Here is a 72,089-nt window from a genome sequence, read left to right on the forward strand (position 1 = left end):
TATAGATGGTAGGAAAGGGAGTCACAAGTATACACTGTTTGAAGGAGAGAACGCTCATCTATCGGAGACCTTGATTAAAGTGTTTAAAGACATTTTCCAAGGATTAAGTTATTTGATAGCTAGACAACTCGAGTATGGAGATCTTACCACGGATAACATATTTATAATGGCATATGCCCTTGGAGAATCGAGAACTGTTACCGCGAAACTGATGGGACTAGACTAGGTAGAGGTAAAACTCAAGGTAACTATTTTCCTATTTAATTTATATATATATATATATATATATATAATATTATTATTATTTAAAATAATATATTTAATTTCTATTTTTTTTTTCTTATTTTTTTGTAGATTTCATTGGGGTAAAAATGTCATTAAAAAGGTTTTTGAACGGTCAAACTGTTTTGTAGATTGGATTTTATAAGCCACAACAGTTTCTTAATGTATAAAGAGGAACACATGTTAAGAGGAACTACCTACAAAGTTTATAAGAAATATATGTGGAACTTAACCGAATTTATAGAAGGTAAGAAAGGGAGTCACAAGTATACACTGTTTGAAGGGGAGAGCGTTCATCAATCGGAGACCTTGATTAAAGTGTTTAAAGACATTTTTAAGGATTAAATTATTTGACAGGTAGACAACTCGAATATAAAGATCTTACCACGGATAACATATTTATAATGGCATATGCCCGTGGAGAATCGAGAACTGTTACCACAAACTGATGGGACTAGACTAGGTAGAGGTAAAACTCAAGGTAACTATTTTCCTATTTAATTTATATATATATATATATAAATTAAATAATATATTTAATTTCTATTTTTTAAATAATATTGTTATTATTTAAATAATAGCAATATTATTATTGTTTAAATAATATATTTTAAATAATAATAATTAATTATTATTATTTAAATAATAACAATATATTTTAATTTCTATTTTTTTAAACAATATATTTTAATTTCTATTTTTTTAAATAATATATTGTTATTATATAAATTAAATAATATATTTTAAATAATATTGTTATTATTTAAAATAATATATTTAATTTCTATTTTTTTTTCTTATTTTTTTGTAGATTTCATTGCGGTAAGAAATGTCATTAAAAAGGTTTTTAAACGGCCGGACTGTTTTGTAGATGGGATTTGATAAGCAGCAACAGTTTCTTGATGTATAAAGGGGAACACATGTTAAGAGGAACTACCTACAAAGTTTATGAGAAACATATGTGGAACTTAACCGAATTTATAGATGGTAGGAAAGAGAGTCACAAGTATACACTGTTTGAAGGAGAGAGCGCTCATCTATCGGAGACCTTGATTAAAGTGTTTAAAGACATTTTCCAAGGATTAAATTATTTGACAGCTAGACAACTCGAGTATGGAGATCTTACCACGGATAACATATTTATAATGGCATATGCCCGTAGAGAATCGAGAACTGTTACCGCGAAACTGATGGGACTAGACTAGGTAGAGGTAAAACTCAAGGTAACTATTTTCCTATTTAATTTATATATATATATATATATATAATATTATTATTATTTTAAATAATATATTTAATTTCTATTTTTTTTTATTTTTTTGTAGATTTCATTGGGGTAAGAAATGTCATTAAAAAGGTTTTTGAACGGTCAAATTGTTTTGTAGATTGGATTTGATAAGCCACAACAGTTTCTTAATGTATAAAGAGGAACACATGTTAAGAGGAACTACCTAAAAAGTTTATAAGAAATATATGTGGAACTTAACCGAATTTATAGAAGGTAAGAAAGGGAGTCAAAGTATACACTGTTTGAAGGGGAGAGCGTTCATCAATCGGAGACCTTGATTAAAGTGTTTAAAGGCATTTTCTAAGAATTAAATTATTTGACAGGTAGACAACTCGAATATAGAGATCTTACCACGGATAACATATTTATAATGGCATATGCCCGTGGAGAATCGAGAACAGTTACTGCGAAACTGATGGGACTAGACTAGGTAGAGGTAAAACTCAAGGTAACTATTTTCCTATTTAATTTATATATTTAATTTCTATTTTTTAAATAATAATAATATATTTAATTTCTTTTATTTAAATAATATATTTTAAATAATATATTTAATTTCTATTATTTAAATAATATATTTTAAATAATAATAAATATATTATTATTATTTAAATAATAACAATATATTTTAATTTCTATTTTTTTAAATAATATATTGTTATTATATAAATTAAATAATATATTTTAAATAATATTGTTATTATTTAAAATAATATATTTAATTTCTATTTTTTTCTTATTTTTTTGTAGATTTCATTGGGGTAAGAAATGTCATTGAAAAGGTTTTTGAACGGCCAGACAGTTTTGTAGATAGGATTTGATAACCCACAACAGTTTCTTGATGTATAAAGGGGAACACATGTTAAGAGGAACTACCTACAAAGTTTATTAGAAATATATGTGTAACTTAACCGAATTTATAGAAGGTAGGAAAGGGAGTCACAAGTATACACTGTTTGAAGGGGAGAGCGCTTATCCATTGGAGACCTTGATTAAAGTGTTTAAAGTCATTTTCCAAGGATTAAATTATTTGACAGCTAGACAACTCGAGTATGGAGATCTTACAACGGATAACATAATTATAATGGCATATGCCCGTGGAGAATCGAAAACTGTTACCGCGAAACTGATGGGACTAGGTAGTGGTGGCCAACGGGGCGTGTCGTGGCGACACGGCCCGTTTGACAGCCGTGGCGTGTTAGACAGGCAATGCCAGGCACGGCTTTGAGCCGTGCCGTGCCGTGTCGTGCGTAGACTAAAGGTCTTGGCACAGAAACTCCCCATGGCAACGAACCAGCCGTTGTCGTGCCGTTTCCGTGGCGGTCCTAGTCGTTTCCGTGTCGGGTCGTGGCTAATGGGCCAGCTGTTGCCAAACGTAACAAAAGAAAGAACTAAATAATTTTCAAGTGAAACGTTATGCTTTTTGTTTAAACTTTAGAATCTATATTTATTTTATTACTTAATAATTTTATTAACTATTAATTTTGTTAATTAACAACTACTTTTAACAAAATAACAATAATGTTTTGTAAATTAAGTACCCGTTTCTAACGGGTTAGCGTGTCGTGGCGGGTTGGGAACGTCATGGGCCGTGGCGTGTAATGTTTCCGTTCCTAATGTGTCGTGGTTGACGGGTCTAGGAGCTTAAAATCCCAGACCCGCCATGACTCGCTTGACCCGTGACGGGTCGGCACGACACGGCACACGACATTCCGTGCCGTGTTGCCTTATAAACGGGTTACGCCAGTCCGTTTCTGTGCCGACACGACCCGTTGGCCACCACTAGGACTAGGTAGAAGTAAAACTCAAGGTAACTATTTTCCTATTTAATTTAATATTGTTATTATTTAAAATAATATATTTAATTTCTAATTTTTCTTATTTTTTTTGTAGATTTCATTGGGGTAAGAAATGTCATTAAAAAGGTGTTTGAACGACCAGACTGTTTTGTAGATGGGATTTGATAAACCACAACAGTTTCTTGATGTATAAAGGGGAACACATGTTAAGAGGAAACTACCTACAAAGTTTATGAGAAATATATGTGGAACTTAACCGAATTTATAGATGTTAGGAAAGGGAGTCACAAGTATACACTATTTGAAGGAGAGAGCGCTCATTTATCGGAGACCTTGATTAAAGTGTTTAAAGACATTTTCCAAGGATTAAATTATTTGACAGCTAGACAACTCGAGTATGGAGATCTTACCACGGATAACATATTTATAATGGCATATGCCCGTGGAGAATCGAGAACTGTTACCGCGAAACTGATGGGACTAGACTAGGTAGAGGTAAAACTCAAGGTAACTATTTTCCTATTTAATTTATATATATATATATAATATTGTTATTATTTAAAATAATATATTTAATTTCTATTTTTTTCTTATTTTTTTGTAGATTTCATTGGGGTAAGAAATGTCATTAAAAAGGTTTTTGAACGGCCAGACTGTTTTGTAGATGGGATTTGATAAGCCACAACTGTTTCTTGATGTATAAAGGGGAACACATGTTAAGAGGAACTACTTTCCTCAACAAAAAAAAAAAAAAGAGGAACTACCTACAAAGTTTATGAGAAATATAAGTGGAACTTAACCGAATTTATAGAACAAATCCCATTGTTCATCTACCTTCAAAGACAATACTGGAGCCATACCTATAACAGGGCCCTAATTAAAAAAGATAGAGGATTTTAAACAAAATAGAAAGAGACCACAAAAAGGAAGTATAGAAATGTTAATGATTTTGGAAGGAAAAAGTGAATGAATAATAATTATTTTTTCTGATTAGGGGGACGGTTCTACGTGGTGGTGGTGGTGGTGAATGGACAGAAGAATATGTGGGGATGGCGTGGGGGAGGAGGGGTAAGTTGAAAAGGAAAAGACTTATTAAATGGGACTTATTAAATGGGGTAGGGGCAGTTGGCATTCAAATTTGTTTGGTATGAATTTAACAAGTTTTGCAGCTGTTTCACATTAAATACCAACTATAAATCTATAAATCTATAATGGAGTATTTAAGTATTACTGGGACCGACAATTCAAATTCATCTAAATGCAATTTGACAAATCAATTAAATTCTGGAAAGACATTCTCGAAGTGTTTTTTCTCGTATGGAAATTAGTCATACTTGTATACATGTAACTTTGTCTATGTTTAGTCATCTGTCAATCTAATTCGGATATATTGATAATATTGAAGAAACAAGTTTTGGACATGAGACATTGACTAGACATTTAAAGTTAAAGTTCTGGTTCGTCACATGATGGGTAAAACACGTGAAAATACACATAAAATATATTATTGGATGATAATCTCATGAGAGTATGATGTCTCAACAAGTACACAATCGTCATCCGCATTGGAGGCAGAAGCAGTCGCAACAAGGTTTGTTGTACGATTTGCGTTGATTATGCCAGAATATGAATGTATATTAGAGGGTGACGCGTTGACGATTGTTAATTCTTGTTCAGGTAATTTGGCTGACTGAATTAAGCCAATTATTATGGAAGTCAAAGAGGAAGCATTAAAGCTACAAAATAATATGTTCATACTTTGTAACGGTGAGGCTAATACTTACTGGCTAAGTATGCTTTCAATTTAAATCAAAATCAAACTATGAAGATTTCTCAAACTCCTAACTACATTGTAAGTCAGTTGGAGATAGATGTTGGCAACAAAAATTTAAGCATGAGTAGCTAATAAATTGAGGTATTTACCTCCTTCCATAATTTAAAAAAAAAAGAAAAAGTAAGAATTCAATCCATAATTACATCAAATAACACTATTTATGACCCACTTGTCCACTTGCAACTATTTATAGTGGCAAGAATCAAACCGGAAAAAGAATGGGGCGGTAATTATAAGGCCCAAAATGGAGAAGTTAAAGAGAACCGGGCCCAATACTAAATAATAATGAGGAAAAATCCCAGTAGGTAAAGATACAATTTTACCCTCCAAAATGAAATTTTCCACCTAAATCAACGTCAAAAAACAATTTTGAACATTTCTGAACAATTCTTGGTTTGATCTCAACAATTTTGCAAATTTCTGAACAAATCTTAGTTTGCCTCAACAATTTGTAAATTTCTGAATAAATTAATTTTTGCTTAGACATTGTTTTGCCAAAATATTTCGCATTTTTTTCTTTTGCATTTCACATAGACAAACTGACACAAATATTTTGGCTACAACATTTTTAGATTTGTCTTGTGAAAAAATAAATGGTATCCGCATTTTTTTGTTTTGCTTTAGACATAAATATTAAGACAAAGCATTTTTTTTTATTTGTCTTTTACAAAAATTAAAATGTTATGCATATTATCTTTTGTATTTAACAATTCCCTGTATGAGATGGATCTCCACAGACGGAGCACGGATAAGAGATGGATTCATTTCCAACACTCATGACCTGAGTGGGATCCTCCCTAACTGCTTTAGGCTGACCAAGCTCTAGGGCTTCTATCCTTCTTGTCATGGCGGCGAGTTTAAGTTCCGACTCGTCAACTCTATACATGCCACCTTTATTCGGAGTAGGATTTTCCTTAGTAGGAGGTCCTCTAGAAGTTTCCCATTGGCGAGATTTCTCAGCTAGATCTTCTAGAAATGCCATGCAATCATCGACGGATTTATGAGTAAAACCGCCACCACAGAATGACTCGACCATGGATGTTGTGGGATAATCTAGTCCATCATAAAGAATCTGGACTAGTCTGCTTTTTTCATAACCATGGTGTGGACACTGCAGTTCTAGTTCTTTAAATCTCTCAAGATATTTATAGAGAGGCTCTCCTTCTTGTTGCACAAAATTATTAAGACTTTGCCTTAAAGAGGTGGTTTTGTGCTTGGGAAAGAATTTCAGAAGGAATAAACTGGTTAATTCTTCCAGTGTGGTATTGGAATGAGGTTGTAAGGCATACAACCAAGATTTTGCTTTCTCCCTCAAAGAGAAAGGGACCAACCTAAGCCTCACTATTTCATCAGATATATTGGGAAATCTTATAGTCCCACAGATTTCTTCAAAATCCCTAACATGCTGGTAGGGATTCTCGTTCTCAACCCCACGAAAGAGTGGGAGCATTTAGATAATGCTCGGTTTTAACTCAAAGTGAGCCGTGGAGTGGGGTAACTGTATGCATGATGGTTGAAATGTTCTAGTAGGGTTCATGTAATCCCTAAGTGTCATAGGTGGATTTCCATTCCTGGCTTGGTTTAGATTTTCACCCATAGTGTCACTCAAAGAGAGATTGGCTAGAAGATTACTTAGATGAGTTTCTCTACTAATGAAACGACCTTTCTTATCACGATATCTATCGGGCATAAACTAGAGCCCAATGACCAAGGATATTCTCAACAAAACTGTTTTTTTTTTTTAATCGAAAACCGATGAATCACTACGAAGACCTTAGAGGAAAGCAAACACAATCAATCTGACTCCACCAAGCAACCTAAAGAAAATCTAGACGAAAGACAAATTGGTCAGATTTACCTTAAAAATCAATTTTTCATTTAAAAGTACATCGAAGATTTTAGGTATGAGTTGAAAAAGTCAGACATTTACGCGATACTAAGGTTTCATCCTAACCCTAGATTGATAGGTTAGTTACTCATGAGATAAGAGATAAACATTTAAAAATATATAAGTAGGAGAGTAAAGAAACTTAATTTTCCTTCTGATTTGCAACCAAACAGACCCTAGAAGTTGCATTTTCCTGCTGTTTTTTCCGGAATTCTGCCAAACACACCCTCAGGGAAAACGATTTTCTCGTCTTCCCGGAATTGGATTCCCTGAGGGAAAATTATTTTCTCGCCTTCTCCAACTATCTTTCTCCCTCTAACTTTCTGTTTCTTTTCTTATAAACTCTCTCTCTCTTTCATACAAATAAGAACAACATCATTACAGAGAGATATAAAAATAAATGAATATGAAACTGTTTTGATTCAATCTTTCTTATAAACCTTTCTCTCTCTCTCTGTAATTTTCTTTCTCTTACAATTCTTTGTCTCTCTACAATCTCTCTTTACCTCTCTGTAATCTCTCTCTCTCACAAAGAATGAGAATACACTCAAAAATTCGAATAGGATGCTCTCTGTTTCTGCTTTTCTTCCTCTCGGCCCAAACTATATTTTCTTCTAAAAACCGAGATGGTCTTCTTCTCTCTCTCTAAACCTCTTTATCTTTCTTAGTCGTGGAGGAGAGATCCCCCCAACTCCCTGTTTCTTCTTGTTATAAAGAGGGAAAACTCCCTTCGAAATCCTCTCCCTCAATCTTTCCTTTTCTGTAATTTTCATTCTCGGTTTATCTCTCTATCAAATAACAGAATCTTTATCTCTTTGAAATATCCTTATCACAACTCCTTCTCTCTCTCAATGCCAATAAAACAGCTTCTCCCTTATGTCTATATTTCTTCCGTCAATCTTTTCAAAAATCTCTTTCCATCTCTGTCTACAAACTTCCTGTGATCTTTCCATTCTTTCCATCTCGGTTTCTCTTTATATGGAAAGAAAAAAAAACCCGAGAGCTTTCTCTCTCTAATGGTTTTTTTTTTTTGAAACCAAAGGAACAAATTCCATTAATAAGTGATTGAATCACAATGTTTACATGGATGAATTCTTATTTCTCTCCTCAGAATACTTCATGAGAGTTACATACCTTTAAATGCAAAGTGCCTCATGAAGAGAAAGAAATTGGACTAGACACAGACACTATTGAGATCCTAAAGATCTGTGAAAAAAGACCCTAAAGGTCTGACAAAAAGGATCCTATAGATCCGTGAAAGGAGACCCTAAAGGTCTGACGAAAAGAAAATTACAACAATAACATTAAGAAATAAGACTGGAGAACCGCCACGTCACCAGGAACAGTCGGAACCGTCACCGGAAAACTGTTGCCGAAAAACCGCCGCCACCATAGGAAAACCGTCAACACTGAATCCTAGAGCCCACCATCACCACACCACCATCGCCATAATCACATCCATTTGCTTAATAACTGCACACCCTCGCACCACCACTGAAACTGAGTCAACCGTCACCACCACCACACCACCACCATATAACAATAACAAGTCCACAAGGAACAGATTGTAGCAAACTATCGATTCCATAAGATCGCAGACCTCCATCATTCAACAGAAATCCCTCATCATGACCACTAACCCCTTCAGAATCATTATCCCATTCCATAATTATCATCAAACCCAATTCAATTTTTAACCCATCCCAACAAAATCTCAAAACAATAAGTGATAGATCTGGAAGAGAAACCAACTAATTAGAGAAAGTAGGGTTTTGGGATGAAGATAACATTAGATTTAAGATAGTAGGAGAAAGAAATTGGGGAGTGAAAGAAATGAAATCGGTCCACCAAGACGACGAAGAGGCGTTAATCCGGTTGATCCATTTATCTTTCTAGAGAGAGAAACAGAATAAAAGTAAAATTGATGGAGAAAAATGATCAGACAAGGATGAAGATTCCAAATCTGAAGATCCTTGACTGGAAACTACCATCGGGAGGTGGCGCCACCCTAGGAGAGAATTTGCTCCGCCCCACTCCAATTGGTTTGTAAAGAGGCGGTTTGTGTTCTCGAAGAGATCTCTCTAATGGTTTTTTAATTTCCAAAATAGTTAGGATAAGGGAGGACAACTGATCGAGCAAATGGTTGCTGGCCACGCGGGTGTACGTGATTGTGCCAGGCTGGAGTACTAGAGCTGACGATATGCTGGAATATGGACTACCGAGAGAGAGCACAACAGCCATTGGATGGTTCTACTTAGACGCTGGCGCAGCAGACTTCGTTGGATCTAAAGGGAGTACTGAAACTCGCGCGCGCAACACACCTAATCATGCCCAATCCAGAAACCCGAAATCAGTCCCACGCAATCCAAAATTATCCCACTTACGTCCAGATTGCTCCGGGTTCTCCATCCAATTCGCGCCACGTGTATCAGAGAACTCTATGTTGACTTGGTCTAATGATTTTGACTAAGAAGTTGACTTCGCCTAAATTGTTCGTCCGGACTCTGATTTGACTCCCGTTTTCGCCGTTGGGTTTACCCCAAACTCTAGTTTCATCTGAGTATCAATATTTGTCAAAGTTTGCAGAGCACCAGTACCACCAAATGACCAAAATGCCTCTAACATCAATTTCTCCTGATTTCGTCTGTTTTTCGCACTGAACCCTGTAAAGATACCTGAGAAAGAAAAACACACAATTTATCAGAGTAACTGCCCGAAATGGACTAACTAACCCGAGTTAAGAGATTCAAATGAGACATTTTCATGTCTCATCACGAGCCTGAGTAGAAATTGTGTCGCTCTTCCTCGTCCGACGAGCCTGAGTAGAAATTGTGCCGCTCTTCCTCGTCCGACGAGTCTGAGTAGAACATTCTGTTAAAGTTTTGTGAAGATTTAGTAAGATGAAACAAAGAACTGCTTCGTTATGGCTTCTGAGAAAGAAAAGTAGAGAGATAAGGAAAGTTGAATAAGGAGAGAGAAAAAATTGGGTAGAGAAGATGAAACAAAATATGACTTTTCGGATTTGACAGGCATCGGGAAGAGATACATTGGGAAGATAAGGCGCCACACACGTCTGCTGAGGTCACCATCTCTTCGCACGCGACTTAACCCAGATAAGGGTAGATTAGGAATAATATGTTTGGACCAAACGACATTTACACGGCGTCAGGAAAAAGGGGGTCATATTTTAATTTACGAAAAAAGGGGGCCATAAAGGAAGCTGGTCACAAAGTAGGGGGCCATATAGGAATTATCTCAATTTGTTATGGATGATCCCATCAAGTATGTGGAGGAAGAGAGACCTAATCTGAAGCTAATGATGGGAGTTAAGAAAGAAGATATACTAAACGAAATTAAACTCTATGAGGTATAACAATTTATATAATAAAACAGGTGGATGGGTGCTGACTGGGACAAATCCCTGGATAAATCCAGCCGTCTGTCCCACGTCACTACCATCAGCAACCATTGGATTTACCCACGTGTAAGTTGAGAAATTTATTTTGATTGTTCATTGGACAGACACATCTCTTTCTCACTGGACAGATGCATCTCTTTCATTCATTTATTTCTCTGTTAAAACCATGGCTTCTCATGTGGAGAAACTTTTTGCTTCGTTGCTGCCAAGGTTAGTAGTTTTGTTTTTTTTCGTTTATCATCTTCACATCTATTTTGTTTGAGGTTTAAGTCATCTATCTCATCTATTTCTTACTGCTCTTGGTTAGTATTGATTGTGTTTTCTGAAATCAAAATTAAATCATATTGGTTCATCTATTTTTACCGCTCTTGGTTAGTATTGATTGTTTTCTTCTATAGACTAGAGTTCATATGCTGACTAAATGTTTGATAAAATGTCTCATAGACAAATATAAGTCACATCATGTGGTATAATTCTTACCCAGTTAATAAAATGATACCATTGGTTCACTAAATATTTGCTAATAAAGATCATTTCACTTCCACCTGAGTATGGATATTTGATTCTTGCCCATTGATTACTGGTTCTGAAGTGCGAAATTTCGGACCCGGATATGAAAATGTTTAAGCCTATATTATTAGGTGCATGTGAAACAGAACCGCTTGAAAGTAAAATTTCCGAACAGTATCATTTCACTTCCACCTGAGTATGGATATTTGATTCTTACCCGTTGATTACTGGTTGTGAAGTGCAAAATTTGATTCATATATTGGTTTGAACACATACTGTTATTGTATAATATTATCTCAGACCCGGATATGACAATGTTTAAGCCTATATTATTAGGGGCATATGAAACAAAACCACCCTTGAAAGTAAAATTTCTGAACGGTATAAGTTCAAAGATAAACTCTTTTGAAGAGGGGGATGTTGATGTCAATCGTGGGAAGTGTTTTAGAAGCGAAAAATGGAAGTAAACAAAAATAGGAAAACGAAGAGAAATCATTCTCTTAGGAAGAAAACAATTCGATCTTGAGAAGATCAAGACTTTCTCTTAGAAAGAAAACCATAGAATATTGGAAGATATAAAGATAAAAGATAAAAGTTAGTATGATCGCATGAAGTTTGAAAACGAACTCTTTTCAAGAGGGGTATGATGATGTAAGAGAAAGTCTTGAAATAGCCTACAAAGTAACTAGATTTAGAAACTTGTACATTTATGCATGTGGTAGTATCACAAAAGTTTAATTAGGGTTTAGTGTTATTTGCATAAAAACAAATTTTACTATACCGTTGGTTCACTATACTATTGAACTTCAATTGAATAAAGACCAATTGAAAGAGCAGAAAAATAATCTATATAATAAAAGTTAGGTTAGTTTTAGTTCAATTAGATTATGTGTCACAATTATTGTGTTGTTCCGTATAAGCCCCCGAAGGCGTGCCATTCTTTGTTTCTTCGGCGGTATAAGAAAATTATTTATGGTTCGAACTTATCGAAATATTGGTCATGTACTTCTGTTTTTGAGATTTAGCCATTGTTTGTCATATTCAACAGTATCACAAACCTAATCCTGCATACAGTAAAAACTTATAGTGATCAAATTAATAAATATCTTTTTTGATTCATGGTATATAATATGTATCATTCGGGATATTATATTTGACTCATGGCATACATTATGGTATATTATATTTCCTTCATGTGTTCTAATTCGTTCCGTATAATTTATTTTGAAGTGGGAAATTAGAAATTGTGCTTGTAGATCCCCTTTATTGTTATTCTTTTGCGGGTATTCTTCTAGTGTTATTATTTTAGTATTTACGGCAGATCGACAACCACAAAAGAAGCAGATGAAAAAAGTTTATTATCTTCATTTCCATGCTATAGTACTCTTCATTTTGATTAAAGTTCTATAATAGTCTTTGCAGTCAATGTTGACTGAAATAATACCAGTTACGCATTGGATAGAAACTCTTTTCAGCAGTCTTTAAATGTCATATGTATAGCGAAATATCTTGCATACTCGTCTTAGATTAATATTTCATGCATGGGTATACTGATTATTTATTCTTACACTAAAACAGGAATCTATCAAACTTCTGAATCTTAGTTTTATCATTTCAACTACGGTCGGTGAGTTCTTCGTTTCTACCTTTTTTTACCATTATTTTCTTTGATTAAGTTAATATTGCTTCGTTAGAACTTTTTGTTAAAAATCATTAGTTAAACTGAAAAGTATATTCAGTAAAATGAACATAATATATGTATCTTAGAATAGTCTTCTATATCCTCTACTAAGAATATCTATGAAGTAAGTACTAACCTGCCGTAAGCACTTCCTCAAAGAGATAACAACACCAAACTTTCCATGATACACTGCCAACTTTAAGATGAGTAATTAGTGTCTCTGTTGGTTACCTGGAAGCGTTTCCCAGACATTTAGAATAGCCTTCTTTTTTGTTATGAATGTATTTGTGTTTCTCTGAATCATTTTTTATAATTAGGTTTTGTGAAATTCTTATATTCCGTCGTGAAGTGAATCATCTTTAGTTTCAAGTACATCTTTTGTGTTTTACTTTGTGGTTCTTTGAGTTTAAGATCCGAAGGAAAAATTCTAGGGTCTTGAGTTAAAATCATTCCCTCAAGACCGATTTAACTTTTGGTTTGACATGTTACCATAATATTCTAATCGATGGGTTTATTTACCGATCTGATGTTCATCATCTTCTATTTGATGACATAATCTTCCAGAAGTTGATTGGTCACATAGTGTTCCAACTTCCAGCATGTAGTCACTGTGTGTGCATGTTTGTTTGACGTTTATGTTTACTATAGACTGTTCTCTTGATTAGTATTTTTGTTGGTTGAAAAATACAAGCTACCAGAGAAAGTAACTATTGAATTTGTTATTGTGAGTTTCTTCATTGACGTTTATGTTTGCTAACTAATAAACGTTGAAATCCATGGCCTGAATGTAATGTCTCGATTAGTTACCCCAGTGTTGCATTTGGAATCCATGGACTGAATTTAATATGTTTCAGACATAGTAAAAATAAAAGATTTTCTATGAGTTGGCTATCAAAGTTTAGAAGAAACTAAAAGCATACGAGTTGAAAAGAACTGTAGAGACATTTTTGCGCACCTTGATGTTCTAATTCGTTCCACATTATTTATTTGAAGACTTGAATTTTGAAGTGGAAAATTAGGATTTGTGCTTTTAGATCCCCTTTATTGGTATTCTTTTGGTGGTATTCTGTTAGTTTTATTATTTTAGTGGTACGTGGCAAATCGACAACCACGAAAGAAGCATTGTTTAAAAAGCCTGTTATCTTCATTTTCATTTAAGTTCTATAATACTCTTGGAAAATCACTTCTTTCTTTCTTTTTCTTTTATTTCGATGAAAATTCTATTATTCTATATTACTCTTCATTTTAATAAAAGTTCGATAATTCTCTTTGCAGTGAATGCACACTTCAATAATAGCAGTTCCCGCATCAGAAAGAAATAATTTTTAGCATTCTCACGTGTATAGAGAAATGGCATACAACCATGTCTTAGCTTAACATAGCATGCAACTTTGAGTCTACTGGTTATTATTTCTTACCTTGAAACATGTCTATCAACCTTCGAAATCTTAGTTCTTTCATTTCAATTACAGTCGGTTAGTTCTTCGTTACTACCTTTTTTACCATAAGCCAATATTTCTCAAAATGATTGTCCATGCTTTTTTTTACAAACCCTCTTTATGTTCGGTGTAGAGGTATTGCTACATTTGGCGTCTCTGGCAACTGATTAAGTAGCATGTCCACAATGATTTCAAATGAACAAAAAATATTTCAAACAAGCCATACTTTAGCGCAAAAGAAGGCGACGCGCCCCATGGAAAGAGGAAAGCGTTTGACTTTGAGACAAATGTCACGTCTTTACCGTCTGTTAATCGGTCGTCCTCACCTTTGACGTCAGTTGCTTCATCACCGTCCCATGGTCCACCCTCCACTGCATTGTCATCGTCGTCGTCACCTTTGACATGGTTACTCTCTCTGAAATACATATCCGCTTATATATATTCAAAATAGGTGTCTGCCTAAGCTTGATAAGTGCCCATGCCTTTGGGTGGGCTTGTGGAGCTTTTGCCAAGAACAAAACTTCTTACATGTGAGATTGGGCCTGAGGTGTCAAAAGTGGGAAAGATATTGTTAACTGGGGTGTAACAGGTATTGTTGTGTGGCCGTTGCCAATGAAATTTTCCCGTGATAAGAAAGAGAAAGAACAGAGTAGGAACTTATTCAGAATTCATCCCTACTTCACGGAAGCACAGACTCTGGCCCGTCTATCAACAACATCCTGACGTGAAGTAAAGGATAAAAACTAAAAGAAATTTTGGATTGTGAAGATTAGCTTGGGCAACTCCAATGTAGGCTGGTTGGGGCTCCCAAATTCAAATTTGGGAGACCCAACCCAGCCCACAAGAACTCCAACCCAGGAGCCCCACCCTCCCGGGCTCCCAACCCTGATTATGACCGTTGGGGAGTTCCGAACGGTCATAATTCGGTGGATCCCCTAAAAAGAGAATCCACCCAATAGTTTTTCAATTGTTTTTTTAAATTTTGTTTTAATTAATTATTCTTTTGTGAATGTGAATTGTTTTAAATATTTTCTTTTTCAATTCTTTCTCCATTTCTTTTTTTTTATTATCTTTTCATAATTCTCTCTCTCTCTCTCTCTATAATAATATCAAATTTTAATTTTGTATTTGAAACTAGTAATTCATAGTTTTTTTTTTGTTGAAAGGGACTAATAATTCATAGTTGAAATCAAAATTCCGCACACGACCATCTTACACGTACATAATTTGGATTTGAAAACCTCTATTTAGAGTCCGACATTCGAGCTGAAAAAAATTCAAGGGTTCCCAAAATTCAGGGGCTCCCAATTTTGGGAGCCCGAGACCCTACATTGGACTTCTTTTTTGTTGTTGACCATACATTGGACTTACCCTAAGGGAATCATGTTTTGCAGTTTTGGGGCCCAAATTAGAATGATGGACAAAATATTGAGGCCAATTTATAGTTTGTTAGAAATTGGGTCCCAAATTGAAATTAACCCTTAATCAAACCCATTTTCCATGGAGAAGACGAAAATTTTCCAGGAAATATTTTCCAAGAAGTTCTCTTGCTCTTGCTTTTGCCCTTGGTTTTGGAGGCCATTGTAGAGGGAGAAAGTGAGAAAGAGAGTAGACATGGCAGCGAGGTTACGAGCAACAGCAACACTACCATACCTAATGCAAACCCTTAAGAAGGAATCACCAAAGAGACCCCTTCCTTCTCTTAGACGAGCTTTCTCTCTCTACGATCAGATCAATCTCATCGACAACGTCCCCGAAGATCAATTGCGTTTCCAAGGGTAATTTCAATTTTATCTATATCTCTCTCTCTAGGGTTCTTCATCTCTTCTTCTGTTGTCACAATAACTAATCAATTTATGTAATTTGTTACACTTTTAGGTATACTGATACTGGGTTTACCGTAAATGGGGTTGCTTATGAAGGTAGCGTACTCTGTATTGGGAATTTGCTTCTCTCATGGAGCCCTAAGCGTTTCTCAGATATTACTCCAGATAGGTACAATATTCCCAATTTCAACATTTAGGTTATCTCAAGAACTTCAAAATTTTATTGTTGATTCTAACAAAACCCCCCATGATAATTTAGTTAATATTTGGAAGTCTTGAAACTAAACTAGCAAGTCCCTCAATTTATTATTGTAATTCAGCAACTTGACTGTTTTTGAGGCTTCCCCAATTGGTTTTCAAGTATTGTTAAATTTGTGATCATCCAACTCAAAACTAGTTGGCAATGAGTAAAGAGGATCTAGACATTGTATTCTTGGGTATTAGATCTCCTTTCTTGTATGTGGGACTATTCTCGCACGCCCCTTCAGATGTGGCGTTCTTTGAGCCTAGTACGTGTTTTTTTTCTTCTTGGGTGATGTGGAACACATGTGGCTTTTAAACTTACCATGTATGGGCCAAACTCTGATATCATGTTAAGTTTGTGGTCATCCAACTCTATATCACCTTTCTCCCACGTGGGACTATTCTCACAAGTATATTAGTTGACAACCATGAATGTTTTGTTTTCCAAGTAGTTGTGGTTTTGGTAGTATTTTCAGTTTATTGTGATTGCATCTAAGTTTTGTGCGTTTTGGTTTGTTTGCGATGTGCAGTTTATCAATGTTCAAACTTGTGAGGCCCATACCAGGTGAGTTTCTTCTTAGCAACTCTTTTTTGATGAAGTAATTTGGTAATATGCAGGTGACACTGATGAGATACTTTTCCCACCCAACAATATCATTTTTTGGCTGCAGGGAGTAAGAGCATGGTATTAAAATTTTTTGAAAATTAGGCAACAAAACGAAATCGAGTAGTCACTAGAATGAAATTTAACATATAGTGGCATTTGTATTATTTTGGTGGAAATTATTGTTCAGTAACTAGTTTGACATGAGTATTTCGAACAAATGTTTGAACCTTTAAAAATGTATAAATTTTGGTGGAATCGCTATTAATTTCGGCTGACATATTTCAGGCTTAAGATATGGATTAATTACTTTACCCTGTTTAATACTAAATTGTTGATAGTGAGTACTCATATATATGTGGTTAACAAAATGATATTGATAATAAAAATTTTTGTAGTATTTCCTAGCAATAGCCTTTTAAATTATCACACAAGCGTTTGACAACATACCATTAATTTTATTTATATATACTATGGTTATTGACTTATTGTTATAACTTGGTAACACACTTTTTAGGCCTGTTTAATTGTTCCCAAACTTTGTAGCAAAATTTCCTATATTTAACAACATTTCCATCATTTCCACTACTCTTATTCATCACATGAAACCCTAGGAGCATTCACGGTTTGCTTTAATTTAAGAACTGTAAACCACCCTAGTACAACCTATGCAGGATCCTTGTACACTCATTCAAAACTTGTCTAAATAACTACTTGGATATAAATAATGTAGTAACTGCTTTCTGAAATACATGTTCGTATTACCTATTATATGCTTTTTGTGATTCTTCAGAGATTTTGATTCTTGGATGTGGAAGATATGTTGAGCATGTAGATCCAGAACTAAGGCGCTTCATCCGATCTACTGGCATGAAGTTGGAAGCAGTTGATTCGGTATTTATTTCTTATGTTTTGTTTTTAGTTCTCTTCAATTAATTTGTGAGAAGATTCAAACATTTATCAAATGAGGATTAAGATGAACGTGAAACTATCCATAGAGGAGCCACTGGAGCAAAGTAAAGGGTGTAAACACAAATAAAGCCGGTCGTAGGTCAGTGACGTGGGACAAATGTCCCATCACTGAGCTCCCTCTATATAGAAGATTATCAGACCCTGGATGTTTAAAATACCCTAACGTTTTTGCCTAGTGAATCTTCAAACAAGTTGTTCCGACTTCGACTAGTAAACTTGTAGGGAGTTTTAGCTTTGTACTTTCTTGAGTTTCTATTTAATGGATAAACGAAAGATGCTTTTAATCATAACATAATTATTTTAATTGAACTCATATTTGACAGAGAAATGCTGCATCTACTTTCAACATATTGAACGAAGAAGGTAGAATTGTTGCTGCTGCAGTGCTTCCTTATGGAGTAACTTCATCTTCCTGAACCTAGGCAAAATCCGCTACATGTAAGAACCTATCTATCTTAATTTCGTTTGATCTATATCTTCTACTTGATCATTAACTGTGTTTCTGAACTCTATTCTCAGTACTAGGTTAAAGACCAGCAAGCGACAAAACTCTCCGGTTACAGGAAAAAAAAATTCAGTAAAGATAATCTCAGCTTGTCTAGGCATCAAGTTGGTTTTGCTCAAAACCAGAAGTGATATGCAGTAGTTTGTTTTAGTCGGAGTATTAATAACAAATTAAACAAGAGTTCCTTTTAAATTTTGTTGTTCGAACAAAAATCTCGGTTGTATATGTCGTTTATCTGAAATTTTGTCATGGTAAATAAACATAACATTTTATACCTGACACTTGAAATGAAAATGCTGGGAGCAACTTTGAATTCTGCTAGGATGTCTAGGGTTACCATTTCATGGGTCATGCTGTATTTTATTTTGATGGATTATGTGCTTTAATTTGGAACAAAGCGAAAGCCCTAACTAGTGCTTGATATGTTGTGAATTGTAAATTTTGCTCAAGTGATCTTATTCACGTTTGGTGCTGGCGTCTATTCTGCTGTTAAGTGTTAACCTTGCTTAGTTGACAATCAACTTGGAACTATAACAGTAAAAGGTTTCCTTCTGCTGTGTTCTGATATACACAGTGGAAAAAGTTTCTAATTTAAAAATAATTAGGTGTTTTTTTTTTCTTATTACTACTAGTCTGAATCTGAATCACTTTGTGTCCGAATTTTTTGGTGTAATAGTTGTTTAATCTTCAAACAGACCAGGCTCACGGAATCGAAATCTCAAAACAAAAAGAATACACTCTGAAATATCTCTTGGCCCGGGTCAATTTATATGTCTGGAATTCAAGAAAAACAGGAAACCTTATTAGTATAAGAATTTTTTAAGAAAGAATCATTGAGCTCTCTGTGCAATATAAAACTGGTCATAAAAAAATGCTAAACGTTCCCAGTTCGAGCAATTTTACAGGGTTTTGACAAACTGTTCTGAAACCAAACTTCAGCCCAAACAAGATTCAGCCTTGACATAGTCTGGCTAGGGCATGAACTCAATGTACTCATCCCCAATTTCATGCCAAGAACTTGATCTCAAAGAATGGCTGGTTGCCAGGTACACGATATGATATATTGGTATTCATTCATGAGTTTGTCAATTTGGAGTCCTGTTCTGATTTCTTCTACTAGAATCAGCAGCTTTGTCCAGCTTCATGAAATGGAAACCCATTTTATCTCTGTATTCCTCTGTTCCAAGGCCACTTCCACCACAAGCTTTGCACCTGCCAGGGCGCTGCATGAGAATAGTCCGATATAGAGAAAACTCGTGACCGAATAAGTAATATGTCTGGCTTTTCAAATCGTTGAAATCTGAGTATGAGTTGGATGTCGACAAACTTAATACTGTTTGAGAACTAAGTTCAGACAAACCCTACCAGGGGAACAAGACTCACTAAACTCATACGAGTTCAATCTAGATGCGTCTGACCTAAACAATCTAAACTCGTGCTAGTTAGATCCTGCCAGCCAAGGGATACCAAGGCCAGTCAGACCTAGGCGAGTCAATTTCAGACGAAGAAGTAAAATCACATGTCAGACCCAGACAAGCTAGACTCAGACAAGTCAGATTCCGACAAACTACCCGGGTGACTTTTCTCGCGGTAAATACTTTCCCTCCCTATTTCGCACATTCTTCTAGCGCGAGGTAAACTCAAGTTAAGGGCGCAAAAATGAAATTTTGGCGGCAAAAGCTTGCTACTGAGTAATCTCCAGTTAAGGAATTAGGGTTTCCAATTCGTTCTTGAACTTACCGATGAATAGAAGAAGAAGGTAGTGATTCCCAGTTAACTAGGGTTGTTTAATAATGGAAGGAGGAACTGCTTGATCGTTCCGCTCATTCTTGACAATGTTATCCGATGTGTTATTATTAAGGGTCCATGGGTATATAAACCAAAATAATGTTCAAAAAAAGGTTTATGAGTCAATCTTCCCAAAATATAGATATTTAGTCCTTTTACATTATGGACATAAAAACCCCTCACTTTCTAAACACAGTACCGTCAATGTCCCGCGCTCAAATTTCACGCGTTTTGGAAAGATAGATTTGGGCGTGATTTGGGGGATTTATTAGCAAAAAATGGATTGAAACAAATCATAATTTCTCTCTCCTCTAAACAGATTTGGAAATCAAATTTTCTCTTTCATATTATCCGAATCAATCAGAAACCAAAATCCTCACCAAAACAAAACGCCATCACCACGGATATTTCCAAATCAATTTTCTCTCTCTTCTTTACATATTTGGAAACCAAATCAATTTTCTCTCTCTTCTTTACATATTTGGAAACCAAATCAATTTTCTCTATCTTACTATGTAAAAATTTTTTTCGATTCAAATCAATTTTCTCTTACTTAACTTTCAGATTTGGAAAGAGTATATTTTCTGGGATCAATTTAGAGTGATTTGGGGGTTAATATACAAAACATATCTATCACTTTCTCTCACTTAACTTTCAGATTTGGAAATAGTATATTTTTCTAGGAACATTAAAGCAGCATTTGTTTTCGTTTTTACTCATACATAAATACACATCGAATACAAATTATGAAACAAATACGTAAATTATGTGTTATTTATGATGAGGAAACCATCATTTGTCATGTATACAAAGTATTTTATCAAATGTATGTGGGTCTTGTTCAATAAACTACACATAATTTCTTTTACATTACACATCGTTTACATTCTGTTACTAAAAAAACGTACAAAATCTTCTCTGGTTCATAAATGGTGCTCATCCATGTACTTTCCATTTGTAGTCTTGAGCAGGACAAACAACAGTTACACTATATTGTCGAGCATATCCAAATACTTTTGCACCACCAGGAAACAACTGACCAACTTCAGTGAATATTTTATCCGAGCCATCAGGTTTTAGTTTCTTTGACTTACTTTGATTTGATGATTTTGTTTGAAATTTCATCTGTTATATCAAATCTACACACATAAATACACATACATAAAAAAAATCATATATTGTATTATAAACTACATGTACAGTTCCGTAAATTATGTATAATGTTTGTCAAATTTTGACAATATTTGAAGGTTTTGAGTAGTTTGGTAAGCTTAACAAGGTTACTGTTTTGTGTGAAAAGTACGCGTAATGGTAAATAAATAATACATAATTTATGTGCACTTATACGATGTTTTAGAATTTATTATAATTATATATAATGTATAACAAATTACGCGTATTTTACATAGTCTTATAAAAACATGGTTCGGAAGAAGTTTGCGTAATGTACTAGAAAGTATGAAAATTTAATGTTAATTACCTATATTGTATATTCTGTTATGATAAACATACGGAATAACACCTGGTTCATAAAATTGTACGAAACCAAAGATCTGAGGTGAAGAAATATCAGAAAATCAATAAGCTTAAACCTAAATCTAATGAAAAATAATATAATAATCAGATGAAAACAAAACATAATCGATTTGAAGGAATCAGTAGAGAAGGATTAAACATCAAGATCATAAACAGTTATAAATATCTTAGAGAGCGAAAATAAAAAGCAAATCGAGTATGTTAATGGAATAGTAATCCAATCTTTGAGATCAAAATCAAAATCATATATTTTTAACTTTAGAGAGAGAGAATCTGTTTGAATACCTGAAAAGCAATATTAAATCTTATTAATGGTACGAACAAAGACTTCTGAAAATGTAGTTTATCCTGATGAACGATGAAGGTGTTTACAACTGCTCTAATGAAGATGAAACGAGATTTCTGATATTAATGGAGGATTATCAGATGATTCGGATTTAGACAGAGAGAAAATAAATTGTTTCGGTTACTGAATATAATGAAGATAGAAGTTATTTTGAATAGAAACGTGATTGGAGAGAGAATGTGAGAGATAAAAATGGAAAAAGATATTCAAGGATTTTGTTGGTAAATCAGTTATAATATATGAGGAAGGTTATATTAGGTATTATGAATTAATATATTTTAGGGATTTGTGTTTTCTCTCTAGATGTATACCAATGGACTAGATATCCATTTACAATATTATGGTTTTCAAACCCTTAATGGGATTAGAGTGGACTAAATGTCATATTAGGCGCCATTTTTTGGGCTATAAGGTCAAAATTTATTATTAAAAGTGTTGTCAAAAGTGATAAATAAGCGTCAGGAAAATTATGGCTAAAAGCATTGTACAAAAAAAGGTCAAAAGCACCCCAAAAAGCCTTGAGAATAGTGTTGCAAAATGTCACAAGAAGTGTGTCCAAACTGCTGCAATAACATTGCGAAAAGCATAATGCAAAGTGTTGTCAAAATACTGAGACAATTGTTACCAAAATGTCAGAAAGCGTAGAATGCTTAGTAATAAAAAAAACTGCTAAAAAGGTTACAAAGAGTGTTACAAAAAGCTTCACAAAAATTGTCACCAAAAACGATATCAAGTTGGTCACCCTCTAAGTCATGGGTTCAAGACACGGATTAATACCCTTTAAAGTATGTTAACCTTTCAATAAAAAGAAAGTAGTGTCAAAAGCGTTGTAACAAGCGTCACCATAAGTGTCAAACAATGTAATATAAGATACAGAGGAAACTGTTGCAAAATTGTCAATAAGTGTAGCCTAAAGTATTAAGAAAAAACATTGTGAAGAACACCGTTGAAAGTGTTGCTAAAACCGACAAAAAATGTGTCGAGGGTGACGTGAATAGTGTTGTGGAAAGTGGTGAAAAAACCATCGCCCAAGGTAATGAAAACAAGGTCGTGAAAATCGGCAATAAATCAAAAGAAGGGTTACAAAACTGTTATTTTTTAGATTTGTTACAAAAATGTTGTCAAGAGTCTCTTGAAGATTCTGAAATATGTCACAGAAGGTAGCACAAAAGCTAGTAAAAAACGTTTGCCGAAAGTGTTCAACACTACTTACGAGTTATCCAAAACAACTTCATTACAAAGCTACGAAAAAAGCGTCGTCACGTCGTGTTTCCATAAGTATCTGGCGACAGTTTTTCTAATACAATTCGCAATGGTACTTTGACGACCGTTTCAGAATTATTAGAGGCGGGTACAAAACCGTGCCACTATTTGTTACCAATGGTTTATTTTATTAGCAACGGTATAAAACCGACGCCATTACCTTCTTCTAGTGAGATTCTTAAAGAAAACTAGGTACTAACACAAAAAAATTATCTAAGAAGAATATAAAAAAGAGAAATGAGGGGGAATTTGGTTTTTTATTGTTGAAGGAACTGGTATAAAACCCGACCAAGTCCAAGAAAATGGACGTGATTACGTGCTCACAGAACTGACAATGGCAGGAGAGAAAGCAGCACCACCACCACATCCACCCTCTTTAGTTTCATTCTTGGGCATGCTCATGGACTCATAGCTGGGGTCATGGTGAGGACAGCTGATGGTTCGATGCTTTTCAGGAAGCGTTTATTACAACTAAATAGGACGAACATCAGTAAATTAACAACCACAACTGATATTTGCCTAAAGAGAAAGGTTTGAGCTAAGCGTCATTCCTCACGTAATGAAATACGTGAATAACATGACAGATTGAGATGACGAAGATCTGACAATCAATATACTTGAACTCTTGTTGATGGTGACATCTTTGTCTTCTTGATACATCACGTTATTTCCGTATCTCATTATATAGCTTCGTTGAGCACGGAGATGTTGATATGGTCTAATTTAGGTGCTGTTTGTTTTCTAAATATTTCAGATCTGAAATCTGAATTGAGGCAAATTCAGATGTCAGACGTTTGTTTTTTCTGATTTTCGAAAATCTGAAATAGTAGCTGAATTAAGTGTATGTCTGAATTGGCTGAAAACTAGTCCATAATTTTCAGACTTCAAAACAAGTCTGAAACAATGACACCCTATCTGAATTAGGTTAAATGACACTTATATCCCCCATTAATTAGAAAAAGAAATTATTTCTTTTAAAGTTTTTCCACCCCCAGACCCCCACCACCAACTGACCGCCACCACCACCAGACCACCACCATCACCAGACCGCCACCACCACCTGACCGCCACCACCACCTGACCGCCACCACAAAATCACTACCACTACCACCACCACCAGACCACCACCACCACAAAATCACTACCACCACCACCAGACCACCACCACCACAAAATCACTACCACCACCAACACCACAAAATCACTACCACCACCAACACCACAAAACCACCACCGCCATAATCACCATTACAAAATTAGGGCATCGCCACCACCACCACAAAATCACTACCACCAACGTTAAACAAAACCGCCACAATCTCACCATCAAAAAATCAGGAAATCCTCACCACAACCACCACAAAATCGCAGATCTTGTGGATTAATTTCGGCTGTAGAGAGAGGGAGTTAGAGAAGATCTAGCCATATTTTCACTTACTTTTAGAGAGATGGATTGAGAGAGGATTCGATCTGGTTAGAGAGAAAGGGTTGATACAGCAGTTGTGATGTAGGTGGTGGAGAGAGGAGTTTAGGTTTGAAGAGAGAAAGAGTTTATGAGACGGCGGTTGTGTCGTAGGTGGTGGAGAGAGAAGGAGTTCAGGGTTTGAAGAGACAAATAGTTTAGGGTTTCTATTTATTAGAAATAATTTAGGGTTTCCTTAAATTAGGTTTTTGTCTAAAATATCAAAAGAGGGATATAAATGTCAAAAGTTTATTTCAGATTTAATCATTCAGATTTTAAAACAAACATGTTAATTAAAATATTTCAGATTCAGCCATTTCAGTTCAGCTAATTCAGATTCAGCTAATTCAGATTCAGACACATATAAAAAAAACAAACAGCACCTTAGTCAATTGACTTATGGTTGGATTTGCTTTTTTTTTTTTTCTAGTCAACAAGATTTAGACTGGGATCTCCATAGTGGGGAGAAATTCATGTTACGCCCTTGGGAAACTGCATTCACAATTTACAATTTCATGAGGGTTCATCCCCTGATGACATTAACTGATTAAGAAAGGCAGATGTTTCGGGCATAAAGTAAAGCCTACGGACATAAAGACTTTAGTCAACAAAATTTGATGCAAGGACATTTTCATTTTGGGTCTTAAAATTGTCCTCTCTCTCTCTCTCCCTCCCTCCCTCCCTCTCTCTCTCTCTCCCTCTCTCCCTCTCTCTCTTTCTCCCTCTCTCTGGCCTTGAAGACGGCGAATTGGACTTGAAGAACAGTGAAATGGGGGTAGACCATTGACATTAAGAGAGAGTGAAAGTAGTTGGTGAATTAAGTTGTTGTTTTAGTAGGGTTCAATGGAGATGATTGGTTGTTCAAAGGAAGAAAGTGACTCCAGTGATAATTGCTTGGGCTGATTTTTCCTAGTCTTCTTCTCTTTTTGTCTCTAGAAAATATTTCACCTCACTTTACCCCAACTTGTATGAACCGTTAAACCTTAATAATGGAAATATTGATTTGATTTTTATGTGTGCCATTACTTTTTGTCTAAAAAAATAGCGATACGTTTTACAGCATGTTAGGTAACTATATATATAGTTACGTAAATATAACATTATTCATAATATATTATCGCAATTCATCCTTCAAAAATCAAATTAGACTATGTCTTTGCCCAATTCTTCGACAAAAGTAGGGAAATGATGAATATAAATTTAATTGGTTATCTCCTAAACCTACCGGATACCTTTTTATAGGTGAAATATCAAGTGTCAATAAAAAAAAAGTTGAATTTTTAGGAGTGGTTGGAATTTAATAGATTTAAACATAATTAAATATTAACTTATAAATGTAAAGTAGGATTGAAAATGTAATCGGGTGGTTGGAGTTTAACAACTAGTGAGAAAGAATGGTCGTTTCAATATACTAATTTTGTCAAAGGCATTCCTAATCCTTATGTTTACGTGCATCCTACCTCTATTTTATTTTATTTTAATTTTAGTTTTAATATAATAAAACAATCCATATCATCTTCGGTTGCGCCTAGAGGTTAGGGTTACTAGTTCGTACCTTGCCCGCCTAATCCGGTGACTTCTATTTATGAGCTGAATTATAATTATTTTTATTCATTTCATTCATACTTGTAGTCTGTGTATTTACGTATAATGTTATATTTTGTTCAATAAAATAATTAGATATCTGAAATCTGAATTGAACCCGATTCAAATTTCAGATTTGACCCAAAAAAAAACTTTTAATCTTCTCTTTAACGAATATCAGAGAGTGTTTCTAAGTAGTAAATTTACAAGAGGCATATGAATTAATTATAACTTTTTGATGAGGTTGTTGTTGCTCAATTTTCAGGAAACATTTTATTATAAAAAAGAAAGTAATTAGCCAATAATGGAACTTATTTATAATTAAGACTAATGCACTAAAAGGATAAAGAAATTTTTTTTTCAAAGTATTGTATTTAAGTATACAAAAAAAAAGTAGTGTTATTAAGTCCTTGATTCTATCTCTAATTGCCTATATATATAAGTCCTTACAAGTGAATAATTGAACACCAACTTTTTCTTATTTCATCATCGTTAACTTCTTGGGAGTTTGTCTTGTTTGAATCAAAGCTCTCTATCTTCTTCTTCTTGTTCTTGAATTAGTGTTTTAATGGGCATAAAGGTGGAAGTATTAACCAAGGAAGCCATTAAACCAGCATCACCAACTCCCCCTAACCTTAAAACATTCAACCTGTCTATTCTTGATCACTTTCCTCCTCCTGTCTATGTTCCTATCATTGTCTTCTACCCTTCGACCGGTCATGTCGATCACAACAACGTATCCGAACGGCTCAAGAGCTCGCTTTCGGAAACCCTAATCCGATATTACCCATTAGCTGGTAGGGTTAAAGATAACATCTTCATAGACTGTAACGACGGGGGCGTCGGTTATTGTGAAGCAAGAGTTGATTGTGAGATCAAAGAGTTCATGGTACCAGATGCAGATTTACTTCATAAACTTTTACCATCTCATGTACTTTCTAATAGCTTGACCAAGGGTGAACTTGTTTGTATACAAGTCAACATGTTTGACTGTGGTGGGCTAGCTATATCTGTGTGTATTTCACATAAGATAGCTGATGCAACCACCATGGTTGCATTCATTAAAAGTTGGGCAGCCACATTTAGTGGATCTACAAAAACCATTTGCCCTAGTTTTGACTCTGCTAGCATTTTTCCTATTGATGAAGAAACACCTATTGTGCCTGAGACAGCGTGCCGTGGGGTCGTCAAGGGAGAGAAACTAGTCACAAAGAGGTTTGTCTTTGAACCCACGAAGATAACCGCTGCACGAAGAAAAATACTAGCTACTGAATCATCGGACAATGGGCCGAATAAGTATCGGCCCACGAGTCGTGTCGAGGCAGTATCGGCTCTATTAGCAAAGGCAGCTATTGATGTGAGTAGAGACAAATGGGTTTCGGAGTCAAAACCTCCTCCTTTATATATGGTTAACCACGTTGTTAACATGCGAAAAAGGATTGACCCGTATTTGGTAGATGAATCATTCGGTAATCTACTTGGCTTAGCAAAAGCACCATTGAACACGATGACGTGGACAAAAGAGTCAAATGGGCTGGCTGAGTTGGATGAAATTGTTGGACAAGTAAGAGAAGCAATAAGTCAAGTAAATGGAGATCACGTAAAGAGAATACAAAATGATAATGGGTTCTTGAAATTTATTGCAGATGATTCAATTATAGTCAAGAATCCAGAAGAGTTGGAAGATTTTTGGATGAGTAGTTGGTGTAGGTTACCATTATATGAAATTGATTTTGGGTGGGGTAAACCAACATGGGTAACTAGTTGTTTTAGTAGGGTTTTATACAAGAATGGAATTGTTTTGATGGATACAAAATGTGGTGAAGGAATTGAAGTTTGGGTGAATTTAGAAGAGGAAGACATGCCAAAGTTTGAGCTTAACCTTCAAGATCTCCTTGAAGTTATTTCCTAAAAGTCATAATATTCAATTAAAAATTAAGTGTTTGTTATTAATTTGTATTTTTTTTTTTTGTTATGGGTCATTTTATTTTCGAAGAAGTCGAAGAACCGTACTACCAAATATCGAGTTTGGTTTAATATTTATGTAATACTTTTGTGAAGGCCGATTGTTTTAAGGGCCAATGGAAAGTTCTTTTCCTTTTAAACTAGTGATAACCATGAAAATTTTAACCTAGACTTTCAAAAAGCATCACAATTAGACCAAAATGAAGAACCTTTTTGGTTGAAGTTTATGTTTTTTCAATAAAATAGAAACTCGTAATTACATTAAAGACATTAACTATATACTACGTAATAAGCAGGAAAAATAGAGACGGTCGTTAAACCATAGAGGAAATATAACCTAAAATACTACCAAACATGACATACTCTAGACTCTAGATCATATTTTGTCACACAATCTCTGAAGTTAATTAAAGAAAAAAAATTGATTTCTTCCTCTCTTGGTTTATTAAAGAAAATTGGTTAGTTAATGGGTTGTTTCACTAAAAAAAATATATAAAAAGGATTTGGAGTTTATATTCTATATGATTGAGTGTTTGATAGTCACCTAACAACTTACATGAATTTTATGTTTTATCGTCTCTTTCAGAGAATAGTTGATTGACTGGTCTTGCTAATATAGATTGCAATATTGCATGCATGATTTTGTGAGAGAACTAAGAACCACACCACCAAATTAGAGTAACGATAGGATTCGGAAACAAAAAAAATTAGGCAGAGTATTGTGGACAGAAATTTTATGCGGCTTGCAGTGATTCGCGGTTTCGTAGATCAAAATTAAAGCATTAGAGACACAAATCAGAGGAAGTCACATAAAATTCTATCCAAAATTTACTTAATTTTTCTTATTTTCTACTACTTTTCACTAAATTATTATCAGATGAAAAAACATCACATGATAATTCTGCCCCACTAAGTTGGGTTCTTCTCCTTTGGTAAATGTAAATCGGTTTAACTATGTAATACTTTCGCGATTGATTCGATGGATATATTGTTCTAGTTGAAGTTCATTTTTTATTTTAGACATGGAACGATTATCGCGAATTTCTAGAGAATGTTCTCTTTCATTACTTGTTTTCTTATTTGTTAAAAGTCTTTCATTACTTGTTACTTGTTAGTATATGCAACTTCATGATTTTGTTTATATATTCTCAACTAATCTAATGGTGTCAAAGACAATTACTAGGATAATTTAAGGATTTGAATTAAACAGTACTTAATTCTAATTCCAACCATCCTTATCATGCCTCTATTTTGGTTAGCTAATGTGTTGTTTTCTTTGATTTTTCTAGGAAAATGTATATAGCATTGAGGTATTAGGTAATCACCTAACTTCCTAAATGATATTTATGTAATGGTATCTCTTTCATAGAGGAGTTGATTAACTATTTTATTCTTCCTATTATAGGTTGCAAGCATGTACTACCAATAAGAGATAGGTTTACTTTGAACTCATTAGAAGCTATATAATAAATAATAATAATATTATTATATATCTTGGTCAAAATTATGATAGTAATCCATATATTTATGTTTTATTTTGGAAAACCAATGTCTAGCACCTATATCTTTCAATTTGGAAGTAACTAGATGGGCTTCTTAAATTTGTTCTCCCTTAAATCAATACTCTTCTCTGGTTTATTTCACAAAAAGAAATCTAATTGGATAAAAACTACATATTTCATTATTATTAGCCAAGAGTTTTGTTAAAGATCAAAAGGCAACTATTTAAGTGATCGAACCAATAAAAAACCCTCATCCAAATATCACGACGTACGTAGATCGTAACCAGTCTTTCAAAAAAAAAAAACAAATAAAGAAAGTTTTAATCTCCTATGGGTCGATGAACTCCAATTAGGTGGTAACATGGGTGTCTCTCTGCCATCGAGAAAAAAATTTATAATTTTATTGTCTCAAAATGTACGTACTTCCCTCCATGGGCGGACCCACGTTGAGACCTCTGGGGTCACGTGCCCCCACGGGTCCAAACTCCAAACTCTATATCTAATCCAAACAGAGTAAATTGTATACAATGGAAAAACCCACATGCTTGACACATAACCTGGGTTAGTGTAGTGGTAACTTTGTTCTGGGTAAAAGAGTTAGTGTGAGAAGGCTGGAGGTTCAAATCCGCAAGGCCCCAAGAATAGGGGTGGGAAAAAGATCCGAAAGACCGCTATCCGATCCGTTCGGCCGAGATAAAAAGTGTCCATGGGCACCCGATGGTCATAACGGTCAGTGTCCGACCGGCCCGAAAGAATTGGCGGACGGTCACGGTCAAAATTCTATGTCGAAGGACCGACCGCTAACCGACCGGTACGAGTGACCGAATAGGTTGACCGACTAAACTGTCCTCATTTTTAAAAGTTGACCATTGAATTTTATAGACATATGAATATATGATGATCGTTGGCTATAGTCATATAGTCCTCTGGAAGACCAAACATTAGTGCATGGCTTAATTATATCTTGTCAAATGATGATCAACTGTGTTTTTTCTTTTTTATATTTACTTTTGATTTCTTGGCTAAACATCTTCATTTGCAAGTAATTTTGTTTGTGGTAATAAAAATAAAGTTCTGAATTAAGTAAATTTATTGAAAAGTCCGGACCGAGACCGTCCGGTGTCCGACTGGACCGGTAAAATAAACGGTCTTGGACGGTCAATGGACAAAAAATTCTTGAGAGTGACCGTCCGAGTCCGCCCGAATAAATAGGTGGTCACTAACAGTTTATGTCCGAGTCGACCGGTTCGATGAAGTTAGAGTCCGATACCGACCGGTCCGGACCGATTCCCACCCCTACCCAAGAACCTTTCCTTTTATTTCTTTATAGGTAAAGTCCTATATGCCCCCTATTATTTATTAGCTCTCCTGTTAGCCCTCTATTATTCTATTTTGACCCTCTTATTAAAAGATAATTTATTCTTTTGGTCATTTTTCTTTGTAAATTCATTGCCCACTTTCATAAACGTTGCTAGAGTTATTTTTCTCTGCATCATCCTTATCCCATAAAAGACTAATGTTATTTTCTGACTAGTGTTATCTAGTTATTTTTCTAAAATGAGGCTGCCATCTATGTTTCTTTAACTTCTTTATATAATTTGAATGTGTATAACACTACATACTTGTATTGGTTAAAATCGACACAACTTGTATATCAATAGTAGTTGGGTTGGCTTATAATACGGTAGTGTATAGAGATCGTTCGCTCTGATGTCACGTCAAGATTTTTAGATGTTTTACAACTTATTATAACCAAAAGTGCCCCCACAGTGAAACTTTTCTGGGTCCGCCACTGCTTCCCTCCTTAACATTCACTTAATTTCGACGCAGACAAATGTTCGTTTTATCCAAATTTAGAGAAAATACAACAGGTGAGCTAGAGCAAAAGCACCTATTGCGAGCTACCGCAAAAGCCCATAAGGTTGCAGATCGGGAAATATGTTTTCTCTATTTTCTCTATTTATCCAACCAAACCCTAAGGGTGTAACTTCCCCCTACAAAACTTCTCTGTTTGCTTCCTTTACTCTTAACAAACCGGAGATTGTACCACTCCGCCTACAAAAGTCTCTATTTATGTGGATTAAAATGATGTGAATTTCTGTGAGAATTTTTTGTATTAATGTATTTCCAAAAGATAAACATTCAACCATCAAGAAGGGTGTAAGGTAAGGTGGGACTTGGGTGCTTGAGAGAGAGAGAGACAGATGTAAACTATAATTTGCAATGTCTTTATCATTAAGGCCGCGGCTTTGGGGAATAAAGAAAATTCTCTGGGGAATAAAGACTTTGCTTAAAACTAGTCAAATAAGATTGACTTTTTATTCTTCTTTTCATTGCTAAGGGGCTTCTAATTTTAGAAGATACTATAAAAAAAAGGCTCCTCCATCTCATCACCTCTCTCTGCCACCTAACCTTCTCGCCACTTCATCATCTTCTCCGGGTAGGTCGCCGGCCGGCCAATTTTCCGGCCGGCGACCTTCAAACATAAAAAAAAATCTTTTTCCTCTCTCCTCTGTCTCTCTCTAAATTTTTTTTTTGTTTTTTTTCAAAATCCCTCCTCTCTCTCTCTAGATCTGGTTCACCAGATCTAGATGGTCTGTTCACAAACCTTTAGTGGTCTGCAAACAGACCTTCAACAAGGTATGTTTGCAGACCTTCAACAAGGTCTGTTTGCAGACCTTCAACGGCCTGATTGCAGACCTTTAATGGTCTGTGAACAGACCTTCAACAAGGTCTGTTCATAGACCATCTAGATCTGGTGAACCAGATCTGGTTCACCAGATCTAGAGAGAGAGAGAAGAGGGATTTTGGAAAAAAAATATTTAGAGAGAGAGGAAAAAAAATTTAGAGAGAGGAAATTTCCGGCCGGCGACCTTCGCCGGAGAAGATGATGAGGTGGCGAGAAGGTTAGGTGGTTGAGAGAGGTGATGAGATGGAGGAGAACTTTCAAAAAAATGTATTATGTATTCCTATAAAAATTTATTCCCCGGAGAACTTTAAAAAAAATCTAGATTCCCTCGAGAATTTATTCCACGGAGAATTTCCTTTATTCCCCAAAGCCGCGGCCATCATTAATTCATGTAAGTTGCAAACAAAGTTAAAATTGGGTTATAGAAGCCAACTGAATCAAAACCAAACTACCTAAATTCTACAAGCTATCTTAAACTAATCTCACCCCCTTCTTTTGCTTTACTCATAAAACAAAAGCCCTAACTCAAAACAATCTTTCAAACCAATATAAACACACCTCCTACCTCTCTGTCACTTGCATTATCACTACACAGCCATGGTGATATTCATCTTCTTAACCATCTTATCCCTTCTTCATCTTCCTCCTACCTCTTCTCAACCCAATAATCCCCAAACTGTTCTTGAGGTCACAAACGAGGACGTAAAGTCCGAGACAGATCTCCTTGCTTTGTACAAGAAATGGCTTTCAGTTCATCGACCCCATGATCATAACTTTCGGAACAACAATCTAGATTTTCAACATGAGAATATATTGATGAAGAGATTCGATACTTTTAAGAACAACGCTCGTTTTATCCATCAAGGTAACAAAAGGAACGGTATGAGTTTCAGTCTTGGTCTTAATAAGTTTGCGGATCTGTCTAACGAAGAATTTCGAGCAACTTATGCAGCAGGATTACCTGAGAAAGTACTTGAATCGAAAAACAAACGAAGATATAATCAAAGACATATGTACGAAAACATTGTTGGGTCATTGCTCGGCTCAGTCGATTGGAGGGAGATAGGAGCAGTCACTGATGTCAAAGATCAAGGACCATGTGGTAAGTGAAATTAATGGAGCTATCTCAGATTTTCAGTGAACAGTGCAAACTTAAAGAATAGCTTATTGTTTCTATGTGGGACTATAGGGAGTTGCTGGGCCTTCTCTACTGTTGCAGCTGTTGAAGGAATAAACAAGATCAGATCTGGGAAGCTGGTATCACTGTCTGAGCAAGAGCTCGTCGACTGTGATAAGAAAGTTGATCAAGGATGTGATGGAGGACTCATGGACTACGTCTTCCAGTTCATAGTTGAAAATTGAGGAATTAGCACGGAAGTCGATTACCCTTACACTGCCAGCGACAATGAATGCAATCTCAAAAAGGTACATCTATAGATAGATTTGCAAACCCTGTGACAGAACTCTACTATACTAATACTGTATATTTTTTCTGCAGAAAAACTCGGCCGTTGTTACTGATGGGCCTAGAAGGTTACCCTAAAAGGTCTCCACCAATGATCGATTAAGTTCTCTTAGAAAAGTTTACTCTTCACCTATCTAATACTCACATGGCTAGTGCACAGACAACTTCAAGACTCGAAATTCATGGAAAAACCTTTAGCAAAAGCATAGTACAACCAACCAGACTCTATAACTATTAACAAGCAAAAACAACTAGACTCACGTTTCTAGTCCAAAAATTAAAAATTCAAAAGGGTTCAAAATTTTTGAAATAAGGACTAAAAATTAAAAATTCAATCCCCATCCCCAAACTTAAACCGAACATTGTCCTCAATGTTCTGAAGACTATGCAAAATAACAGGATTAGGGAAAGATGTTACCAGATTCAGAAGTCCTATGCATGGGTTGCCTCCCAGAAAGCGCTAAGTTTAACGTCTTCAGCCAGACGAAACTGATCATAGCGGATCAATTTTGATAGACAGGATCTTCGATAGGAACGTCCTCCATATCGGTCAACATCTCTAAAAATGGTTTCAGCCGTTGTCCATTCACTTTGGACACACTACCATTTCTGTCTTCAATGTCGACCACACCATAAGGATACACAAACTTGACCGTGAAAGGCCCTGACCATCTAGAACGGAGTTTACCAGGAAATAAATGCAAACGTGTGTTATATAATAAAACTTTCTGACCCGGTGAAAATGTTTTTCTTAAAATAATTTTATCATGCAACATTTTCATCTTATGTTTATATAACCTAGCACTCTCATATGCATCATTTCTCAACTCCTCCAACTCATTGAGTTGCAACTTTCTCTCTCTACCCACCTTGTCAAGCGAAAAATTCAATTGCTTGATAGCCCAATATGCTCTGTGCTCTAACTCAACGGGTAAGTGGCATGCTCTGCCATACACTAGTCTATATGGAGACATTCCAATAGGGGTCTTAAACGCTGTACGGTAAGCCCATAGTGCATCGGTTAGTCGTAAAGACCAATCCTTCCTAATGGTGTTAACCGTTTTTTCCAGAATGCGTTTAATCTCCCTATTCGACACCTCGACTTGACCACTAGTCTGTGGATGATATGGGGTAGACACTTTATGGGTAATACCATATTTATTCATCAAAAGCTCAAACTGCCTATTACAAAAGTGTGTGCCCCCATCACTAATAATTGCCCGCGGTGTACCAAAACGTGAAAGTATGTTTTCCTTCAAGAAAGTGATCACAACTTTGTGATCATTCGTTTTGCAAGCAACCGCCTCTATCCACTTAGACACATAGTCAACTGCCACTAGGATGTACAGATTTCCAAATGAATTTGGGAAGGGACCCATGAAATCGATGCCCCACACATCGAAGACTTCAACTACCAAAATAGGATTAAGGGGCATCATGTTCCTACGTGAAATGCTTCCCAACTTTTGGCATCGTTCACATGCCAAACAATATGCATGGGTATCCTTAAATATAGACGGCCAGTAAAAACCACATTGCAGAATTTTGGCAGCCGTCTTTTTACTACTAAAATGCCCTCCACATGCATGATCATGACAAAAGGAGATGATTTTCAATTGTTCCTCATCAGGAACACATCTCCTAATGATCTGGTCGGGACGATACTTAAACAAGTATGGGTCGTCCCAGAAGAACCGTTTTACCTCGGATAAAAATTTATCACGATCTTGCTTGGTCCGGTGTTTGGGTATTTGACCAGTAGCAAGATAGTTCACTATATCAGCAAACCAAGGTAATCGGGAGACACTAAAGAGTTGCTCATCAGGAAAGCTCTCTCTCATGGGTAACTTGTCTTTGACAGACTCGACTACAAGTCTAGACAAGTGGTCCGCTACTAAATTTTCGGAACCCTTTTTGTCCCGAATCTCTATGTCAAATTCCTGTAGCAGTAGTATCCATCTAATCAGCCTAGGTTTTGCATCCTTTTTAGAAAGGAGATATTTTAATGCAGCATGATCAGAGAATATAATGACCTTAGACCCAACGAGATATGATCTGAACTTCTCTAAGGCATACACTACAGCTAACACTCTTTTTCAGTGGTAGAGTAGTTTAGCTGTGCATCATTCAACGTCTTACTGGCATAGTATATAACGTGAAGAAGTTTATTCTCACGTTGACCTAACACGACTCCAATGGCATAATCAGATGCATCACACATGATCTCAAATGGAGTACTCCAGTTGGGAGGTTGAACAATAGGGGCAGAAGTAAGCATAAGTTTAAGTTTTTCAAAGGCTTCTAAGCAAGGACCGTCAAAGACAAATTTGTTCTCTTTTGCCAAAAGATTACAAAGAGGTCTAGATATCTTGCTGAAATCTTTGATAAACCGTCGATAAAATCCAGCATGTCCTAAGAACGATCGAATATCTTTGACCGTTTTAGGGACTGGGAGGCTTTTTATCAACTCTACTTTTACTTTATCTACTTCAATGCCCTTTTCAGAAATGACATGCCCTAAGACTATTCCTGAGCGAACCATAAAGTGACATTTCTCCCAATTAAGAACTAAGTTCTTCTCTTTGCATCGAACCAACACGAGTGTGAGGTGATGCAGACATTGATCGAATGATGAGCCAAAGACTGAAAAATCATCCATAAAGACCTCAAGAAACCTCTCTACCATATCTGAAAATATGCTCATCATACATCTTTGAAAAGTGGCGGGTGCATTACACAACCCAAAAGGCATCCGACGATAAGCATAAGTTCCAAATGGACAGGTAAAAGTGGTTTTCTCTTGGTCTTCAGGGGCTATTGGGATCTGATTATAGCCAGAATAGCCATCTAGGAAACAGTAGTAGCTATGCCCAGCTAGTCTCTCTAACATCTGATCAATGAAAGGAAGAGGAAAATGGTCTTTCCTCGTGACCGCGTTCAATTTCCTGTAGTCAACACAAACACGCCACCTAGTGGTCATCCTGGTGGGTATTAACTCATTTGACTCGTTCTTAACTACAGTAATGCCTGACTTCTTGGGTACAGTTTGAACAGGACTGACCCAAGTACTATCTGAAATAGGGTATATGATACCCGCACCTAATAATTTCAGGACTTCAGCTCTAACTACCTCCTTCATGTGAGGGTTAAGTCTACGTTGCATTTCCCTTGACGGTTTAACATCTTCCTCTAGATAGATATGGTGCATGCAAACAGAAGGACTTATACCCTTTAAATCTGATATTGACCACCCTAAGGCCTCTTTGTGGTTTCTAAGGACATCTAACAGTCTACTCTCCTGTTCTTTTTCTAACTCAGAAGCAATAATGACAGGTAGAGTTTCAGATGGGCCTAGAAATGAATACTTTAAGTTGTCAGGCAAGGGTTTCAATTCTAAGGAAGGTGGTTTGTCTGTGGATGTAGACAACTCTGGGATAGACGGACCACTGGACTCATTGGTTGATGATAGTTGATTTGTCTCTAAAGTTGACGAGTCAATTGGCTTTGACAAAATGAGGGGTTCAACTTTCGCTTTCCACTTATCAGTATCCAGTAATGGGGTAGAATCCAGCAAAGCATTTACCTCATTGATACTTCCCTCCTCATCAAAGTCTAAGCCAAAATGAGCCAACAGTGTTTCTAAGGGATCCTCGGATAAAGTTTCAGGTAAAGAATCCTGAACAAACATATCTATCAGATTCAACTCGGTAAAATCCTCAACATCATCTGGAAAAAGTCCAGCTTTATAGATGTTCATCTCTACAGTCATGTTTCCAAAAGACAATTTTAAGAGTCCACTCCTACAATATATGACAGCATCAGATGTAGCTAAGAATGGTCGTCCTAAAATGACGGGAATCTGACTTTGGGTATCACGAACTGGGTCGGTATCCAAGATGATGAAATCTACAGGAAAGATGAATTCACCAACTTTTATTAAAACATCTTCCACTATTCCACGTGGTCGTCTAATAGACCGATCCGCCAACTGGAGAACTACAGGAGTGGGTTTTATTTCTCCTAAACCTAATTGTAAGTACACCGAGTAAGGAAGGAGGTTAACACTAGCACCTAGATCTAATAATGCTCGTTCGATCTCATGTTCCCCTATGGTGCATGGTAATGTAGGACTTCCTGGGTCTTTGTACTTAGATGGAAGGGTTTGTTGGATAATAGAACTCACTTGATTAGTCAAGAAGACTTTCTTATGCACGTTCATCTTACGCTTTCTAGTACATATGTCTTTAAGAAACTTAGCGAAAGATGGGATCTGTTTAATGGCATCTAATAATGGAATGTTAATACTAACCTGTTTGAACATTTCCATTATCTCCTCAAACTGAGACTTCTTCTTAGGTTCTACCAGACGCGGAGGATAAGGGGCTCTAGGAACATATGGCTCAGGCACAATGGGCAGGTTTTCAGACTCAGGAGCCTTCACAGGCTCTTTACTAGGGGTACTAGTTGGTAAGGTTGGTGGTTCAGAGTTTGGTTCACTATCTTCGGGAACTCCTACCTTATTGTCAATTGCCCTACCATTTCTAAGGGTGGTTACTGCATTGGCCTGGTCCATAGACATTTTACCCTTCGGGTTTGGCTCTGGTTGACTAGGAAATATACCCTGCTCTCTCTGCCTAAGGGCTTTTGTAAGTTGGCCTACCTCGGTTCTTAGACTAGATATAGTCTGGTTGGTCTGTTGTGCAAACTCCATTTGGGCCTTAGCTAGCTGCTTCATGGTTTCCTCTAAAGACTCTTTGTTCTGAGAAGGGTATTGGGTACTAGATTGACCCTGGTTTTGAGCATAAGGATTCCTAGGAGCATTAAACCCAGGAGGGTTCATTGAACTACTAATCTGACCCTGACCCTTTGACCAAGAAAAATTGGGGTGATTTCTCCAACCCGGATTATAAGTGTTCGAATATGGATCATATTTCTGACGGTTATCTTGCCTAGAGTTTAGATAAAGAGCATTAGCATGCTCTTTTTCATCAGGGACAAAAAATAGGGTACACTTATTTCTAGTATGAGATGGGTCTCCACAGACCGAGCACGGATAAGAGATGGATTCATTTCCAACACTCATGACTTGAGTGGGATCCTCCCTGAATGCTTTAGGCTGACCAAGTTCTAGGGCTTCTATCCTTCTCGTCATGGCGGCGAGTTTAAGGTCTGACTCATCAACTCTATAGATGCCAACTTTATTCGGAGTAGGATTAGCCCTAGTAGGAGGTCCTCTAGAAGTTTCCCATTGCTGGGATTTCTCAGCCAACTCTTCTAGAAATGCCATACACTCATCGGCGGTTTTACTGATGAACCCGCCACTACAGAATGATTCTACCATGGATGTAGTTGGGTAATCTAGTCCGTCATAGAGAATCTGGACTAATCTGATTTTTTCAAAACCATGGTGTGGACACTGTAGTAAGATTTCATTAAATCTCTCAAGATATTTATAAAGAGATTCTCCTTCTTGCTGCACAAAACTGTTAAGACTTTGCCTTAAAGAGGTAGTTTTGTGTTTCGGGAAGAATTTCAGAAGGAATGCACTGCTCAATTCTTCCCATGTAGTAATGGAATGGGGTTGTAAGGCATACAACCAAGATTTTGCTTTCTCCTTCAGTGAGAAAGGGAACAACCTAAGTCTCAATATTTCGTCAGGCATATTGGGGAAATTCATAGTCCCACAGATTTCTTCGAAATCCCTAACATGGTAGTAGGGATTCTCGTTCTCAACCCCACGGAAAACAGGGAGCATTTGAATAGTGCTCGGTTTCAACTCGAATTGAGTCGTGCATTGGGGTAACTGTATGCATGACGGTTGACACGTTCTAGTGGGATTCAAGTAATCCCTGAGTGTCATAGGCTGATTTCGATCCCTGGTTTGGTTTAGATTTTCACCCATAGTGTCACTCAAAGAGAGACTCGCTAAATGATTACTTAAATGTGCTTCTCTACTGATGAAACGACCTCTCTTATCACGATATCTATTGGGCATAAACTAGAGCCCAACGACCAAGGATATTCGAACCAAATAATCACTACGAGGAACCTATAGGAAAGCAAACACAATCAGTTTGACTCCACCAAGCAACCTAAACAAAATCTAGACAATAGACAGGTTTGTCAGATTCACCTAAAAAGCTAGACAGCTCCTACTTCGCCACAACACTTGAACTTTGACTGTTGTAAAGGTTACTCGATCAGAGTAGTCAATAAACAATTCTCCAGGAAGACAACCAACGATGAACATTGTGACAGCCGTCTTCCTTCGACAAACGTTTCCTCTTCTCGAGGCGGCCTTTTTGACAAGAATTGTTTACAAACTTTCCTCTGAGAATGCCTAGATAAAAGTCAATTTCCCGAGTTGTTTTTGAAGGGTCTTATGAGCTCGATACCTTAGGGGCTGATGTCTAAATAATATTTTAGCTTTTTAAGTGAGGTTTGGGTTCGTGAATGTTGTTACCTATGTGGGCAAGAGAACGGTGATGAAATCCGTTTCTTAACTTGTAACTGAGTTAGTGCCCTTACTAGAATGATTACACTAACAGTTCGATCAAAGCAATTAGGCACACGAATTCACACTAGGGCTGTTCATCGGTTGGATAACCGATTTTTTCGGCTTATCCATAGACCGAACCGAAAGTCTCGGTTATTGTAAAGTTCTAACCGAGCCAAACCATCGGTGGATCGGTTCGGTTATCCAACCGAAATCTACATGGCCGGTTTGGCTCGGTTGGATAACCGAACCAAATCTCTCTCTCTTTCATAATTTCCATTAACAAATTCAGGGAGATGGTGGTCTTGATCGAATGGGAGGGAGAGCAAAAAGCTAGGGTTTGTTTGTTTTATATTTATTTTTGTGTTTGTTCTGATGTATAAAAGTTTTGATGTACAAAGTCAGGGATTAAATCTTAGCCATCCATCCATCACCCAATCATAAATATTTATATATTTATAATATTAAAAGTTTAAAAGTTTTAAATACCGGTTTGGTTCGGTTGCTTCGGTTATCCGACAACCTCATCCATTAACCGATCCGAAGGCTTCGGTTTTGAGGTTTTACTAGCCGAACCAATCCGAAACACTTTTGGATCGGTTCCCGAACCGCCCAAATCCGTTTGGATGGGTTTGGATTGGTCGGTTCGGATAATAAATGTTCACCCCTAATTCACACCAATACCCACTGACAGGAGATTCGTGGGTGTTCAAGAAATTTACCTCCCGTTCAAGACGGGCGATGACCTTTGTAGATGACCCGCGAATGTTCCGACCCGAGGCTTCGTTTTGGTTTTCGGTTACAATTTAATTAAGCCCTCCAATTTAGGGTCAAAACTTTAAAACCAAAAATAAAAAGAAATTCTCTCTCTCACCAAATAAAATAAAAAATAACAAAAAATGTAAATTCTTCTTCTTAAGCTCCTCTCCTTGTTGCGCCTTCTCCTTTGCTCCTTAGTGTTTTTCTACACCAAAAACGGAAAAGCAAGTAAAAGTGTCCAAAAATATAAACTTACCAAAAATAGAAATAAAATTAGATTAAATTTAAACTAAGTCCCCGGCAGCGGTGCCAAAAACTTGATGGGCCTAAAAGGTTACCCTAAAAGGTCACCACCCGCAAGTATACGGGCGTCAAGTGATAGTTCCGGTAAGACCGGTTCGTTCCTCAGAGACTAAGTTAAACTAAATTCTAACCTTAAAACTATTGAGATTTAAAATTGGTTTGATGGTGGTAAAATAAAAATAAAATATAAAACTCAAAAATAAATAAAGAAATAAGTCGGTATTCAGAAAAAAGGGAACCTAGGGTTTTCGAATCCGTCTTCCTAATAATTCTAACGACAATTTAATTTTGATCTAATTAGAGAGTTCTTTATTTAACTCAGGTTTTAGTCCATGAACGGTCTAAAAACCCGGAAGATTTTATCGTTAAAATGGTAAAAACTTTAATAAATTATCGAGAAAATAATTATTATGACTTCATCTAAAACCCTAGATATAAAAGATTTAGCTACTTATGCTAGAAACGATAAATATTTGAATTAATATAAGAAAAAGAAGAAAGAAACTTATCTTTTCTGTGATTTTCTCACCAAACAGAGCCTTAAGGAGTTGATTTCCGTCTGTTTTTCCTGGAAATCTGCCAAACGCACCCTCTGGGAAAACGATTTTCTCGTCTTCTGATGAGACATGAAAATGTCCCATCTGAATCTCTTAACTAGAGCTAGTTAGTCCAATTCGAGCAAGTACTCTAAGGAATTGTGTGTTTCTTTTGTCCAGGTATCTTCTACGGAATTGAGCTCGAAAAGCAGCTAAAATTGGGAGAAAGACATGCTAGGGGCATCATGGTCATTTGCTGGTCCTGGAAATCTTAACCAATGTTGGTGCTCGGATGAGAAGATCCATGACGAATCCGTAGGAGAAAACAGGAGTCCAATCGGAGTTTCGATGAGACAAATATAACTTGTCAAAGTTCGAGTAAAAAATTAGTCGGGCAAAGGTCAACACAACTCTTTCAGTGACACGTGGCGCAAACGGGAAAAAGATTTGCGGTTCAGATTTAGAGTGGGCTCTCTTCGGTCAGAGACGTTTGTACTTTGAGATCTTTTAGAGGACATGATCTGGTGTATCTGCTCACGAAAGCTATTGTACCCCTCTCGTGCATCCGTCGGATCCAGCGGCCAAGTTCATTTAATGAGACACACGGATCAACATGAAGCACGTTGTAATTTCTTCGAATACTCCGAGAGACAGCGAATCAATCTCTAATCAGCAGTCCACAATTGCCTTCCAAATTCTTAGGATTTATTCTCTCCCTCTCTAACGTGAACAGAGAGGATTCTTTCTTTTTCTACAAAATTTAAAGAGGGAGAATGTGGGAAATATAGTTTAAAGATAGAAAGAAGAGTTGGGTATTGTTGGAAGGAATTTTCGAAGATGGAAACAGTAGAAAGAGAGAGAGGTTTCGGTTGAAGAGGGAGGGTGTTCATAAGAGCTTGGAAGGCTCTCGGCTATAAAAAAAAAAAAGAGTTTCAGGAACCAGAATCATCTCTCCACGGCTAAAGACACAACAGAGACAGAAGTTTAGAGGGAGAGAACATTAACTCTCGGTTTAGAGAGAGAAAAGAATAGAGAGAAACCAAGAGCTAGAGCTAGAGAGAGAGAGAGAGAGTTTGGAAGTCTTTTCTGTTTCTTCTTCTTCTTTATTCTTCTCTTAGTGACAGAGAGAGGTTTATATTGAAATAAGAGACAGAGAAAGCTATTGTTTGTAGAGAGAGAAAGAGATTGAATTATTTATAAACTCCACTAATCTCATCTTTTTCTTCTTCTTTCTTTATCATTACTGTTAGAGAGAGAAAGAGAGTGTTGCTGGTTTGGTTAGAGAGAGGAAGAGAAAATTTAGAAAGAGAAAGAAAGTTTAGACAGAGAAGGAAAGAGAAACCAGAGAAGGAAAATTATTTTCTCACCTGGAAATCGTTTCCGGGAAGATGAGAAAATAATTTTCCCTAAGGTTCTGTTTGGCTGCGCAGAAGGAAAAAAAAAAAGCGAAAAAATGTGTTTTCTTCTCTGAATCTTTTTCTTTCTTTAATGTTATTAATTTTTATCTCTCTCACCATGATTATGATCTCTTTAGTGATGAGTAGCTAATTTATCTAATCTAGGGTTAGGATGAAACCTTAGTATCGCGTAAATGTCGGACTTTTTCAACTCATACCTAATATCTTCGAAGTACTTTTAAATGATAAATTGATTTTTCTTATTTAAATTCATGATATGTCTTTCATTAACTATACTTATATTTTGATGATTCATGTTTAGACTAAGTGTCTTTATTGTCTCATGCTTAGGATTTGATAGTTAATAGTTAGATTATCACTTGAATATTTATTTTTGAAATCAAAACATTATATTTTATTCTAAGAAAGTTGTATTTTCCGAGGATGATAGATTTGTCTCTCCTTGAGTTATAGAAGATCGAGTTGTCACTAATTAGGCAATAATTTACGCATATTTAGGTAGATTTTGAAACCCTAGACTTTCTCCACATAAAACTTCTCCTTACACTTTATTTTCCCGTTATTTTGGAATTATTCATTATTTTTCCCACCTAAACATCTTACACCAAAGTAAATCCAAATTAGTTATAGGAGTCAGAATAGATTGACTTAGTCTCTGAGGAACGAACCGGTCTTACCGGAATTATCACTTGACGCCCGTATACTTGCGGGTGGTGACCTATTTAGGAAACTTTTTAGGCCCATCATCTTCCCGGAAATGGTTTCCCTCTGGGAAATTTATTTTCTCATCTTCTTCAATCTTCTTTCTCACTCTAACCTCCTGTTTCTCTCTTTATCTCTTACTCTAATCTCTTTCTCTATGTTATCTACTTCTCTCTCACTAAGAAACAGGAAACAAAAAGAAAGAGAAAATCGAAAATAAAATAAAGATGACTTTAGTTTTTACAACCGAGTCTCTCTCTCTCTCTCTACAATATCTCTCTGTCTCTCTCTCTAACTTTCTCTCTTCCTCTTTAATCTCTCTCTCTCTCACTAAGAAGCAGAGGGAACAAAAGGATAATCAAAAAATTCAAGAGAAACTAAAACTGTTAGCTCTCGGTTTCTCTCTCTCTCTCTCTTGTTCTTCTTCAAAACCGTGATAATCCTTTCTTTCCCAATCTCTTTCTCTTTTATAGCCCAAACAAATCGAATCCCAACTCCCAAATCTTGCTCCAATCTCGGTCATCTCTCTCCTTCCATCCCTCTCTACTCGGGTCTCTCTCTCTATAATCTGTTTTGAACAGTTTCATTAGATAGAGACGAGAGAGAGAAGGAGAAAATCTGGAACTTCCAAATTGTTAAAGTGATTACGCTAGGATGCATCTCGGTACAGTTTAATAAGTTGCAATTATCCATCCGGTGAAGCCACATGACGCAGACTAACGATAGCCGTTGGATCTGGCATCGCGAGCACAGGAGTATTGAAGTAACTTGCGCCGGGTTACACGGAGTGAGTGTCTTAGAAGTTATCCCGAATACAACCTGCGTGACCACCAATATACCGAAATATTCACCCTCACCTTCAGCTTGCACGCCACGTGTCTCTGATAGTATATGTTGACTTTTAGTCAACTGATTTGACTCGGACTTTGACCTGGTCTAACTTTGTCATCCGGACTCCGATCTGACTTCCGTTTTCGCCGTCGGACTCACCATTGACTCCACTTTTCATCTAACCTCTGATTTTCTCAAAATGACCAAAATACCCCTGATGCTCTTTCCTTCCGGTCTCTTCCACATGAAATGAAAATGTGACGAATTGCTTCGTTTTATTCCGAATGTAATGCCAAACTCCAAATAAGCTTCCTAACAAGAAAAATACATAAATTATTAGAAATAAAACCCGAAACGAACTAACTCATCCAAGTTAAGTGATCTCAATGTGGTATTTTAACGCCACATCAAACATCCCCAAACTTAGAATTTGCTAGTCCTCGAGCAAATAAACAAAACAAAACAATAAAGTAAAATCCTAACTCACTTTCGGAGGAATCCCGGTTGCATTTAGCGTATGCAACAAGCCGTTAAACACCTAAGTTACCCCTAGTGGACGAGTGTCGTCTTGTGAGGGTTTCCAGTGAATATACCCACAAAATTCCAGTTTCAAAGAGATAAAAGATTTCAACATCGATGTAAATAAGATAATGACAACTAATGACACACTCAAGCATGCTAAACAAACGAACCAAATCGATAAACGCATATATATGCTAAAAGTCTCCTCACTAGTAGTCTCATCCGAAAATGTGAGCGTCTAATCATAATGAGCATCATCTAAGTCCAAAGTTGCAAAACCTCGATTCCTATCTTAGTACATTTCGCCTCGACTTTAGTCTCACGGTCATACACTCTTAAACATGAAATCACTCAAAAGTAGATAATAACGGTTCACTCTAATGTGTGAGCATGGAATAAAGTGAAACTCAACACATACAAAACAAATGAGGATAACAAGTTTTAAAACAAAATGATCTCTAAAGAATGAAAATAACCACTAAAATGGAATGGGGAAGTTCACTCACCCTTCTCACCCACTATACCCTCTAACAATGCTTCTTAAAGGTCAACGGATACAAGTAATGAGATGAAATTAGTGAAATCCCGAGAATGTCGACTCCTTCAATAAAAAGAACGTTCAAACAACTTCTAAACTTAGCTTTTTGCTTTGAATACTTTATTCTCACAACAATTACACATAAAAAACACAAATAACCCATAAACTCAATTTTTTTTTCTTTTTTTTTTCTTTTTTTTTCATTTTTTTTTCATAACAAAACAAGAACACTAACACTGGTATTCTCAACAAACAACTTTTTCTTCATTCTCACTTTGTTTAACATTCTTCTTTTTACAACTATCATGTCTTCATTCTCGAGAGTAAAATGATGAATAGATGGTTGAGTATCCGTCTACCTAAAGTTGACACTATTATCGGGTTTCATGGACTACAAGAGTAAGGTCGCTATCCTGATGTCACTCCTAGTGGCTAAGAAAGTTGAGCTCATGAGATCGTCTAAGCTCTTTTAAAAGTTACGAGGTTGAGTAGCTCTTCATTCTACTCAGAGTTAGCGCAGAAGAGTACACTCGAAAACAATATAAAGGCTCAGATATCTCACATGGGTTTAAGTCTCCACTAATGACTAGTATAGGTCCCTCAGAAATGTTTCTTCTTCCTTAGGATGCTACTCACATGATCAAACAACAAACGCTAAAGGACTCGACATTCATGAAAAAGACTAAGAACATGCATAACATTCACCAAAACTGAAACACATGCATCAACATACTTAAGAATACCACTAAAGTCATATCAAATCTACCCAAAAATTTTCAAATTTGGTCGAATTTATCGAACCTTCTTGTCTTTTGAAACCCCATGGTCATGGCTAAAAGTCATACCCCATCCCCAAACTTTAAATTAACATTGTCCTCAATGTTTCAACCATATACTCACCAAAAGATAAGACATATTAATTTAAAGAGAAGAATAGAAAGATATTACCATAGCCGGAGGAGATAAAAGATACTACTACCAAGACTCGTGTATGAACAGGTTCCAAGTTGATGTCGAGCTCGTCGCCATCCCCAAACTTGGAACAAACTATGCCTCAGAAGCAAAACAAGTAAGAAATGCTCCTATGATCAACAAGAAATATGAGAATGAAGCGCATAAGATCATGACCATAAAAATGACCACTAACGCGGGTAAACACGATTGCATTGAGCTATGCAATTAGCCGTTGATTCTCTTGCTTTCGCAAGAGCACGAGTTCTGTCTCGTGGGGGGTTTCCAGAGATGATACCCACAAACATCAAGACTCATCTCAATCAGTCAAAGATCATACAATAAGAGACGGAAATTTTGGGGGTCAACACAAAGAAAGCTATATGCCGGTGCTAATCGTCTCACAAAAAGATAAAGAATATGAAGTGCACATGAGACGATAGAAGAAAACAAGCCATCCCCAAACTTAGTGGGTGCACAGTCCACTAAGTAGGCATAAATAGAAGGAACGACAACAAAGAAATCATCAAAAGGATCGACATACATATGAAGAGTCAAAATATCAGTCGAAGGCAAAAAATCATCTGGAAGCTTAGTGGACATAATATCCACTACGTCCATAGATGTCTTTGGAAAGACGTCTGAAATGTCCCAAAAGGGATCAACAACCGAGTTTGAGATCATGTGGAAAGTCGAACTAGACTCTAAGGGTAAGGCAATATGCTCGGGGACCAAGTCAAGGTCCATGGTTTCCTTAGGTAAATAGTCTGACAAACTATCCAACATGTCTCTAACTACTACGTCATCAATATCCTCAAAGACATCTGGAGCCTCGCAGTCAGTTATAATACCAGGCCTTCCTAGAATTGCATCTAACACTGACTCCTTACAAGTGTCAAAAATCGGATAGTTCATAATCATGTCATCCTCAAACTTGCTCGTAGAGCCATCACCCTGAACATCAACGTCTAATGTAGTCCTATCATGGTGAGACGACACTGGTGGAGGAAACAAGACAACAAGGCCATCAGACCGTTCAGGCTCTAAGGTACTATCAGTAAATTCATCGACATTTAACTTAGTACTAGGGTTAGACATATTACCCTCGTCATCGTACCTAGTACCCTCTTGAGTTTGGGGCGGTGAAACTCCTTCCTCGTCGACGAATAACTGTGACTTAAGCTCCTTTACCTGTTGAGTCAATGACTCAATCTCCTGCGTCGTTTGAGTCGCAAATTGTGACATCATCTCTCTAAGACGACTCGTGGACTCTTCAAGAGTCTCCTCATAATAAGGCTCACTAGTGTAATTCAATGAAGACTGTTGATCATAACTCTCATCGTACATATTAGGATCATACCTGCCTCTAAAATCATTGGTCTCTAAATAGTGTGGACTATAAGGTCTCTCATACATATTCGGTGTCAGACCATATCCATCACTAATTTGACCATCTCTATACATTTGTCGGTATTATCCTAATGTCATACGAGATCGATCAGGTTCTGGTATACTCCACTCACTAATCGGACCGTTTCTAGACATTCGTTGATAATCCCCAAATGTCATACCAGGTCGGTCATGCTCGTTTCTACTCATCTGCTGGTATTCCCCGAAGGTCATACCAAGTCAGGTAGTGATGGAACTCCTCAGATCAAGATCATCATCATCAACATGGAATGGCCAACCGTTAGAATAACGTGCCATGATCTCACAATGCTCAAGGAACTAACAAACAAGCTATCAATGCAAATCAAAACTTATCCAACCAATCACACACAAGTAAGAAAGAAAGAGATAGAATACGATACTAGCGGATGCTCCTCTCGTTTCGTTCCTCCTTCCGATTCCTTTCTGATTCTTTTGTTCCCCTTCGCTCCTATGTTCCTGTTTTTGGGCTTTTCTCTTAAAGTGGTACCTGAAAAAAGAAAAGATAAGAAACTACAAAAATAAAGAAAGAAAAACGTCTAAGTTAACAAATAACACTAAACTAATGAACAAAACAAGCAAACAAACAATATCCGAATTACTAAACCTATCCCCGGCAGCGGCGCCAAAAACTTGATGGGCCTAGAAGGTTACCCTAAAAGGTCTCCACCAATGATCGATTAAGTTCTCTTAGAAAAGTCTACTCTTCACCTATCTAATACTCACATGGCTAGTGCACAGACAACTTCAAGACTCGAAATTCATGGAAAAACCTTTAGCAAAAGCATAGTACAACCAACCAGACTCTATAACTATTAACAAGCAAAAACAACTAGACTCACGTTTCGAGTCCAAAAATTAAAAATTTTGAACCCTTTTGAATTTTTGCACTAGAAACGTGAGTCTAGTTGTTTTTGCTTGTTAATAGTTATAGAGTCTGGTTGGATGTACTATGCTTTTGCTAAAGGTTTTTCCATGAATTTCGAGTCTTGAAGTTGTCTGTGTACTAGCCATGTGAGTATTAGATAGGTGAAGAGTAGACTTTTCTAAGAGAACTTAATCGATCATTGGTGGAGACCTTTTAGGGTAACCTTCTAGGCCCATCAAGTTTTTGGCGCCGCTGCCGGGGATAGGTTTAGTAATTCGGATATTGTTTGCTTGTTTTGTTCATTAGTTTAGTGTTATTTGTTAACTTAGACGTTTTTCTTTCTTTATTTTCGTAGTTTCTTATCTTTTCTTTTTTCAGGTACCACTTTAAGAGAAAAGTCCAAGAACAGGAACATAGGAGCGAAGGGGAACAAAAGAATCAGAAAGGAGTCGGAAGGAGGAACGAAACGAGAGGAGCATCCGCTAGTATCGTATTCTATCTCTTTCTTTCTTACTTGTGTGTGATTGGTTGGATAAGTTTTGATTTGCATTGATAGCTTGTTTGTTAGTTCCTTGAGCATTGTGAGATCATGGGCCTAGAAGGTTGCCCTAAAAGGTCTCCACCCGCAAGTATACGGGCGTCAAGTAATAACCCGGTAAGACCGGGATCGATCCACGAAGATAGGAAGGTAATAAGAAGAGGAAATTGGGCCGGAGGCCCAATTTCTAGTATTTTTTTGTTAAAAAGACAACCCATCTTTTTAACTAGCTAGGCCCCAAGTAAGTTATAAAAATAGGCTTGAAGGACATTTTTAAAGGCACCAACTTTTTAAGAGTCAAAAATACCCTTCATTCAATTAGAAATACCTAGTAATAATCTAACTAATAAATCAGGAATTTGAGTTTTTCTCATTGACCGAACCGAGTTGGATTGTCGACGCCGATTAAAATTTCTGGGGTTTGAATCGATTTTGGTTATAAGATAGGTTGATGTTTTTAGGTTTTGGTGATTTAATCTATTTGCTTGTTGTTTGAAGAGTCTTTTAAGGGGTTTGATTTAGTTTTTGGTTCTAAATTCTAGAGAGAGAAAGTTTTATATACTTTCAATGGAAGGAGAAATTGATAGTGTTTCAAGGTATAATTCAACTTCTTCATTGCTTTATTTTCATTGAGTTATGAATGATGGATGACAATTTGTTAGTTTTGATGTTTATGTTCAATCTTATTTTTTGGATTTATATGGAAGTTGTGAAAGTATAGTTGATGCAAGCAATGTGTTTGATAAAATGCTTGAAAGAGATGTTGTTGCTTGGAATGCAACGTTAGTTGGTTATACAAGACTTAGATTGGTTGAAATAGCTATAAAGTTGTTAGATGAAATGCCTATGAGAAATATTTTTTCTTGGACAATCATAATTGGTATTTATGTTCAAATTGAGAATTTCATGAAAGCTTTGGAAGTTTTTCGAAGAAATGTAAAATGATGGTGCTAGAGCTTATAAAATGACTATTATGAATTTGTAGGGGTTTCAGCTAGTTTTTCGATACAACATTCTATTAGACAAAATATAATAATTTGTAACAAATTTCATGTTAAATCAATTCAAAAACTAATTTGCAAACCATTTGCATGGCACTGCAAGGTGTTTGCAAGGCTCTGCAAGGTATTTGCAAAGCTTTGCAAGGCTCTGCAAGGTGTTTGCAAGGCTCTGCAAGGTATTTGCAAAGCTTTGCAAGGCTCTGCAAGGTGTTCGCAAGGTTGTGCAAGGTATTTGCAAAAGTCATGCAAGGTGTTCGCAAGGCTCTGCAAAGTTTTTGCAAGGCTCTGCAAGGTGTCGCAAGGCTCTGCAATTTGTTTGCAAGGCTATCCAAGGTGTTTGCAAAAACCATGTAAGGTGTTTGCAAGGCTCTGCAAGGTGTTTGCAAGGCTTTGCAAGGCAGTGCAAGGTGTTTGCAAGGCAGTGCAAGGTGTTTGCAAGGTATTTTCTTAGACTAGGGTTAGGTTGATCTTTTTACTGAAATTGAAAATTACATAATTGCCATCAGGGAGGTGAAGCCTAAAAAACTTTGATGAATTCTTTTTAACCAAAGTCATAATTTCTTAGGGAGTTTTGACCAAATTCCCAAAATAAGAATACCGAGAAAGTCTAGCACACCGGTCTAGGTGTCAACCACTAACTCAGACTAAAATGAAAAGATGATAATTGGGATTTTGATTGATTTATAATAAATAAACAAATAAAACGATCTAATCTAAAAGTGAGAGGTGAGAGAGATTTAGGAAAAATGGTCGAGCAAGAATAAAGTGAGGAGGATACTTCGATCCACAAAATCGATAGTGACTATTACTAATCTATAAGCATGAAAAGTTAGTTAACTTCACCCATTTACTTGGGTTGGTCAACGAACTCTTTGTATAACTCAGATTCTAGTCCATGAACGGTCTAAAAACCCGGAAGATTTCATCATTAAAAGCATTAAAACTCATCTGTCACATCAAAACATGTTTCACGAGTATCCGAATACAAAAGCTAGCTAGACATGGTGGAACAAATAATAAACGAGAAGATAATAAAGAAAGACATGAGTTAAGGTGAAAATTTCCCTATTTCGATGATGGTGCGAGGCTAGGATTGACGGAATGAATGGTTCATTAAGTGCTACCGATCTCCCCCTAGCGATGTCCTGATTTCCCCTCAACAATGCAGATTTGGTGTCCCCTTAGTAAAACCAGGGTTCCCTTTAGTAGATATGTCTTCTTCTTCCTCTTAACACTAAACCACCATGAAAGCTTGCTTGAAGCTTCCTCTCTCTAAAATTTAAGCACCAAAACAGCAAGGAAACACAAGGGAAATTATCAAGTGAGTAACTCAAGCATAAACCCTAAAATTTCCGGCCAAATAATGGCCGGAATAATCCTAATCGAGTCCGGCTAGAGATGGTGAACTCCGGTCAAGAAGGGTGCTGTTCCGAGCAAATCTAATGGTGAACCCGAGCTGCCTTAAAGAACAGCCGAGCTGCTGCTGTAGACTCCTCTCAAGCTACTGTCCCGTGTGTTGATGATGTCCCTAGATGCCTTAAAGAACAGCCGAGCTGCTCCCTGTTGCCATAGTGAAGCTGCTGTCCAACCGAGCTCTATTCCCACTCGAGCTCTTGCTGTTGATGAAAAGTCGAGCTGCTCCTTTGGTTGTTCGTGGAGGCCCGAGCTGCTGTGGAGGAGCTGCCGTGCCGGCCGGCCAAAGCTATGGCCGGCGGCTGTCTCCTTTCTTTTCCTCTCTCTAAACCCTAAAAACCTAATGCAGAAGATGAAGTCCCAAGTAGGGGTGGGAATCGGTCCGGACCGGTCGGTATCGGACTCTAACTTCATCGAACCGGTCGACTCGGACATAAACTGTTGGCGACCACCTATTTACTCGGGCGGACTCGGACGGTCACTCTCAAGAATTCTTTGTCCATTGACCGTCCAAGACCGCTTATTTTACCGGTCCAGTCGGACACCGGACGGTCTCGGTCCGGACTTTCCAACAAATTTACTTAATTCAGAACTTTATTTTTATTACCACAAACAAAATTACTTACAAATGAAGATGTTTAGCCCAAGAAATCAAAAGTAAATCTAAAAAAGAAAAAACACAGTTGATCATCATTTGACAAGATATAATTAAGCCATGCACTAATGTTTGGTCTTCCAGAGGACTATATGACTATAGCCAACGATCATCATATATTCATATGTCTTTAAAATTCAACGGTCAACTTCTAAAAATGAGGACAGTTTAGTCGGTCAACCTATTCGGTCACTCGTACCGGTCGGTCAGCGGTCGGTCTTTCGACATAGAATTTTGACCGTGACCGTCCGCCAATTCTTTCGGGGCCGGTCGGACACTGACCGTTATGACCATCGGGTGTCCATGGACATTTTCTATCTCGGTCGAACGGGTCGGATAGCGGTCTTCCGGATCTTTTTCCCACCCCTAGTCCCAAGTCTGATTTTTCTTTTTCTTTCTAAAGACCAAACCCTTGACTTGGTCTTCATAGATAGACTTGGTCTTCATAAGAGAGGTGCTTATATAATCTCTTTATGTTCCTTCTTTCTTAGACTCTTGGGCTTGTACTTGGACTTTGATTTTAATATAGAACTCAAGGGAGTGCCTTTAACTTCTGTCTCTACTTCCACTAATTTCCAGAAAAGACCAAAATAACCTTCGACTTATTTCTTCCCTAATTTTTCCGTCCGAACTCCGATTCAACTTCCGTTTTCGCCGTCGGACTCACCATTGACTCCACTTTTCATCTAACCTCTGATTTTCTCAAAATGACCAAAATACCCCTGATGCTCTTTCCTTCCGGTCTCTTCCACATGAAATGAAAATGTGACGAATTGCTTCGTTTTATTCCGAATGTAATGCCAAACTCCAAATAAGCTTCCTAACAAGAAAAATACATAAATTATTAGAAATAAAACCCGAAACGAACTAACTCATCCAAGTTAAGTGATCTCAATGTGGTATTTTAACGCCACATCAGTTACTATAGATAGTTATGAAGATGTAGCAGCTAACAGTGATGATGCTCTGATGAAGGCTGTAGCAAATCAGCCTGTTTCAGTGGCAATAGAAGCTGGGGGACTTTACTTTCAGTTCTACTTGAAAGTAAGCTTCATTGCATTTCTAAGCCTATTAAATAACACTAGCTCCATTTGGATAGCTAAAAGGATGAAAAAGGTATGAACTACGAAAGATAACATATCGAAAAAATTATTTAATTTGGATCAATATGCAGGGGGTATTTATCGGCCCATGTGGAACAAACCTGGACCACGGAGTAACGATTGTCGGATATGGAGAGACGAGTGAAGGAGTCAAGTATTGGATCGTTAAAAACTCTTGGGGCTCAGACTGAGGAGACAATGGGTATATAAAGATGCAACGAGTCGAAGCAAAAGAGGAGTTGTGTGGGATAAACACTTTGGCATCATATCCTGTCAAATCCATTCATAACAAATCTTTCACAGAAACAAATGATCCTCTGATCCGCTTCTGTCCCGGAAGAAAATGCTGGGAATCTGTAGTATCATGAAAGAAGTAATTCGTATGAAATATAGAACAAGAAAAGTAGTATGTTTACTTGTTTCGCTTTCATAATTAGTCAAGAGAAGCAATCATAACAATATTTTAGTAAGCTAGAAAGACTTTTAACTACATAAACTACAGGACCATATGCAATCTTATGCTACTCAGAACTGATACAGAATGAATGGAAGACTATATATACAGGTAACAAAACAAAGTTCGGCTAATATTTTTCGAACATCGAAATAATATTTATGGCATAAATTCATGCCAAATAGTCTGAGTACTGGTTCATTGGCGAAGGAATGAAAGTTACTCGAGGCATACATACAAATAAATCAACCTGCAGTTACTAAAACTAGAAATTCAAAAACAAGTAAAACCAAATTCAGGTATTGTGATAAGACATATATACCTTGGAAGTGCAACATTAACTAAGGTGGCCACGGAGAACTAACCAACTTCTTTATGAATTTGAACTACAGTAGGCTCGAAAGAGACATTATCACTTTTTTTTCTTGGTCTGTGATAATCTTTTGTGTATAAAACCACCATTGGAGCCAACATCTTGAATCTAATAGGACCGGGTAACCGACAACAATCAGAAGGACTAGGAGTTGAGCATCGAGATGATGAATAAGAAGGCTTCGGCCCCCAATAAAGGAACTTTATTCGTTTCATTACTCTTGAGATTTATATGTTTAGGATATTGAGATTAGGAGTACAGCCACTAACGCGGATGGTACTTTACTTATCTCGAAGATGTATGAGGCACTATAGTGTGGCTAAACCATGACAGCTTCATTGCTCGAAGCTTTTGATGCAGCAGTTTCATCTAAGTGCTTCCATATAGCCTCTCGCTTAGCTTTCTGTTAGAACTAAAAGTCGCGGAAGCTATCGAACCTATCCTAGAAATTGATCCGATTATGAAGATTAATCGAAAAGCTAAGTCAAAATCAACTATGCGACAGAATTTAACGAGGTTCGGCTTTAAAGCCTACGTCCTTGGGCGAACAAGAAATCTTTATTGAAGGATAGATGAAGACGACTCACACAACCCGCAAGTTCGTCCCAAGATGGTACCGTATAGAAAATTAACCTTCTATACTAAATCTTCGACGACCGAGAAATTAAACACCGCTCAAAACTATGAACAAAAAATTTCTCTCTCACTTGCTCTCTCTCTTTAGCTCTCTCTAAAGAAAAGTTGTTGTTGCTTGTGTTGATGTGTGATACTCAACCCCTATTTATATACAATATAAGCCGACATAGGTAGTCACCAATTAGAAACTCCAATTAGAATTGCCTCTCAATTGAAACCGCCAATTGATTTAGAAACTGCCTCTATTGGTTTCAATTGAAACCGCCTCTATTGGTTTCAATTGAAACCGCCTCTCACAATTCTCCTCCTCGTACACAATTTGATATACTTCAAATTTTGGACGAACACCAGGATACTCCTTGTAAGATATATCTGCTTCTTGTAACTTCATCCGACTGCACCATATGACCATGGTTGAATACGTACCCTTTTACAGGATCAAGCCTACCGTAGTTCTACCAACCCTTCACATAAAGATCACCTTGTCGCCATTACACCCTTTCTAGCAACTTAACACGAGCCGATTTGTAGCAATTCCAGGCAATGCTGAAACTTGCTACATGTCACCACTTTAGTCAACATGTCCGCGGGATTCTCATCTGTGTGTACCTTCATCGGAGAAACATCACCTTCCTCTATGACATCTCGTACAAAGTGATACCTGACATCGATATGCTTAGTGCGAGCATGATGAACCTGATTCTTCGCCAAGTGGATCGCACTTTGACTATCACACCATACATCTACGCACTTCTGCTTAATCCTTAGATCATCCAGAAGACCCCACAACCACAATGCTTCCTTCACACCCTCGGCCATAGCCATATACTCGGCCTCTGTAGTAGATAACGCAACTGTAGATTGTAACATCGATCGCCAACTAACTGGAGCACCATGTACCCTAAATACATAACCAGTAGTAGATCGTCTTCTATCTAGATAGCCAGCATAATTCGAGTCAACATAACCGCTTACCTGACATGTGTCTCCACAAAAGCACAAACCCGTATCAACGGTACCCTTCAAGTACCTCAACACCCACTTCACAGCTTCCCAATGTGTCTTCCCCGGATTCGCCTTAAACCTACTAGCCACACTGACCGCTTGTGAAATATCCGGACGAGTACACACCATAACGTACGTCAAACTGCCAACTGCACTAGCATACGGTACACGATCCATATGATCCTTCTACACCGTAGTAGTGGGAGATTGTTTTCCCGAGAGCCTGAAGTGTGGTGCCAAAGGTGTTGACACCGCCTTCGCATTCTGCATCCCGAATAGAGAAACTACTCGTTCGATGTAACCTTTATGATTCAAGTACAGTTTCTTACTTGACCGTTCTCTCTTAATCTCCATTCCCAGTATCTTCATTGCAGCGCCCATGTCTTTCATCTCAAACTCTTGATTGAGTTGAGATTTCAACTTATCTATCTCCACCATGCTTCGAGAAGCAAGAAGCATGTCATCCATATACAAAAGGAGATAAATAAAGTCACCTTCGCGAAGCTTCTTGATGTATAAATTTCTTTTTCCAAATCTCCGTGCAAGAAGGCGGTTTTAACATCGAGTTGTTCCAGCTCAAGATCACTATGAGCAACAATACTCAATAGCACCCGAATAGAAGTATGTTTCACGACCGGGGAGAAAATCTCATTGTAGTCGACCCCTTCTTTCTGTGCATAACCCTTGGCCACTAGTCTTGCCTTATACCTTGTACCCTTGATCTCGGAAGAATCCTCTTTCTTCTTGTACACCCATTTACAACCAATAACAGACTTACCTTTGGGCAATGGGACAACCTCCCATGTCTTGTTCTTGTGAAGAGACTCCATCTCTTCTTGCATAGCAACCAACCAACTTTCGCTTTCCTCCGCAGTAATAGCTTGTTTGAAGGTGACCGGCTCGTCGTCTTCCACCGAGAGTGCATATTCAACCACATTTGCCTGCCCGTAATGCCTAAGAGGTTTGTCTGACCCTAACCTCTGTACCGGCTTATATAACCGTTTCGGCCTAGTGTGTACCGAAACATCCTGCTGTTGTTGTTGTAAAACTTGTGTACCTTCCCCTTGAACCTCCTCATGACCGGGTTCATCAATTTCCTCATCCTGAGTATTATCCTGATGCTCCACCTGATCATGATTCCTAGAAACCCGTTGGTCTTCGGCTTCTACTTCCACTACTTGAGCTTTAGTAGACCCAACATCACCAAAACTAGGCACCGTAGCTTTCGCCATAGCTACAATAGATGACTCATCAAACCCTTGACTCCTGTAGCATATCCTAAGAAAATTGCCTTCTTTGCTCTATTATCAAGTTTGTTACCTTTAAATGGTAATAGGCCGTACAACCGAAAACCCTAAGTCTCCCGTAATATGCATGTTCACCTGACCATACCTCGTAAGGTATGCCGCCATCTAAAGAAGAATGTGGAGACCTGTTCACAATATAACAAGCTGTAGCAACAGATTCTGCCCACCATTCTACGCCTAATCCCGAATTGGAGCGCATACATCTAGCCTTCTCAAGTAGTGTACGGTTCAATCTCTCTACGACTCCATTCTGTTGAGGTGTGTTTACTACTGTCCAGTATCTCACAATGCCTTCCTGATTACAAAACTCCTTGAATGCCCCATCCGTGTACTCGGTCCCATTATCCGATCTTAACGTCTTCAGCTTTCGACCAGTTTTGTTCTCAACCATTGCTTTCCACACCAGGAATGTGTTGAATACCTCATTCTTATGCTTTAGAAAATAAGGCCAGACAAATCTCGAATGATCATCAACGAATGTAACAAAATACCTGGAACCACCCTTGGAAGGTAACTTTGCCGGTCCCCAGACATCGGTATGTACGTAGTCTAATACCTCTTTGCTCCTGTGCTTGCTTGTAGAGAACGTCACCCTGTGTGCCTTCTCGAACACACAATGCTCACAAAACTCCATGCAAGGCTTCTTCATATCCTTTAACAAGCCTTTCCCGCACATCAAAGATAGACCCTTTTCTGACATATGCCCAAGGCGCATATGCCAAAGCCTCGTACTAGCCGTTGGATCCCTTCCACTGATTCCTACTGCTACATCTCCCGTAACTGTTGTCCCCAAAAGTTTGTATAAATTACCGTAACGAGTACCTCTCATTACCACCAAAGAACCCTTAACGACTTTTATGGAGCCATTCTCTATAATTATCTTACAGCCGTTCCGCTCCAACACACCAAGGGAAATTAGATTTTTCAGCAAATTGGGTATGTGTCTTACGTCCGTCAATGTTCTCACCACTCCATCGTGCATCTTGATCCGTATTGTTCCGAGTCCCACAGTTTTACATATACTATCATCACCAGTATAACTGTACCACCATCTATACTCCTATAGGTAGTAAACCACTCCCTATTTGGACACATATGGTGTGACGCCCCTGAATCAAGCATCCACTTATCGGAGATCTTCTCAGACACCTTTATTACCGAGAAACATTCGTCAGGGTCTTCTGACACATATCCCGCCTCTTGCATCTCTTGTTTCCCTTTGTAGCCTTCGTTCTTTTGCTTCAACTTTCTCTTTGGACAAGCCGCTTTAAAGTGGCCAAGCTCACCACAACTAATGCACGTTTTCTTGAAAGAGCCTCTAGATTTGGATCTAGATTTCCCGCCCTTTCCCTTTCCCCTTTCATTACTCCTCCCCCTCGTTACAAACAACCCTTGTGCTTGATCCTTGTCTACTCCACCTGACGTCATACTGCTAGTAGCAACCTTACGAAGGTCATCCGCTAATAACGAATTTCTCGTCTCTTCCATGCTTAGACTATCACCAACAAGCATCAAAGTTTGAACAAGGTTCTCATAGGATTGAGGTAATGAAAGTAACAATATGAGGACTTGGTCCTCATCCTCAACCTTAACATCAATATCCTTCAAATCTGAGTGAATAGAAGAACCCTCTTCCATTCTACATGTGAATAATTTGGATTTTAAGTAGACCCGATTCGTTAAAGTTTTCGTCATGAAATTTCTTTCTAGCTTTAACCACACACTCACCGCCGTTGTTTCTCCGTCTACTAGGAACGCCACGTCCCGTCAACGTCTTGTGTAATTTCTATGAGATTAACAGATTCTTCATCTACATCCGCCAATAAGAAAAATCGTTTTTCCCATTGAACTTCTCTATCTCATATTTCCCTGCTTTGAACGTACCACTTCTCGATCCCATCTTCTCTTCGTTCAATCTCAACAAGGCTCTGGTACCAATTGTTAGAACTAAAAATCGCGGAAGCTATCGAACCTATCCTAGAAATTGATCCGATCATGAAGATTAATCGAAAAGCTAAGTCAAAATCAAATATGCGAACAGAATTTAACGAGGTTCGGCTTTAAAGCTTACGTCTTCGGGCGAACAAGAAATTTTTATTGAAGGATAGATGAAGACGACTCACACAACCCGCAAGTTCGTCCCAAGATGGTACCGTATAGAAAATTAACCTTCTATACTAAATCTTCGACGACCGAGAAATTAAACACCGCTCAAAACTATGAACAAAAAATTTCTCTCTCACTTGCTCTCTCTCTTTAGCTCTTTCTAAAGAAGAGTTGTTGTTGCTTGTGTTGATGTGTTAATGTGTGATACTCAACCCCTATTTATATACAATATAAGCCGACATAGGTAGTCACCAATTAGAAACTCCAATTAGAATTGCCTCTCAATTGAAACCGCCAATTGATTTGGAAACTGCCTCTATTGGTTTCAATTGAAACCGTCTCTATTGGTTTCAATTGAAACCGCCTCGATTGGTTTCACTTAAAACTGCCTCTCACACTTTCATCTCTTCCTCGTGTGCTTCATTTTCCTTAAACGTGATCAAGCCGTCTTCAAATAGCTCAGGATCAAGCTCAGATAAGATCCTACGAACATTGAGTGACAAACTCTGAACAGCCTGGTTCTAGTGGTTTCTAGCATTTTTCTCCAAAGCCGGGAAGATAATGGGAAATATAGCTCTACGGTTTTGCTTGATCAAGTTCTCTATATGATCATTATTCCAAAAAAATAGTGCCCGTTCCGCCATCTGTCAACATGACATTGATTATAGAAACATTTTTGTGTAATTGTGTGAAAACATATAGTAATACAGCTTAGGAGGAGACAACACCAAATCTAGAATCTTCAATCTTTTCATCAATGTCTGCTCGATTTATCTCTCAATCTAGAAAAAGAATTGCAAGGAAGAAAGTGTTTTTTCGAATGAACTACATAGAAGAAAATTGTCTCGATCTTTTGCATATATATCAACAATTTGAGTCATCACAAGCTCGAGACTGGATATTAATATCGCGACGACAATGCATAATTTTTGGCTTTGAAATATTTGCATCCTACAAACAAATAGTAGTTACTCGAAGTGAACTTATCAAAGCATAATACCTGAAAGTGTGGACTGTTGATACAGCGAGCGAGCAAGCTGGCGGAACAAGGGAACCATACACCGTTGAAACTCCGGCAACTGAGTTGCTTCCAAAACTTCCTCAAGCTCCCCTAAGAACATGACCTCTTTTGCACTATTTGTGATTGGCCAATACTTTAGTAAACCCCTTATCACGGTATCAGCAAGCTTGCAATCTTTCTCGACAAACTGAGTGATGCAGTAACACAACTGCTGATGGTACATGGGTATGTATTTGGGCTTATGGAGAGATCAAAACTCGAACAAGAAACAGTTTGTGTTCTTCTTTTAGTGGTAGAGCAAACCCATTGATTATACTACCCAATCTATATAACAAGGGAGGAGGGTATCTTTTCCCCTCCTCCCAATGACTGAGATTTAATCTCATGAACTTATAAAGAGTGGTTGGGATTTAATTTCTAGAAACTGGATGGTATAGATTGGTTTTAAAAATGATCTAAGGGGCTTAATTAGAGGAGAAAGATAAACTAGCATCTTTCAAAGATGTTTTATTTTGAAACACCTTCCCCGCCCATTCTCCTTCACGATACTTCCTCATTACCACCAGGCACCAGGTACCTCTTCCTCTGTTTCGATCTCTGCGGCTCTGCCCGTATCTCTCTCAAACACATACAAACACTAATAGTCGATTCAGGGTTAGATTCCATGTTCTTCACCTAGAATGGATTCAGGGTTTCACGTTTTGTACCCCAAATCGATTTAGGGTTTCATATTTTGTACCTAAAATCAATTTAGGGTTTCATCTTTGTCTTTCTTTCTTATTGCTGCCTCCCTTAGTACCATTTTAAGTACAATTTTCTCTCTCTAAAACTGTTTCTCTCACTCTCTTCTATAACTTCTTAGGTTTAAAGGACTACCGGCAAAGGAGAAGAAGGCTGGCTTATGTAAGTGTTCTAATTGAGTTGTTTCTACTTGGTGTTGCTTTCTTTTTGTCTAATTGAGTTGTTTAGCAGTAATCTCATGTTCATAGCATTATCATTTATAGTTACCTTAGGATTTTGATGTTGAATTTTGTTTTACCTATTTATTTAGATTAACTTTAAGTGCATAGTTTATGTTATCATAGCTGATGTTGAATATTGTAGTTTATTTTGTTTTTCCTCATTTGCTTTCTCTCTACGCAAACTATAGAATCAAAAATTGACTATACAGTTTCCATTTGTAGTCAATTTACGAAAAAAATTCCGGTCGGCGACTTCAAACTTAAATTTTTTTTTTTTTTCAGTCATTTCCCTTCGCCGGAATTTTTAGAGAGAGAGAGATGAGTGAAAAAAAAAACTTTAAGTTTGAAGGTCGCCAATTTTCCGGCCGGCGACCTTCATCGGAGAAGAGAGTGGTGACTTGGAGAGAGAGAGATGAGTGGTGGAGAGGGAAGTGAGGTGGAATTTAGGTTTTCTTTTTTATTTTATTTTGAAAATACATTAATAGGAGGGTTAGTTATGGCATTTGTATGAAAATAGGGGGTCATATTTGAATTTACAGAAATTTGGGGGTCATATTTGAATTTACAGAAATTTGGGGGTCATATTTGAAGCTGGTCACAAAGTAGGGGGCCAAATAGGAATTAACTCTTAATATTCTGTAGGCCCCAAAAACTGGATATACAAGGTTTCAATTTTTTTCTCCCTCTCCTTGTTATCTTTCTTTTTCTTTCCCTCCTTTAAATAGGTTGGATTTTTCCTTTGTGAAGTTAGAAACTTTTATTTCTGTTCTTCTATTGGTTTTGAAGTAAGAATAATTCGTTAATATATATTTTTTTAATGAAAATGTAGATTATGTAATCATATGTTTATTTTAATGTATTATAATTCATAGAATGAAATTGTAATTTTTTAATTCATAGAATGAAGTTGTGATTTTTTAGATTTCTTACTTATAGTGAATGCATCAAATATATTTTGAATGGTAAATGAAATATTTTACAAGATGTTATAACTCTAATGTCTTAAGATGGTGGATTTTTATATACAAGACAAACATTTTGATATGAGAAATGAATGAAAAATGAAGTTAACTTGCAGATATGATGAAGATTTCCGTTTCCGTACGAGTCTTAGGGTTTCAGTTCGGAAGAACCTCACGTCTATTGGTATTACTACTGCGACTGTGTTTCTTGATGTCTGAAGAAGAAGAAGACGAATGAAAAGAGTGAAGAGTCAAATGGAACGAAATAACGAATTTATTGGTTCTACATTTCTACTGGTTTTCTGTTTGAGCCTGTTGTCAGTCCGCTATAATGCGCAGGGAGGATAATGTGCGTGCCTATAGAATATAGATGGAGCAATAGATACCACTTGCACCCTAACTATATAAATGATAAAATGTGGCTACACTAAGATATAAATAAGAAATTCACCCTTTGGTGCAACAATTGGACACCCCTCTTAAGTCGATGAAGTCATCGTGATCGAGTCTTGGTGGAAGTAGTTTATAATCAAACTTTAACGTTTCTTACCAAAATCGTTCAAAAGCTCCTCTTTTTTTCTCTCATTAAAACTTGAGTTTCTCTCTCTAACTTCCTATTGCTTCGTCTTTGAGACTGTAGGTCAGTGCCTTTAGAATTTATGGAGGTGCCTCTAGAATTTAGTGCATTGTTACTTTTGGAGGTGCCTCTAAATTTAGATACACTACCAACCTGATTAACGGTTGTTGGCGTTATAATAAGATATAGATAAGAAAATGAATAGTTGTACTGCACATCTTTCGAATATTCTGATGTAGTTGAGAGGAAAAATAAAATTAATATCTATAATATCTGTTGAATTTGAGAGACATATGCTTATAAAGTTCCCGGTGATGATTTCAAAATGAAAAGATGCATAGAAAGTTGACCCTGCAATCGAGATGGTTGATTTTGTTCTTTTTTAAATCGATTTTGAATTTTCGATGACTTGTATCTTTTCCCGACCATAGTCATGTAATAGTAGTTTTTTTAGTTGGACAGTTTGTATCGACTCTTAAAATTTTCGAACCTAGTCTTCAACAGACGCTACAGAACTATTGCAACAAGGGATCCCCGAGAGTGGGCTTCCTGGGAGGATGGGAGTCTCTCCTATGGTGATCTTACATGAGCGCCCAAACACTTTTTAACTTTGATTTTTCTTTTTATAAAATACTTTTTTTTTTATCAATTTTTAATAAAAATTTAGTTCTTTTTCACTTTTCTTTGGGTGCTTCTAAAGACACCGAGCTAAAAAGCTGTTAGCATCCATCTCTGTTAGCACCAGGCCCAACCACTCCTTTCTCTATTAGCACCAACAAACTATGTAGGCACCGGTCCCCTACCAATAACTCCATCTCCGTCCATGAATCTAATCAAGAGTAGAATAAGGAGATAAACTAAATTAATGTCACGCACAAAAACCAATAAGAAATCTCACTTTCAAAGTTTCTCTCTCTAAGCAAACTGAGTACCCGATAATCTAAATCGAAGCTTCATGGGGTTCCCAACTCCACCACTCGAGATCATCAACCGATACAAGGATTATAAGAAAACCATCAATTAGTCTCAAATTTAGAAGACAACGAATCACCCAAGCTAAATCTGCAAGAAAATGGCTCTGGTTCACTCAAATCAGTGTGGGTTCAAGTTGTTGAAGATGAAACAATATCGAGTTTGAATGGAGGTCTCGAAGATTTTGATCGAGAGAGCATTTTCACATTGAGAAAACCGACCGAAGGACTATCCCCAACAAGCCAAATTAATCTTGAATCACCAAAATATGAGTAACTTGGCGATGCTTGTTTGTTCTTGAAGAAGGGAACACCAAAAACATGTCCACCAAATGGTGAGAACAATGTAGTAATTTACTTCACAAGTTTAAGAGGAGTGAGAAAAGCATATGAAGATTGTTGTCAAGCTAGGGTTATATTAAAGGGATTTGGGGTTAAGATTGACGAAAGAGATGTATCGACGCATAGTGGTTTTCGAGAGGAGCTAAAAGTGTTATTAGGAGTTGAATATAGAGGGTGGGTTGCCGAGAGTTTTCGTAAAAGGGGGAATGTATTGGTGGAGCAGAGGAAGTAAAACAATTACATGAAGATGGGGAGCTAGAGAAGTTGTTAAAAGGTTGTGATTTTGATGATGGTGTTTGTGAAGCTTGTGGGGATGTGAGGTTTGTGCCTTGTGAGACTTGTTCAGGTAGTTGTAAGATTATCTAATAAGAAGATGATGATGAAGAAGACAGTGATGAGGAGAAAGAAGAGGAAGAAGAAGAGGGAGAAGAAAATGGAGGTGGTTTTCATTATTTCATAGATGTCCTGATTGTAATGAAAATGGTATTATAAGATGTCATGTTTGTTGTTACTATAAGAGATGAAGAGAAGCTTCTCTGTGATCAACTAGGTTTTCGAATGTATGTGTTTTGTTGTTTGTTGTACAGTGAAGAACTTTCATATAAAACATGGAAGAAGTGGTGTAATTTGAGTGATAGACGGTTGTAGATTTTTTTTTTTTTCTGGATTCCAATTTTAGGTAATAAAATTGTGTACTTAAAAAAGAAGATGGAAGAAGCAAACGAAGGTGAACGTCACCCACATTAATAACAGGTGCTTATAGAGAACTCGGGTCAATGACCATTGACCCCGATCAATAAAATTTTTGGATGCTAACAGCCTTTTGGCCCGGTGCCTTTAGAAGCACCCCTTTTCTTTTTGTTATCCTAAAGGTTTCCAAGACAACGTTATAATGAAAAAGCAACTAAAACAAATCATAGTTGGAAATTTTGAATTAAAATGGCTCTCAAATTTTAGTTCCCCAATATAGAACTAAAATATAGGGTTTGAGTTGAGAACTTATATTAATTTTGCTTTTAGTGCAAATAGAAAGACAAGACATTTCATCAAAAAGAAATTGCTCCTTGCTGGAGGTAGGGCTGCCTCAAGCCCCCAACCCATACTGAGGTGGGTGTATACAAGTTTATTAATATGAAATAGTATGACTTAATACGAATTCGGCCAGCGAAGAAGAATTCATTAATGAAAGTGAATAAGATCTTAGCTTTCTTGAAGCTTCTTCTTCCACCATTTTTCGCTCATTCTAAAGTCACACTGATCGGATCATTTTACTTCTATATGATTTTGTACAATTTCAAATCCAATTCTGGTTCTATTTTTTTTTTTTATCCTTCTTCCTTTTCACCGTTTTAAATCTTCTTTGATCATTGACAATGACCATTTGTTAGTGAAGTGGGGAAAGAATGGTGATGACAAGCAACAAAAAAAGCCAAAAGAAGATTTACTCACAATGTTGTATTCAGAAAATTTTCTATTTACTCAAAATGTTTAGTCTACAAAATTTTGGATATAAACCTAAAAACACACAAAGAAAGCATGTCAGATTATGACACATTCTCACTGAAAATATTCTTAGTAACCGGGTAGATCATATAATGCAATCAAGTTTAGTTCTACACTATTTGCATTCTCTGAGAATTGGTAAGACCATGTTCTAGAAGTTTAAGCCATTACTTCTCATCAAGCTTAAAAGAGGAAGTAATTTCGCGAAAGAGGAACTGTAGTGGCTGGATTGCCAGCGAGGGGCACCTCATCTGCTCTCACTGTATTAGTATCTATTGAAATAAGTGGAAGTGCATCATTCCGCTTCATATCAAGCTTAGTAAGAACACGAACGTTACTCACGGCTTCAACCTTCTTCTTCAGCCCGTACTGTGTGTCCCAATTCCAGCTTCTTTCGCAGCCTAATATCATATGAAACAAACTACAGTTATTATGCATTTAGTAGTAGCCGTAGTACTAAGATGTCACTTGACAGGCCAAGCCATTGTGGCATGGTGCATTTATAGCCCGTGGCATTCATTCGTAAATGGGCCGTCGCTAAGTGGGTTTTGCCGTGTAGTCGGGGTTGATGAACGGGCCTTGTCAGGCTCTTTCTGGACCTGACAAGGTATGTTATGAACCTCTACACTAACGTTACAAGAAGAGAGGAGGTGGTCGTGCCTTGCTGACAAAAGCGATTGAACTTGAATTTCCAGCTGTGCCAACTGCACCAAACATAGGTTTCATCATCACCTACAAAAACTCGAGATTAGTAAGCCGTGTTAGAATCTAATAATACCAAGTGGAAAAAGTGATTTTCATCAACTTGTGGACCATATCTTCAGTCCGTCAGAGTTACTGTCATGGGGAGTAAACAGTTGATGGATTATAGAAAGAATAAAGCAAATGTTACCGGTTCAGGCGTAGAAATGCTGGCATCTGGGTCACCCATATTAGCCCATGCAACTTCACCGCCTTTGATAACCATTTCTGGTTTTACTCCAAAGAAGGAAGGTTTCCATAAAACAAGATCAGCCAATTTCCCCACCTGTGGAACCAAGTATTTGGTAGTTTACTAAGTCTGGAATTCATTTAGTAAGAAATTTATCAAGAGTTCAATCCGATGTTAATATGCCACTCTTTCCTCCTTTTCTTTTCGTTTTTGGTATTTTTGCGGTTCAAACACTAGGATTCTTGTGTCAAACATTCCCAATCATTTTATTGGTTTGACTATATGAAATTGCTGTACATTTTTACTGTACTTGACCCAAAAAACCACTCTATGTATTGCTGGTTTTATGTAGTCTAACAATAGTTGACCCAAAAGTAAAAATAAATGAATACCCTGATACCCCAAGACAACAAAATGTGTACAGATGCGGGTATTCAGAGAACTATTTTGCGGGTCTAATCTGGGCGGTCGTTTGTAAAGGAAAATCAGGAATACATGATATAATCCTAACTACCCGGTTCTTAGTTTTTCTGAGACAGGTAACTGACAATAGCATACCTCAATGGAACCAACGTACTGCGAAATCCCACAAGTTATTGCAGGATTTATTGTATACTTGGCAATGTATCTTTTAATACGAAGATTATCATTGCTGGACTGCCTATGATCAAGTGGTCCTCTCTGTTCCTTCATCTTGTGAGCAGTTTGCCACGTACGCACCTGGTAAGAGAATCTATATGTTCGATCACGAGAATTCGGCTAGAATTCGAGAAATAATATACATAGAATCAGATAATATTAAAATATTTACATGACATATCATTTAAGATGTTAAAAGTGTTAACGGTCGAGAGAGTTTTCATACCTCACCAATACGGCCCATAGCTTGTGAATCAGAAGAAATAATACTGATAGCTCCCATGTCATGCAAAATGTCTTCTGCAGCAATTGTTTCTGCCCTTATTCGAGATTCAGCAAATGCAACATCTTCTGGAATAAGACCAGCATGACATTTTTCTGTCCACATAATTCCAAAACATCTGGAATAAGACCAGCATGGCCACCTGCACCTACACTGCTCAACAAGAAGGATAAACTCAAAGTAAGTAATGATGCATGATTTTAATTTTTTTTTGAGAAGACAAAAGAAAATGATATAGGTAGAGAAACTCATTTCAGATAATATCAACATTATGCTTATACGAAACCAAACTTAAAAGTAAGTGATGATGCATGGTTTTCATTTACAAAATTTGAGGATAAAAGAGAAATTAATCAAAGAAAGAATCCGCATAAGAAGTGTTGTAACTTCTATCCAGTGATAAAGATAGTCAGAATAAAAGGTTTACCAACTCAGTATAGGCTAAGAATCCACTTATAAGTAGTCATTATTTCCCATGGTAATAAGAATTTGGTAGAACACCTTCTGGGAAGAAATAGTTTGTAAACAGACATAAAAGAGTGAAAAAACAAAAGTTATGGCTTGTAAACAAAATGCAGGTTAAATTACAAATTCGTGAAATGTTGAGTTATCAATGACGAAGATATACAAATAAGTACGCCAGCGTCACCTGTGATAAGTTTGGATTGTTCTGCCTTTGAATGCAGCAACTGTATCCTCCACACATCCAGATTCGTTTAAGGTATCAGTATGTATATTTACCTGTTAATAATAAGGAAAGAATCAGGCAAAGATTTGAAAGAAAAAAAAAAGTAGATCAATAAAAGTCGTAACAATTAGAAATAATACCTGAATGCCGTATTGGTCAGCAACACTCAAACAGTTGTCTATTACAGCAGGCAGGGGTGCTTCCCCAGTCCTCATGGAGGTTTAAACCCATTGCTCCCGCTTTTATTATTTCGGCCAACCCATGTGGCCTGGAACTATTACCCTAAATAACCAGGAAGCGTAACGAAAAAAGGGGAAGGTAAGAAAAGCAGAAAGAATCTCAAGTTGTACAAACCTGAGATTCATGCGAACTTCAAATAATGTTAAATGTAGAGCTTACGAACCTTCCCTGTAAATCCAAAGTTTAAGGGGAAATTATCAGTTGACTGTAGCATAAGCTTCATGTGAACTGGTGCAGGTGTAGAAGTAGTTGCAAGAGTCCCATCAGCTGGTCCTGTCCCTCCTCCAATCAACGTCGTGATACCTTCATGGATTTAGAAACATGGGAAAACTGAAAAGATACTCAGATACTATCAGGCAATATTTTTTCTAATTGCACCGAAGACCCATTTCCTATTGGTTGCCAAGAAGACGTGTCAATATCTCTTTAGGCTTGGACTCCCTGTGTATATACGTGCAAACTATGTCAAAATCATATATAATACATGCGAACTTGGCAAAACTTACTATGTCCAAAAATGTGCAAAACAGTGGTAACATTACGTTGGGAGTTGGTGCCTAAAAAAAGTGGATCCTTTTTGTAAAAAAAAAGAAGAAAAAGTAGCCTATGAATTTTGGGCAATGTTTTCAAAAATTTGTTTGTCATTTTTATAGGTATGGCAATTGAATGTAAAGAATCATATAAGAATATCTCAAGCATTACAACTCCACAGGATTGAGAACTCTAATACACTTCATCTCCTCGCATTTCACTTGTGAGAATCATTGTAATTGGACAAAGCTTTTCATTATCTCTCTCCTGATATGGAGATAAGGATTATTGTACTAGTACTCACAACACGATAGTGACATTTTGGAGTAAAGCTGGTGATTGCAACTTAGAAGTGTCTCGAGCTGGACTCTGTTTGTAGATTAGACAGTTCACAATGGAATCACAGGTGAAGCCATGCACTAACATGAATTCCTTAGAAGATCTATGCAAAGTAGATTAACTATTATCCATAATAAAGTGTCAAAGTTTTCTTATATACTCCAGAGTTCAGGTTTAGAATTAGGATTCCTAACCGCTTGATATTGCCGTATCTATTAACTGAGGACAGATAAAGTGGACATGACAATCTACGCCTCCTGTAGTTACAATAAGTCCTTCTCCAGCAATAACCTCAGTACTGACCTGAATTCAAGAAATGGAAGAATAAGAATATGCAAGAACCAAGATTTGCATTCATATTTACTCTAGTGCTAATGGTAGAAGTATATACCCCAATAGTCATATGAAGCGAAAACGTCATCCATAATATCTCGATTTCCAGCTTTCTCCATACCAACTATGAGTCCATTTTTCTGCTTTGTAGATTCCCGTATGATCAATTATCACAGCGTTTGTAATAACAGTATCCAGGCAATCTGATGATGGGTAGCCTGAAGCTTGCCCCATTCCATCCCTTATCACATTCCCAACTCCAAATACACACTCATCACCATATACAGAAAAGTCTCTTTCAATTTCTGCATACAAGTTCGTATCACCAAGTCGGATTTTGTCTCCAGTTGTAGGCCCATACATGTTAGCATAAGTCCTACGAGAAATTTTTGTTGTGAAAAACTCATCTTCTCCTGTGGTACCTTCACTGCAGAGTTAAATTCGGAAATTAGACATACTTTTCTTGTTCTTATGGAGCCACGGAGACGCGAATAATTCTTCAAAAAGAAAGGGAGACACGAATAATCCAAACTATTTGCTAATGCAATATGGGAGGACAAAAGGGAACAAGATTTCAAGAACAGTATTACAGTTGAATGTCCCAACCTAGCATGATCTTCTTCTGAGTGACGAAATCTTTAACACGCACAGCCTCCATGACATTGGTAACCTGAGAAGGATCAACAAGACCATCCACAATGCCATTCCCACCTCTGATCACTTGCCTTCCTCCAATGCTTACAAGTGTAACATTTCTCACATCTCCAGGCTGGTCAAGCAATCAGTTCAATGATCTTAATTACGAGCTAACGGATGAAAAACAGGACAAATACATACCTGTCCAACCCCCTAAGCAACGACTAACGTAGATCGTAGTCGATTTCTCAAAAAAAAAACTAAGCAACATTTAGGACTATTCAGGCAAATATATGTAAAAAGTACAAGTGACTACACAAACTAATAAATATATCTTCGTCACTAGAAAAGTCTCCATCATGTCAAATACTGGCATGGCATAAATCTTCACAAAGAGAAAACCATAAATTCTGTCAAGTAAGGGCGAAAATGATTACAAGATATTGTTCTTGGTGAAAAAAGAACTGCAGTTTCACCTGATAGCTACCAAGAACATGGAAGAAGACAAAACAGTTGGCTAGATCAATTAGCCAACTAGGTTTGTTTAGTGCAATTAGAATATTGCCCGTAATTGTGTTCCCGAACATGTAATATCCGATAAAAGCAACAGGGAAGTAACAAACAGCAACGATGATATAGGCGAAAAAAACACCCTTCCACATTGGTTTTTTAGATGGGTTATCGGGTGTAGAAGGGATAGTCGATTGGATTTCCAAGACCACATTATGGCCTGCATAAGCAAATGCGACATCTCCTAGAGCACTGAAAAAGTCTAAAACTTTTCCTTGTGATGTTGAAGCATTCTGGGCGTAACTAACATTGGGTACAACTTCTTTATGAAGTGAAGCACCCCAAGCAATGACAGAATAGCTGCAGAATACATGAAGTGGTTATTAGCATTATCCGATATCGTCATAATAGAAACTGTGCAGTGGACAAGTCTAGGTCAATTCTGACACAAGAGCCTCTAAAACATAGTATAGTATATAGTGTTTCAGTCGCGACTTCATAACCTTAGTCCTACACAGAGGGGAATAGTAAAACAACTCTAACCCTGGCTTTGGGGGAAACTCTCTCGTGCAAGCCGATTTTTAACAAGAGTTAGCTCAAATGGGCCTCAATATTTAAGACACACATAATAAGATCGATCAAGATTGAAGGTTAACATACCTCAAGGACATTACTGCAGCAACAAGAGACAGCCAAGCCAATTTGTTGAGGTTGGGTGCTTGGGCAAGAACAAGATGAATAGAAGCAAATAACAATATAACATTATCCAGTAGGTGAGTTTTAAATCAT

General features: G+C 37.0%; 2 protein-coding genes, 2 long non-coding RNA genes and 5 pseudogenes across 6 annotated transcripts; 6 read left to right on the forward strand and 3 right to left on the reverse strand.

The window, feature by feature from the left end:
• The first annotated feature begins 10,457 nt into the window (after positions 1-10,457).
• On the forward strand, positions 10,458-14,590 carry LOC147544463 (uncharacterized). The gene is made up of 4 exons (XR_015223795.1): positions 10,458-10,719; positions 12,598-12,646; positions 13,976-14,175; positions 14,273-14,590. It is a non-coding gene; the product is annotated as an uncharacterized LOC147544463 (long non-coding RNA).
• Positions 14,591-15,609: 1,019 nt separating this feature from the next.
• LOC147544464 (uncharacterized) lies at positions 15,610-18,907 on the forward strand. 2 transcript variants are annotated; one of them, XR_015223706.1, is made up of 7 exons: positions 15,647-15,917; positions 16,018-16,134; positions 16,739-16,773; positions 17,606-17,706; positions 18,108-18,222; positions 18,304-18,540; positions 18,784-18,907. XR_015223706.1 is itself a non-coding variant. In XM_086636398.1 (6 exons), the coding sequence occupies exons 1-5, from the start codon at positions 15,754-15,756 to the stop codon at positions 18,198-18,200; spliced, it is 510 nt and encodes a 169-aa protein (XP_086492524.1). In that variant the 5' UTR covers positions 15,610-15,753; the 3' UTR covers positions 18,201-18,222; positions 18,304-18,605. The 2 variants fall into 2 exon arrangements, 1 of the variants encoding a protein (XP_086492524.1); XM_086636398.1 differs by lacking the exon at positions 18,784-18,907 and having other exon boundaries at positions 15,610-15,917; positions 18,304-18,605.
• A 7,828-nt stretch (positions 18,908-26,735) lies between these two features.
• LOC147544465 (salutaridinol 7-O-acetyltransferase-like) lies at positions 26,736-28,373 on the forward strand. Its single transcript, XM_086638152.1, has one exon. It carries the CDS (start codon positions 26,837-26,839, stop codon positions 28,178-28,180), a length of 1,344 nt encoding a protein of 447 aa, XP_086494278.1. The 5' UTR covers positions 26,736-26,836; the 3' UTR covers positions 28,181-28,373.
• A 4,627-nt stretch (positions 28,374-33,000) lies between these two features.
• LOC147544466 (thiol protease SEN102-like) lies at positions 33,001-54,319 on the forward strand (annotated as a pseudogene).
• Positions 36,827-39,791, reverse strand: LOC147544467 (uncharacterized; annotated as a pseudogene).
• Positions 54,320-61,351: 7,032 nt separating the features above from the next.
• On the forward strand, positions 61,352-61,918 carry LOC147544468 (uncharacterized). The gene is made up of 2 exons (XR_015224085.1): positions 61,352-61,426; positions 61,716-61,918. It is a non-coding gene; the product is annotated as an uncharacterized LOC147544468 (long non-coding RNA).
• Positions 61,919-62,876: 958 nt separating this feature from the next.
• On the forward strand, positions 62,877-65,204 carry LOC147544469 (uncharacterized protein At3g28850 pseudogene; annotated as a pseudogene).
• Positions 65,205-66,301: 1,097 nt separating this feature from the next.
• Positions 66,302-70,581, reverse strand: LOC147544470 (urease-like; annotated as a pseudogene). The gene is made up of 10 exons (XR_015224403.1): positions 70,213-70,581; positions 70,016-70,124; positions 69,115-69,254; positions 68,852-68,993; positions 68,673-68,764; positions 67,967-68,176; positions 67,660-67,821; positions 67,063-67,197; positions 66,831-66,902; positions 66,302-66,571 (listed from the first exon to the last, which is right to left on the reverse strand). The product of XR_015224403.1 is annotated as an urease-like (transcript).
• A 159-nt stretch (positions 70,582-70,740) lies between these two features.
• The window catches only part of LOC147544471 (lysine histidine transporter 2-like), a 1,849-nt pseudogene continuing 500 nt past the window's right edge, over positions 70,741-72,089 (reverse strand).

The sequence above is a fragment of the Eschscholzia californica genome, unplaced genomic scaffold, assembly GCF_041429995.1.
Source record: "Eschscholzia californica isolate CP2 unplaced genomic scaffold, dmEscCali1.0.p SCAF_4, whole genome shotgun sequence".
NCBI lineage: Eukaryota > Viridiplantae > Streptophyta > Magnoliopsida > Ranunculales > Papaveraceae > Eschscholzia > Eschscholzia californica.

What these genes read in the sequence shown, in the direction of transcription:
- LOC147544464 (XM_086636398.1), top strand. Translation starts at nt 15,754, where the DNA reads ATGGCAGCGAGGTTACGAGCAACAGCAACACTACCATACCTAATGCAA. An exon ending in TCAGATATTACTCCAGATAG is followed by an intron (nt 16,135 to 16,738) that starts GTACAATATTCC and finishes TGCGATGTGCAG; the next exon opens with TTTATCAATGTTCAAACTTG. An exon ending in AGTTGGAAGCAGTTGATTCG is followed by an intron (nt 17,707 to 18,107) that starts GTATTTATTTCT and finishes CATATTTGACAG; the next exon opens with AGAAATGCTGCATCTACTTT.
- LOC147544465 (XM_086638152.1), top strand. Translation starts at nt 26,837, where the DNA reads ATGGGCATAAAGGTGGAAGTATTAACCAAGGAAGCCATTAAACCAGCA.